Here is a 71,388-nt window from a genome sequence, read left to right as displayed (position 1 = left end):
TCTTTGGTTGGTCAGTGAGAGGGCACTGCCACTGCTGGATACAGGCAGATACCCAGGGAGAAGAATAATGACCACAGAGCAGGATAACTGGTCACCATCTGTCACTGACTCCCAGGTACAGCATCAGGACGCAGACAGCTTGCACCTCTGCATTTCCAAGGGCAGTGCAGTTTGGTCTCTTTCCACAATGGCAACACCCCTCCCATTTTCTGCTGTAAATAGTCTCTTACCGCAACGATGCTTCAGCTCGTCGTGCTCTGCAACAGAAAGAGGAGAAAAACATCGTTGCTTTCTCTGTTGAGGATTTGAAGAAGGAATTTGAGATGTCGCTGCATCAGATCTGCATGGCAGTGTGGCAGGGCTTGAAGGGACTGCGAGGTGATTTCCCTCCTGAGGATGGTGTCCTGCGGGAGCCACATAAGCCGTGTCCTCTCCGTTGGTGTGAGGGGAGTGCTGGTGATGGCTGCAGGGTGGATTTTGATCTGCAGACAGCTTGTATGCAATTTCCCTGTTGTGACCTGCTTATGTGAGCGAAAAAGAGGATGTGAAAGGAGAGGGGACCTTGGTGGAGGGCAAGAGCGATGAAAAGGTGATGCCTGGGGTGGCTGGAGGTTACATGACGATGGCTACATGTGCTTGGGAAAACCCAAGTGGGACTTCCTCAATGTGGAAAGATTCATTTTACTGTACCTGCATCCAGAGTGTTTTTCTCAACTCCTGCACAGCAAGGGAAAAACCACAAGAGTTAGCCAGTCAGTAATGGCTTGGCATCCACCACACACCCCGCAGAACCCTCTGGAGGATCGCAGCTGGTGGGAGACAGGTGGTCATGGCCCTGACTGAGATCAGCCTTCAGGTTGCTCAATCCTTTGGTCCTGGAGATGGATTGCTGATGGGGTTGTTCTTAAGCCCTCACCTGACGCCCACCCTGTCTCTTCTGTCCCGCACTAATGCAAGGAGGTGGCAGGTTCCCTCCGGGATTTTGGGCGTGGTGAATATATTGGTTTTGTGTGGCAAGGTTTTGGTAGTGGGGGGGCTACAGGGGTGGCTTCTGTGAGAAGCTGCTAGAAGCTTCCCTGTGTCTGACAGAGCCCATGCCAGCCAGCTCCAAGTCAGACCCGCTACTGGCCAGGGCCAAGCCAATCAGCGCCTCTGGGACTGCCTCTGGGATAACATATTTAAGAAAGGGGAAAACCAACTGTGCAAAGGTAGCAGGAGAAATGAGGAGTTAGAAAATGTGAGAGAAACAACACTGCAGACACCAAGGTCAGTGAAGAAGGAGGGGAGGAGGTGCTCCAGGCACCGGAGCAGAGATTCCCCTGCAGCCTGTGGGGAAGACCATGGTGAGGCAGGCTGTGCCCCTGCACCATGGAGGTCCACGGTGGAGCAGATATCCACCTGCAGCCCATGGAGAACCCCACGCTGGAGCAGGAGGATGCACCCGAATGAGGCTGTCACTCGTGGAGAGCCCGCACTGGAGCAGGCTCCTGGCAGGACCTGTGGACCCATGGAGAGAGGAGCCCATGCTGGAGCAGCTTTGCTGGCAGGACTTGTGAACCCGCAGAGGACCCACGCTGGAGCAGTCCATTCCCGAAGGAAATGTCTCCCATGGGAGGAACCCCACGCAGGATCAGCAGAAGAGTGTGAGTAGTCCTTCCCCTGAGGAGGAAGGAGTAGCAGAGACCACTTGTGATGAACTGACTGCAACCCCCATTCCCCAGCCTCCTGTGCCATGGCAGGGGAGGAGGTAGAGAAATCGGGAGTAAAGTTAAGCCCAGGAAGAAGGGATGGGTGGGCAGAAGGTGTTTTAAGATTTGGTTTTATCTCTCATTATCCTACTCTGATTTGATTGGTAATAAACTAATTTCCCCAAGTTGAGTCTGTTTTGCCCGTGACGGTAATTGGCGAGGGATCTCCCTGTCAGCCCCAGAGCCTAGAAGAAGAGAGAGGGTGAGGGAGAGAGTTACTGCAAAGAGCGTACCTTCATGAAAGTTATGCTCCTTCATGAATGCATCTCCATGCTGGAGTCACAGATCCACCTGGGAAGCCAGAGAGGGCACAGAGTGGCACACCACACTGCTTTGGAGCGGTGACTGCCTGTCCTCACTCTGACACACTCTCTCCTGTTGTGATGAGGGCAGAGATATATGCCAGTAGCATCACAGACTTTCCATTGCTCTGTTTAGGTCCCTCAATAATAGGCCCCTACCTTTGGTCATCTGAAGGAGTTTTCGAACCAGCAAGGTCTCAGCTGTCCATAGTGCTAGCTTGGACACTCGCTGATCTGGAGGCATGCGACTACTTCAGTCCCTGCAGCAACAGCTCTACTTTGAGGTCTTTTTGAGTGGCACCCACTCCAACATAACTCTTCAGTCAAATTTAAGGTAGGGTTTTGAATGCAACAGGCTGCACTGCAGTGCCTGAATTCTCCTCCAAGCAGCTGCCATGAAACTTGGCCTCATCCATCTCATGGGACTGATACAGAGACATAACTATCTGCTTTTAACCACTTAGATATTGTTTCTTGTTTATTCTTTCTAAAACTCACTTACAAAGGCTGACGCCTGTAACGTCTGTTAAGGGTTAAGTTTATCAGGGACTGGTTTTTGTCAAGAGCTACTTGCTGAACAAAGGGTGTGATAACAGGAGCTGCAAGGTTAGTCTTACCACAGAACCGGCTAGGACTTACTAAAAACTGCTGAAATCAACAAGTAAGAAGAGAGCATGCCTAAAAGACTAAAGTTCATCTAGAGGACAGAAGAGGAAGAGGAAGATAAGACCCCTGAAGGAGTAAAAGACCACCAGAGACAGATCTGAGCCTGTGCATGATTACACAAGCTTCTGAACCAACTCTGCCCCCAACTTATACATATATATTATGTAACCCTATGGATATGTATGCTTTGGTGTAATAAATATCCGATTGCTTGCCAAAACGGTGTGCAAGCTTTGAGGAGAAATCCCCTTGCACCTGGCACCGTAATAAACACACCTGCTTTATAACTCTTTGTGAGTTGTAAAGTTTGTTTCTGTGCGTCAGGACTAGGAGGGATGCTGTCAGGCTGACCTGTAACGCCCATCATCTCAGTCTGAGCCCATTCCTCCCCTCTGAGACAATTCCTGTCTTGAGGCTACTTTAAGTCAGACAGGAAGAATTCAACTCCAGAAGAGGAGGCTGAGGGGAGACCTCATCGCTCTCTACAATTACCTGAAAGGGGGTTGCAGAGAGGTGAGTGTTGGTTTCTTCTCCCAAGTGACTAGCGACAGGACAAGAGGAAATGGCCTCAAGTTGCGCTAGGGGAGGTTTAGGCTGGATATTAGGAAAAATTTCTTTCCTCAGAGAGTGGTGAAGCACTGGAACAGGCTGCCCAGGGAGGTGGTGGAGTCACCATCCCTGGAGGTGTTCAAGGAACGTGTGGACGTGGCACTGCGGGACATGGTTTAGTGGACATGGTGGTCTTGCATTGATGGTTGGACTTGATGATCTTACAGGTCTTTTCCAACCTTAGTGATTCTGTGATTCTGTGATATCAGATGGGTTTAGGAGAGGATTTCCCTTCTTTGTGTACTTCCCTTCTGTGCCTGTTTCAGGTCAGCTGCGTGAGCATCCCACATGTATGGAACAGAGGAGATGGCTTTTCGCTGTGGCACTGCTTACAGCCATCCCTCTTCTCTCAGGTAACACGTTCATATGCTATTCTGCTCATTTCTGAGGGATTACAAAGTCTGCAGATGATAAGAAGTGCTCGAGCTGAGGGTCATGGTCTCCTGAGAAGACCTCATTCTAACTCCAAAAGAGCCAGAGCTGCCCTGCCACTCTGCCGTTGGGGAATCCACCCCTGTCCAGCCTGAGTTTCTATCACTTGGGGGAGATGGGGAAGCCCTAAGCCAATGCAGCTCTGCCACATCTACCCCTGTCACAGCAGCAATACCGTTTCCCTGCCTGCATGGGCAGTCTACAGCAGCACAGCTGCCCCACTGCTGATGACACAGAGTTGGAAAGGGTCAAGGCAGGCTGGGAAGCTGGATGAAATGTCTCTGTACATTCTTTTAAGCTTTTTTTTTCCTTTTCCCCAAAATAATCCCATCCTATACCACTTCAATCAGCCTAGTTGCTCCCTCTCTTCCATCACTTTGGGCTTTCTAATTTCCCCAGTTCCCATTTTGCCACAGAGAAAAGAAAAAAAGGAGACAGTGAGTGAGTGAATGTTCCAAACCAAAATGAATTTATATATGTTCCATAAAAACTAAAGCAACCTGTAGGAACTAAAGAAAACATGTTAACCATTTTCATAAAATCATTAATTATGCTTTTTAAAGTTTTTTCCAAACTGACAATTTCCCCAAAAGATCTCCTGGCCTTCTTCTTTTTTCATTGTTTGGCATCTTTCTGTAGTCATCTATTATATCATGGCCTGAAGGTGCATTAATAGAAGGCACCAATGTCATTAGTGAATATTTACAACTTTCATTTGTTCCCCATTCTCTGGAACAGGGATAAATGTCCTCTGTGTCCTTCACAATAGTACATTTTTTGATTGAGTTCAGCCGGATGCTCACTCAAGTTTGGTTTCCACAGAAAATTTGAGGTCATCTCTCTCCAGAATGTAGTGGGGGTTGTCGGCCAGGACACCTTGCCACATCTCTTCCACAAAGCCACTGGACAACATTGAAGTGCAATGGAAGAAAATCACAGATGGGCATATAGAGGATATCCTCATATACAGGCAGTTTGGTGGCAAACCAGTGCAGAAATACCTTGGGCGGACATCACTGCCAACAGATGGATTTGCCACTGGGAATGTGTCCCTAACATTGAAGAACGTCCAGCCAGCAGATGAAGGAACATACAGCTGAATTGTGAAGTCCAGGGACTGGAGTGCTGATACGGCCACTGTGCTCAGCATTGCAGGTTGGTGGTTTCATGGGTTAGGTGGTGAAGGGGTGAAGTTATTGCAGAGGGAAAAAAGCTATCCAAAAGTGCACTGTCCCCCAGCTGATTCCTCCCTCAAACAACCCAACACGTCACGTCCCCACTCACATCAGCCGGTGGGCCACATGGCACCTGCTTTTTGATCGGATGTGATACTTTAGGGCTAAGTCACTGAGAGGTCTGTAAGAAGCCCAGAAAAGTGCAACCGATGTGCCACCACCTAGGAGGGAACCCGGGGAACTGGCAATCTGACCAGCCCCAGAAGGGTCATGGTAGCCCGTGTAGTTTTAGGCAAGGAAGGAGCTTTAAACCTGAATCTTCGGCGGGAGACAGGGCCTGGATTTCAGCATGTATGTTCAAAGGCAGTTGCATTGTGTGCTGAAATGGAGTATGCAGGAACGGCTTGCTAAAGCTGCTAAGAGTGATTTCCTATGCTAAAAGATGTTCTGCAGGCTTCATCCCTAGTCTGAGCCCTGTTGTGGCATGTGTGGGGCAGGGTGGCTGCAATAATCACTTCTGAGTAGGTATAAGACCACCTGATAGACATACAAGTACTCAGAATCCCTGACTTGTACTGATGTGAGTGATTCCCCTGTCTTCACTCTTGTGACTTCTCAACTGGGCTAAGGAGATGTTCTGGGCTGCCAGTTCACCTCCCAGCTGGACAGCAGGCATCATTTGTGTACGGGTATCTATAATGTCAGGTGGAGCTGGTCAGCCTGGACTCACTGGTGGAAAACAGCATGCCCTCATCCAAAGGAGATTAGACAAGCTTTTGGGATAGGAGAGAGAAAAAGCTTCCAGCTTTTTCCAGTGCCCACTTCCTACTGGTCAATAGACCAGAAAAATTTCTATGAAATCTAGCTTGGACTTAGGGGTCTGACTTGGATATGTATGTGGTGCATCCTACATCAGCAGGCTGGAGCAGCTTTGGTGCAGTCCCTATGCAGTGACCATCGATGTCCACCTTTAGTGCTAGCATGAACTGGGGAGGTGCCAGGGAAAAAGCTGAGCATGATTCACTGTGCTGTTTTTTGCTTTCCAGCTCCTCAAACTTGGATGAGGCTCCTACAGATTCACACTAAAAAAAGGATGTAAAGCCACATGTCTTCCCGCTGCCTGCTCCAAGAAATAGTGGGGAGCTGAAAGGCAAACCCATCTCACAGTGTGGCTTTTTCTCAGCCCAAGAAAAGTTGGCAGATATGGCAGACAGAGTCTGGGATCTCACAAAGACTATTTTAAGGATTGGATTAAGGACTGAGGGAAACTGGCAGGAAATTGGACCAAACTCTGGATTAAGCAAGAGCTGTGAATCCAAGGTAGAGCTGCTTTTACAGAAAGACACTTCTCCCAAGAAGAAACTCTCTTGCCTTTAAGGTACCAGTGAAGTATTCGTTGAAATACTGAGCCCCCAAGGGCAAGTGCTCAAGCTCACCTGCAGGTCACATGGCTGGTTCCCCAAACCTACTGTCCAGCGGGTTGCTCAGAATAAGCAGAAGTTGTCCCTGGACACTGCAATACACCAGGACAGCAAGCAACTCTTCAGTGTACTGAGTCGAGTCACAGTTATAGGAGAGGAAATGGGAGAAGTCACCTGCCAAATCCTGAACCCCCTGGTGCAGACTGAGAAGAAAACTACTGTGCGCCTCTCAAGTGAGTCACATCGTACCGAGAAGTCTTTTCTGTAGAGTCATTGTCCTAGAAGCCCTGTGAGGACCTTTCCAGTGGCAGGGAGGACGACAGCTCTCAGTCCAGCTAGATGGATTCCAAACCATCATGCATAACTGCAGGCAGGACAGGTTGCAGTAAAAAATGAGAAGGACCCTTCCTGCCCTAGATGCTGTGCACATCCCTAGGGAAGGCAGGATCTGCTCGACAATGTAGGGCTGTGATTATTTCTCCATCTCTACAGGAACTCTTTGTGTGGGTACTCAAATTTTGGGGAAACATTGCGTATTGCCAGATGACACTCAGATATTTTCTATTCAAAGCTGCTGTTTTTCCACATGCGTCTCCATGGCTCCTTGCCTTCTGGATACTATTCATTTTATTTCTTCTCACGTTGGCTGCTGGTGCTTTTCTGGTATTTAGAAGTAAGTAGGCTTTGTCTTCTGCCTCACTGAAACCTAGAAGGAATCCCTGAATAAGACAAAAGAACTCAGACCTCCTTCCACATCGTGCTAGGCACCTGTGGGGGTGGATATATCCACGCAGGGTGGAGAGATATGACACAAGACCTTCAGGAAGTCTGCACTCAGCTACTAATGCGGTCACGGTCCCACTGCTGTGCAAAGTGGCCTCTGTCTCAGATGCCCCAACCCAATCGCATCACCCTGGAGGCTTCAGACCAGTCAGGGTCCAAGGTGGGGAATGGAGATTGCTGTTGTAACATGAATGGCAAGATTTAAAGAAGTTATGTCCAATTTTCCTTATACCGCTCAGTAACTAAGCTGATGATACAACATGAGCAACGATAGAGTGGCAAAACACAGACAAAGAGCTCATTTTTTTCACACAATGCAACATGGCTGGGCTACATACAAGATCTTCCTATCTGCTGCCCCATCACAGCATGAGGGGTTCACACCCTCCCCTCGACCACCCAACTTGCTATGGCATACCTTGGCTGAATTCAGATGCTTTTTCCCATCCAATCCACATATGGCATCAGTATCCCCTTCCTGGCATTTCCTTTGTGCTTCAGTACTTATTTCATTTGGTCCTTTGAACATTACAGCAAAACAAAGGGCTTCTAAGAAAAAAATCCTGTGAAGAAAAGACTTTACAGGAGTACAGTAAGGCAGATCTCTTTCTCTGAGCACCCATTTTGATACCCACTCAAAAGCACCTTCCCGCCTTCAGCTGGAGAGAGCTTTCCTTGCATTCACAGACAAAAGCTAAGATACTCATCCTCTTATCTCAGCTAGAAAAATTTATGAAGATGTGAAAACAAGACACAGTCCTAAGAGCCCCTTTGGCACACTAGCCTCCAGCAAAGGAAAAGGCCAGTTCCTTTCCCTGGAGACTTCCCTGTGAAGTGGCTTCAAATCCCTTCTGCTCTCATCCCTTCATCTATCACAAGCAGCAGGAGTATGACCCTCTGGAGAGCTCAGATCCCTTTTTGCCAGGAAGACAACTGTTCAGGAAAGGATGTATTAGTTCACCACGCCCAAAATCCCGGAGGGAACCTGCCACCTCCTTGCATTAGTGCGGGACAGAAGAGACAGGGTGGGTGTCAGGTGAGGGCTTAAGAACAACGCCATCAGCAATCCATCTCCAGGACCAAAGGATTGAGCAACCTGAAGGCTGATCTCAGTCAGGGCCATGACCACCTGTCTCCCACCAGCTGCGATCCTCCAGAGGGTTCTGCGGGGTGTGTGGTGGATGCCAAGCCATTACTGACTGGCTAACTCTTGTGGTTTTTCCCTTGCTGTGCAGGAGTTGAGAAAAACACTCTGGATGCAGGTACAATAAAATGAATCTTTCCACACTGAGGAAGTCCCACTTGGGTTTTCCCAAGCACATGTAGCCATCGTCATGTAACCTCCAGCCACCCCAGGCATCACTTTTCCATCACTCTTGCCCTCCACCAAGGTCCCCTCTCCTTTCACATCCTCTTTTTCGCTCACATAAGGAGGTCACAACAGGGAAATTGCATACAAGCTGTCTGCAGATCAAAATCCACCCTGCAGCCATCACCAGCACTCCCCTCACACCAACGGAGAGGACACGGCTTATGTGGCTCCCGCAGGACACCATCCTCAGGAGGGAAATCACCTCGCAGTCCCTTCAAGCCCTGCCACACTGCCATGCAGATCTGATGCAGCGACATCTCAAATTCCTTCTTCAAATCCTCAACAGAGAAAGCAACGATGTTTTTCTCCTCTTTCTGTTGCAGAGCACGACGAGCTGAAGCATCGTTGCGGTAAGAGACTATTTACAGCAGAAAATGGGAGGGGTGTTGCCATTGTGGAAAGAGACCAAACTGCACTGCCCTTGGAAATGCAGAGGTGCAAGCTGTCTGCGTCCTGATGCTGTACCTGGGAGTCAGTGACAGATGGTGACCAGTTATCCTGCTCTGTGGTCATTATTCTTCTCCCTGGGTATCTGCCTGTATCCAGCAGTGGCAGTGCCCTCTCACTGACCAACCAAAGAGCAGCCCGTAACATTCTGTGTTTCTTTTTCAGATGCAGTGAGCAGGGAGTTAAGTCAAGGCCTCTTCCTTTCCTCTGCCTCCTTTTGTAGAAGCCTGTCTGTGGTTGGCAGCAGCATCTGCCCTCGACCCCACAGTCCTGGCAAAGCACAGTCCAGACATGACCCTCTGCCCCATCCCCATGGGGAACTTGGGTGAGCGCCTGCTGGAGGAGAGCTCAGTGACTCCAGAGGGGCATGAACTGTGAGCCAGCTTCTCCCATAGCAAAGTGAGGACTGCGGGGTCAGAGAGCTTGTCTCCAAGCTTCCTGATTTCCCCGGGGTGCAGGCGGGGGCATGTGATGCGTACCCAGGGGGCCAGAGCACCACCTGCGTGTGGAAAAGCTGTGCTCAGCTCTGACTGTCACCAAGGAGCTCCCCTTTCGTCCCACACCACAGTCGTCCCGGCACGGCAAGCCTCAGCCATGCCGTGTTCACACAGCAGGATACTCCTCCAGAGCCAGCTGATGCCAGGACACGACCTTCTCAATTGCTTGAGAGATACCATCCCTCAGGAGCAGGGGGGCACTGAGCCAGCAATGTGGCAGGGACGTGGAGCCAGCATGGGTGTTTTGGCCTTTGAACACAGCGGGTTTGCTTTGGATTTGGGTTCTCCTTTTTAACAGAGTTCAGAAGAGCTCGAAGCCACAGGGGTAAGTTGGTGGAGGTGGAATCAGACAGGAGGGCTGGAGGCTAAGGAAAGGTATCGGCACTGGGAGCAAGTCTCCTTTGCTGCTACGGGAACAAGCTGGCCAAAACGTTGCTCTCTGCTGAGCCGTGGCTTCCGGACGTGGGCTGGATGCTGCCTTGGATCTAGCTACATCCATGGCCAAGGTCTTACAGTGCAGACCTACAGACCTGGGAGCAGCACGCTTGGGAATGAAGCTGTCCTTCCTTCACTGACTATCCCCAGTGCACAGCTGATATGGGGAACAGCATGGGAGGGGAAAACAGCCCCCCAGAAAATAATCTGGGTAAGTGTGGTTTAATCAAAAACTGAAAATGTTAAGAGGTTTTAATCCCAATCCTACTGTTATCTTTTGCAATGGTATTGAGCTCACGAGAAGGACAGCAGGGGCTTGACTCAGCTGCTCACACACAAACCTCTAGTGACATTAGCAATGCCTCGGGCTGCCTCTGCATGCACCCCCAGAAGGGTACAGGTCTGCACATGGGCTCTGCCCACACACGTGTTTGTGGTCACTGGAGTTTAAGGTGCATCTCAGCTTGGTTAGCCAGGACATTTCTACTTTAAGATGCTAAATTGCCCTGCAAGCATTTTGGAGCACAAACTATAGGCCAACTGTGTTGCCCCAAGGCACTTTTAGAGAATCAAATGAAGCCCTTGGAAACCTCCCTTAGGGTGAGCATGTTCCAATGAAATTACACTTCTCTTCCACGCTGGGAAGATTTCAAGGAGAGTGAGAGATTCAGCAGCAAATTGAGGCATCAGGCTTGCACGCTCACAGGAATTTCCTGCTGAATGTGTGAGCCAAAGCTGTTCAGGTCAAAGCAGGCCCACGTTCAGTCGGCTCATCGCTTCCACCCTCAACTTTCTGAGATGAGAACAGACCCAGCTCCTAGGGATGGTGGGGATTTGCTGATGTCTTCCAGCATCTCTGACTGACAGAGGCACACCCAAAACTTTGTTTTTTGCTGTAGGTTTTGCGTTGGGTTTGCATGGTCCTGGGCAACCGGCTCCAGCTGGCCCGACTTGAGCAGTGGGGCTGGAGCAGGTGACCTCCAACCTGAACTACTCTGTGAAACAGTCCCCCGCTGCAGCAACTGCCTTGGGGGAGAGGTGGGCAGGGAGGTTGAACACCTTGCAGATGCTTCCTCTCTTCTTCGCCGTGTTTATGCAGGCTCTGTGTGTGGAGGAGGAAAACCACAGAAGCGAGGATGTGCTCTGCTCAGCAGCTTGCCAGCAGTGCTTCCTGAAAGGGGACGAGCTTGTTTGTCTCTGGTTTTGCTTTGAGCAAAACGCTCCTCGTAGAGCCCTGTCAAGTTAGGGGTATTTTTCTGATCGTGTGGTGCGCAATCAACGAACCCACGGAATGGAAAGAGTTTCTAAAAAGTATTCTTAGGTCAATACTGGTGAAAATGACTGAGTCGCTCATATGTTAAGGCTGGGTTTACATTATCATTACAAAATCCCATCATGAGAATGAATAGTGAGGACATCTTAGTTTGTAAATAGATGTCAGTCACTGTGAAATTCTAAAATTTCCCCCATCTTTCAGTTAGTGCAATGAAATGTTCAAGAATTCCATCCGTAGTGACCACTTACAATTGCTTCCTCTTTAGATTTCTGCACTGCTTTCCACCTCATTAATTGTTGGCCTTTATTGCATGTACACCCTTTTTTCATGTTGGTGCAGTCATAAGGAAAAGACTATATTTCTAAAAAATTACGAGACAAAATGCATGAAGATCCACCTAGAGGAAGAAATGGAAAACTTCATGAAAACAAAGAAGGGCAAGATAGTGCAGGAGAAGCTGCAGGGAGAATTTGTTTCTCAACTCCAGAACTTCTTCCAAAATGTTATGGAAGATGCAGGCATAACTAAAGAAATGCAGAACATTTTTGTGCCCGTTATGGAGTCAGCTTCTTCACCATCAGGAGGCAGCGAGAGTGAGCACCGCAGCCAAGCAGTGCTCCAGACACTGGTTGCAACCAGTGATGGCAGAGGATCCGATGATCCACAGGTAAAGAAAACACCACCAAGGTCCACTTTGCCATCTTAGCACTGCTCCAGAGGGGCCAACGTGGTGCACTCTCCACCGTCTTCCCTGCCTGCAGCAGCCACAAAAGCAGCATCGCAACCAGAATCAGAAGACGACACGTGCCCCAGACCATCTCCCTGCTGCCCTTCGCTGACTTTGTCCCCATGGGTGCTGTTCTTGCAGGCAGGACCCTGTCCCCGTAGTCAGGAAGGGTGGGACAGGTGAGCGGCCCTACACACCCGGTGCCTCCCGCTTCACCTTGCAGTTCCCACATCCCCTTTGCCCGCACCATGCACACTCAGCTCAGCGGATCAGGGACTTTTGCAAAAGAATCAAAGAGAGAAAATAAAAAAATGTTCTGCTGGTTCTGGTCTGCGGAGGTAGCGGTAGCAGCCTGGAGGGTCTTTGCTGTTCAGCAGCACAGCAGCAAGCAAGGAGCGACAGCAAAGCATTTCCACGTGATGAAGGTGGGTCAGCTCTGTGGGAAACAAGCCCTAGAGGCACAAGCATTGCCACGCTCATGAAAGGGTGTTCAAGGCCTGTGGAAGCAGAGGGACTGTGGCTGAGGCCAGAGCATCTCCTGCCTGGTCTTCAGGCACTCACAGAGGAGGGGAAGGAGTACTTCTCCGCACACAGGCACTCCTGGAGCTCTGCCACGGCCACGCCAAGTACTTGCACCATTGCTTTGGGTGGTTTCTTCTTTGCCCACCACCCTCGCATCTCGCTCCTTCATCAGTCATCAGCTTGTGTTCTGCCTTTCCCACCCCCGAGAAATCTCCCTGTCCAATCGCGTGTGCCTGACACTCCAGCTGGTCTGCCCAGTTTGTTCTCAGCTGGTGTCAGGACGGAGGGACAGGCAGGCTCGCGTCCCTGTGGCAAGGGTCCCCAGGGGCTGCAGCTCCCTTTGGCATGAACTTAGCTCAGCCTTGCTCTCCTTGTCAGTCCTCATGCTTGGTTTGCTGGGAATCAGAGGAGAACAGCGGAAGGGCTTGCTGGAAGTTATTGAACCAGTGCCCATGAGTACGTGAAAGGGAAATCCTCCAAGACATCAGCCTTCAGGTAATACCTAAACACTCTTCCTTGCCGGCTCCTTTCTCAGAGCAGAGCTTCGTGGTCGTGGTGAGCAACAAAGGTTGCTCTCCTCCTCTTCTCTGCCCCAGTCACTTGCACCCAGTATATGATGGCCTCAGCTAAGAAAACAGCAGATCCTCTAGTGTTACAGGCGACCCATGTACAACTCTGCTCCTCCTTTCTGAAAGACTCACATCTCACAGCTCCCCTAATAAGCCCGAAGAAGAGGAGCAACTGGAACAGCGGTTCCTTCCAGTTCCCCAAGACCAACTTCCTCCCAGCCCCAAGTGCTTTGCAGATCAGAGGGCTCCCCTGTTTCATACAGCAGGCACCCATTGGCATTTGGAGGTTGAGCAAGGTGTCACAGCGGGCATGAAGTGGCAGAATACTTCTGCAGGGGCTTCACCTGAGCCTGGCGTAGCTCACCTTGCTGAAGGTCGTGCCCCAGCAGTTACTGCACGCATGAGAACGAATGAAACCACAGCAAGCGCCTCTAACCAGCAGCCAGCAGACTGCTTTCAGAGAAACCGAAAGTGCCCTTGCTGGGTTCCTTCTGGTGTGAAACTGGTTTCTGAGTCCCTGGGTTCAAATGACGGGAGCAGAGCAGAGGGGAAAATAAACCTTTGTTGCTCACCATGTCCAGGAGGCTCTGCTCTGATCAAGGAGACGACCAGGAACGGTGTTCAGGTATTACCCAAAGGCTGCTATTTTGAAGCACTTCCCTGGTGTGAAAAAATGAGCGGGGGCAATTTTCCCTCCTTCTCTACTCTCACCTTTTGCACCCCGTAGATAGTGCTCTCAGTCTTCACGCCTTCTCTTTTCCTCTGCTTGGCTCCCAGCTTTCTTCTCATGGTTTGTACCAGTTATTCCCCCGTTAGCCCTTTTCCGTCCCAGAAGAGGTCTGACGGTGTAGTTAGGGCATTCTCTAAAAGGGTAAGAAGAAAGGACCTTTGAGAAGCACATCTCAGGCTGGCAGTTCTGGCTTCAGCATCCTCAGCAGCACAAAGAGCAAGAGAAGTAGTAACACCCCCCAGCCCACCTTGTCCTCCAACAGCAGGTAGCTCAAGAGTGCAAGAACCTTGCCTGCTCTTCTTTCATCTTTTTGGCAGATTTCTGTCCCAAGAGAGTGCTTAGGGAGTCTGCATGTTCAAGAGAGCTAAACTACAGAAGTGGGGATGGGCCCCAGCCGGAGATGTGCAAGCATCAGCACTTCCCGCAAGGGAAACATCTTTGTGTCCAGCAAGAGCCTCTCTTTCCACTTTGGCTCTAGGTAAAAAGCGTGCCCTGATCTGTGCTGTGCAATCAGTGTCCCTCGTTTTTGTGCCAGGTTCCAGATGTTGGTCATTCTGGTCAATAAGACGGCAGTAGAAGTGCTTGGGAAATGCAGCTAAAGCATGAGCTTGGGCTGTGCTGGCTCTCTCTAAAATGCTTTCACTGGCACGTCTGTGGTCTCTGATGCTGCAGGATTGAGGACTGGTTGACAACTGAGCAGTGAGCAACTTTCCTAGGTGCGGGGCCCCCATCCTCATGCCTTGGAGCTCCATTTAAGCTTCAGGAGCTCCATTTAGGCTCCTGGAGCTCCATTTAAGCTCAGGCTTGGGCCTTGAAACCCTGTCCGACCTATGTCATAGGTGTGTTGGTCTCAAGCCCCATTACAGCCACGTCCATGCTAGGCCCTGGAGCCCATTGATCCTCACCCATGGATTGTCTTTGTAAAAAGCAGGTGGGGAAGCTCACTGTCCCTCCACCGTCCTGTAGGACTTCCGAAACATGAATAGATTTTGAAAGAACAGCAGCAGCCTCCAAATTCCTGGCACACAATGAAGGCAGCAGAAAAACACAAGGGTGGAAAAACCACCATGGGATTGAGTTTCAAACCCTGAGCCCAGAGGCCAACTGTGCACGGTGCTGGTTAATGCTTCTTCCCGATTTCCCCTCTTTTGAGCAACGGGCTAGACTTGCTTCTTTCCTGCAAGAAAGCTGGCTACCGTACCTCCCAGAAAGCCGATTCACTTGAGGATAAATGGAGCATCTTAATTTATGCCGTCGCCCTTTGACGGCTATATAGACACTGACACTTGACTTGTGCTCAGAAGTTTTATTGCGATCAGGCACTAGCTAATTCCTTGCAAGCAGGAATGGTGCAAAGCAGCACAATGCTCAGGAAGGACCAGCTTACTTTTCTTCAGCCCTTTAAGACCTGAAGATGTCTCTTCCTACTTTGCTTATTTCTTCCTTGCTTTATGCAAGGGCAAAGCCTGAGTAGTCAAGATTGTCCAGGTAACAGGATTAGAACTACCAGGTTTGGGTACAGGCATAGCAAAATTGGCAGCAGGAAGTCAACCCTGGGGTGAAGAAAGAGAGGTAAAAGAGCAACAAAATGAGGGCCAAGAAATAGGAAGAGGGATAATAAGGCGACCGGTGCTGTCTGACGGTACCTGTCGGCTCGACGACCGTAGCTGGAGCAACTTCCTCTTCTGACTACACTGTAAGAGCCAGACCTGCTTTGGCGGTGAGGAGGACTGAGGTGGGAGCAGGGTGGGTGCTTTCCCTAGCAAGGCCAGGATGGAGCCCAGATCCTGGTGTTGCCGCATTGGCACCTGCTCTGGCCCTTTTGACAGCAGTAGCTGCCCACCTCTTCAGAACGAGCTGTTAATTGCTGGAGTGGGTTGTGCTGTGGTAATGCCAATGCAAGAGGTGAGAGGCACACTTTGTTCAACTGCTTGTTTTCTTGCCGCCCATACCTCTCGAACAGCAGACTCTACAACTGCCTTTATTTTTTTCCCTGTGCTTCTGAAATCCATGTTTTTCCAGAAATTAGTATTAACACACTGGAGAGAAGGTTTCACTTTCTGTTCCATTATCTGCTCTGCACCCTCTTCCTTCATTACTTCAATATGTTTCCTTGCTCCTTCCTCTAAGAGGCTCTCCAGCTCCTCTCTCTGATGTCCTTCTTCATAGTTACAGCAGAACCAGAAGGGGTACATGTGGTACAGGCCATAAAGAATAATGACAGCAGTAAGAGCAAACAGCCCTGCAACCTGGAAGAGAAAATATTACAACTAATGACGTCACCAGACTTTATGTTCCTAAAAATGTTCTGCACCTCAGTGAGGAGTACTTTACCATAGGAAAAACCTTGCATTATTATTAAGCCATATAGTTCTTCTCATAAAATACATTCCTTGCTCCGGCCATGGCTAGGTGAGAACTGATGGTTAGACATGTGCTCACTGAAACAAGGAATCTCTCTCTCTCTCTCTCTCTCTCAAAGAGTACATTATCTTATTTCTTATTTTCATAAAACTTGCTGTAAGGACCAGATGCAAAACACGTGCGTAAACTTCCAGAATAACCATGGAGTAAGAAGTTCAACGTTCAGGTTTTAGCCTCAGAAAGAACACGCTACTTATAAGCTTGGGTTGATGTACGTTAATTAGAAACAGAAGCAGGAAAGAAAAAAAAGGCAATGCAAATGTAGTAAACATATCAAATAAAAAGCATGACCGCAACTTAACACTTCATTCTCCAGGTGAAATGGTTTCCATGTTGCTATACATTCCAGATTCTTCTCACACACAAAATAGGTGATATTAAAATATCTCAAATCCTAGATTCCTAGGACTCTTATGTTACAGGGCATCTTGAGAAACAAGGGTTAAAAGTAAGAAAGAAGAATGTAGAGAAGATACTTGGTAACAACTGCACCGGGTACTTAGTCGTATTGGAGATAAAGATTGTCTTCACTGACTCTCTGCTAACTAGCAATAATGATTAGCACAAGGACGAATCGTAGTAAAATAGAAAAGACTGCCAAAATAGTGCCCTAGAGTTAACTGGTCTCATTATAATCTCATTTTAATACTAAAAAACACACCTCCTAGCTAGAGAAGCCCCAACCCAATTAAGCCCCCTACTCTCTGAGCATGCGTGGTGAATTAAGAGAGAACTGTAACTTTAAGATGAAGTAAGAAAAGTATTAACCAAGAGTTAATTAAGGGGTAGCACCAGTAGGCGTAACTAACGTTGTTAACTTTTCAATACCTGTCATGATTTTAACCCGGTGTGCAAGCTTTGAGGAGAAATCCCCTTGCACCCGGCGCCGCAATAAACATGCCTGCTTTATAGCTCTGTGTGAGTTGAGAAGTTTGTTTCCGCGCGTCACTTACCTGAGATTTTGTGTAGAATTCACTGGGTAATTCTGCTGCTCTGCTTTGGCTTGCATCTTGATTGCTGTTCCCTTCATTTGTTGAAGCCACACAGTCTATATATCTGCCATCGCACAGTAGGATCACACACCAAATCAGAGGAGGCAGTAATGCTTTCAATATTATGTCACTCATCCGGCAGCACGAGCATTTCCCATTGCAGCGAACCCAGGGAATGCAGGCAGGGCGGGAGGTCAAGCTCAGGAAAAACGTCATGAATGCTGGACAGAAAAAGTAGGAAAAAACATACAAATTCTTTAGTGACTTCCGCTGAGGACATTTAAATTCAATCTCCATTATTTCTTCGATCACAACCAGAATTACGGAATAAATGGATACCGACAACACATTATAATGACTTTTCCAAAAACTCAAGAATTGCTTTCTGACAGACATTTTGTTCAGTGGCCAAAACTTCACCAACTCAGACAACTAAGGAAGTCTTCTACGCCTCTATACTGCAGAGCTTGTCTTCTTATACGTTCTCTATCACCATGGCTGCCAATGATTAAACAGTAGAAAGGAGGAAGTGAAACGTAAAACACACTCAGTAATTGGGTACATATACAGCTACAAGCTGACTCTGTAGATCTTGAAATCTGTGGTTTCACATGTCACGTGCTCTGCACGGAGACACAGAAACGCACACGAGTTGAGGTTGGAAGGGACCTCTGGTCCAACCTCACTGCTCAAGCAGGGCCACCAGGAGCCGGTTGCCCAGGACCTTGTCCAGACAGCTTTTGAATATCTCCAAGGATGGAGACTCCACAACCTCCCTGGGTAACAATGTCTGTAAGGCTCAGGGACCAGTTTGGGACTCAACGTCCTTGTTATATTTTTCTGTCTATAGGACATCTTCTTGGTGGTGCACCTTGGTTGGGTAAGGCAACAGGCACAAGCTGCAACATGAGAAATTCCGATTAAATATAAGGAAAATTTTTTCGGTAGCTTTTTACCAAGAGGGTGGTCAAATATTAGAACAAGCTGAGGAAACTCCATCTTTGGAGGACTTCACGGCCTCATCTAACTAGACTTGCTCTGACCAGGGCATTGGACCAGATGACCTCCAGAGGTCCCTTCCAATCTAAATTACTTTGTGTTTCCTTGGGTTTGGTTTCTTTTTTTCCTTGTTGCTACAGGGTAAAGGGGAGAATGTAAATAAAAATGAGAAGCCATTGCATTATTACCATAATGAGTGCCACGCCATAAAGTTTGCCAAGACTGTGAGAGCTGAAACCAAGTTCCAGCTGTACTTCTACAGACCGAGACCCCAAAATAGAGAGGTGTAAAATTAAATAAATTAGAGGAGTGCAGATAGTGCTCTAATCTGAAAAATAAGTTTTTCAGTAAAGTGGGAAACTGAGTGGGATGCAATGAGAGATGCCTAGAGGAAGAAAACTAAAGTTATGCTGTGCTGTTATAGATTTAGGCGGTTAACAAGGATGTAAAAGGACATTTGCTTAGCCAGCTTGACATGCCTTGTAGACAGGTTAGGGAAGTCTGTTCTAATGTTAATTTAGTTGTTAAAAGTCACTGTAACAATTACTAACCATGAATATTCCTGAGCTCTGAACTCCGACAGATAATATAAGCAGCTATTTTGCCTTGAGGTAAAGGATGTACAATATAGCAATATATGAGGAAGTGTTCTAAAACGCCGTGTAAGATTAGTTATCAGATGGGACATGCCTGCACTAGCTGAAGGTACAAAAAGTCAAGGTTGTTTGTGATGAAAGCTCCCGTTATCGCTTTCAGGCTTTGATTGTAGTTGTTTTGAACACTGTCTGCATCCTGTTTTACACCGCCAACTTTGCTCTCTGTTCATCTAGGCCGTGCAATAACTAACTCGCAACTGGGCTCTGAACTGTGTCCGTTTCGGACCCCAAGGATGGGCGCAGGCTGCACCAAATCTGGCTTTCTTCTCCCAGTGCAATCACCACAGGGTGCTCCTGCAGACCTGGACTCTCATGTCCCATCTGTGACACACACATGCGCGATCTGCAGCTCCAGGCTACACAAGATCTGCAGTAAAGCCGTGTCTCCTCTTACGTACACTAAAACACTCGCCAGGGCGACACGACAGAGCCTCCTCGCCTTCTCAGAAAACAGCCTCCAGCCTTCATCTTGGAGGTCCAAATGGGCAGCTGGGGGACTCAGAGGAGCAAAATGTTGCCCATAAAAAAAGCCAGGCTTGATATGCTGGCAGCCAGGGGTAGGTCCCTGGGTGCTGGACAGCTGATTACAGTGTCCCTTGTGGAGGCACCTTGCTCAGCAGAGGGTCTCTGGGATGCACATTATAAAGGATTTGTTTGGAAGTGGGCAGCTGATGTTGCTCCTCTGTCTTTGAGCAAACCCTCTGAACAGAGCTGGGAGAGCTGCTTTAGTCCCAGCTGGTGGGGCCACGTGTCCTGGGAGGGAGCTGCCATCCCCTGCGCCCGGTGATCCGAGGGTTCCCCTCCCTGCTGGCATCGCCCCGGCAGATGTTGCCTGGAAAAGTGGGGAGCTGAGGAGGGCTGAGTCCATCTGCCCATACTCAGGTGCAAGGGGTGGCCGTGCCTGGCCCTCTGCACCCCACACCCACCCATCTGCGGGGCAGGGGGGCACTGAGCTGAACCCCCCCATGCCCCAGGACACAGCCCTGAGCAGGGATATTTGGCAAAGGGGTGTCCATCTGTGGGGCAGATGGGGATGGGGTCTCAGCATTGGCAGCCTCCAGACCTGCACCCCAACCCCAACCCAACAGGGCTGCGGCAACAGGTCTCCAGAGGGGCTGATGGTTTTGGCGATGTCTCAGCAGGTATAATCACCTCGACAAGCAAGCAATGCCGCATCATGGCCAATCTGAAAAAATCAGGGCTCATCCAGGATTTTCAGACTTGTCCGCAGCTCTCAACATCTCCTCTGCAGACCTCGCACCCCAGGAAGGTGATCTGTGCGCAGCAAGGAGCGTGGCATGGTGACCGTGCAGCTGAGGAGGCACCAAGCCCTCAATGGCAGGAGGTGACCAGGTGACACTGCGCCCCGTGAAGCCATTTGCAGGCAGAGGGGCTCAGGCTGCACACCGCTGCACCAGGAATGACAGCGCAGGGCTTGCTTTTGCACAGGGGTGGCCTTACCTCTGAGCACACGTGAGTGAGGAGACGGGCCCAAAAGAGTTTGGGAGAGGCTGATGTTGTTTGCTGGCCCCACGGGAAGCCGGGCACATCCAGCTACCGGGCACAGCCTGGGGCATGAGCAACTAGGGTTGTTCTGACACCACAGACCGGTTGATGTTTTAAGGCACCTCTAGAAGTCATCTGGTCCAACCCCACTGCTCAGTTAGGGCCACGGAGAGCTGGTTGCCCAGGACCTTGTCCACATGGCTTTTGAATATCTCCAAGGATGGAGCCTCCACAACCTCCCTGGGCAATCTCTTGTCAGCGCTTGTCACCCTCACAGGGAAAGTGTTTCCTGATGATCAGAGGAACCATCCCGTGTTTCAGCTGGTGTCCATTGTGTCTCGTCCTGTCACCAGCACCACTGAGAAGAGCCTGGCTCCATCCTCTTTGCACCCTCCCATCAGGTATTTATACACATTGATAAGATCCACCCCGAGCTTTCTCTTGTCAAGCTCTCTCAGCCTTTCCTCATGTGAGAGATGCTCCAGTCCCTTCATCATCTTCGTGGTCCTTCCCTGCATCCTCTCCAGTATGTCCATGTCTCTCTTGTACTGGGAAGAGTACAAGAGAGACATCTCCTGGCATCTTTGCCTGTCTTCCTAGTCACAGGAATGGACCGCTGTTGAGCTTGGAGGAGGTGATCCTTGAGTATTAACCAGCTTGCTTGGGCCCCTCATCCCTCCAGGGCCTTATCCCACGCGACTTTCCCAAGCAGACTTTTGAGGAGGCCAAAGTCTGCTCTCCTGAAGGCCAGGGTTGGGAGCTTGCTTTTCCCCCTCCTCCCTCCCATCAGGACGCTGAACTCCACCATCTCACGGTCCCTACCATCAAGGCCGCCTTTGACCTTCACTTTTCCAGCAAGATCCTTGTGGTTGGTGAGTAGGAGGTCCAGCAGAGCCCCTCTCCTCGTTGGTTCCTCTATCACTTGGACGAGGAACTTATCAACAATACACTCCAGGAACCTCCTGGATTGCTTATGTCCGCTGTGTTGTCCCTCCTTAGATAGCGGGAATGTTGAAGTCCCCCATGAGGACCAGGACCTGTGAACGTGAAGCTGCTCCTGTCTGTCTGTAGAGGGCCTCATCCACTTGTTCCTCCTGGTCAGGTGGCCTGTAGCAGACTTCCACCCTAATGTCCCCTATAGCTCTCCTCTCTTTAATCCTAACCCATGAGCTCTCCATTGGCTCCTCACCCATCCACAGATGAGCTCCATCCACTCCAGCTGCTCTCTCACATAATAAGAAGCTCCCCCTCCTTGTCTTCCCAGCCTGTCCTTCCTAAAGACCCCGTGTGCCTCCACTGCAACACTCCACTCAGGGGAGCCATCCCACCAGGTGCCCTGATCCCCACAAGATTGTAGCTCCGAAACTGCCCCCAGGTCTCTGAATCATCATGTTCGTTCCCCATATGGCCGGCATTAGTGGACAGGCACTTCACAGAAGTGTCCTGGCATGTTGACTGCGCAGAGGGGTGTTGGGGGCTTTCTCCATAATGGTGCCTTGTAAGCACTTTCTTGCTGAAATGCAAGCGCTGGAGGTGACCGCGCTTAAGCCCCATTTTGTTGAGTCTGTGTTTCATTTCTGTCACATCACCCCATGGCCGCTGTTCATCATCCTCGCCTCTCGCTCCCTCACAGGAATGCCAGATAGTCTTGTCTTCCCCTGCCATTCTCTGTGTAAAGCCCTCCTTACGGGGTCAGGCGTCCTATCGGCAAAAGCAGCTTGGCCCTGCGTGGCGAGGTGGCTCCCATCTCTCCCCAGCAAACGATGATCTGCCAGTAGGGTCCATTGGCCATAAAGCCCAAAACCCTGTTGCCAAAAGCAGCTTCTCAGCCAATTGTCGAACTATAATGTCAATACCCTCCTCCCCATACCCTGTCAAACCTCAACAGCAAGATTGAGGAGACCACCTGGGGCCCCATGCCCTTGACTACCACCCCCAGAGATCGGCAGTCACTTTTAACCCTGCCCGTTTTTCTCCTGGCAGAATCACTTGCATCCACATGGAAGAAGAGCTGGGAGCAGGACTCAGAAAAGGGTAAATAAAAGTGGGGGACAAGGGGCAGGAGGGCTTTGCAGGGACGATGCTGCCCCCGAGGGACAGGCCAACACGGCTCGTGCTCCGGTGTCTGAGTGCAGGGAAATGAAAGCGGGCGCTCTGCAGGCGCAGCGTCCGCAGTGGGGGCTGAGGCAGGGCCCCCGCTCGTCACAGCCTCTCGTTGTGGGAAAGGCACTGCTAGCCACAGAAAGGCACCGGGAGCAGTCCCAGGCGCGCTGCAAGCCACGGGCCAGGCAGCTCTTGAACCGCTGTCCCCAGCTCAGAGCACCGCAGACGCTTCAAGGAGAGGGTGTTCCTGCAGCGCCCCAGAAAATGCTGGGGCAGGTGGGATGTGCCCGGCTCTCTCCTTCTCGCCCTGCCTTGCTCCTGCTGCTGCTGGGTGAGTTGGGGGATTTCTTGGTCTCGGGGCTCAGGCCTGGAGGGCTGCCGAGCGGGGCAGGACAGGGCCCGTCCTGGGCACAGGCGAGGATGGGGACAGGGTGTGCGGAGCAGCCGTGCAGCAATGAGGGGCAGAGTTGCTTTGGTGAGGGGAGGAAGGCGCTTGCTTCCTCCAGCTACAGTGCCGCTCTGAGCAACGGGTGCATTTTTCCAACACCTCTAAGGGGATTTTGGTCATACTTTGAGACTTGACACATGCCAGAGTGCGTTTGGGAGCCGGGGCATCCACCTGGAACAAAAAAACCCACCCAGAATGGGCTTGGGGTGGTGTCAAGGTGGGAGATCAAGCAGGATGGAGACACATAGGTGCTCGCTCAACAAGGACGCAGCAGTGAGGAAATGGGGAGGGACACATGGGTGACTCGAGTCGCTGCCCCTCTAATCAAAACCTTCTCTGCCCCATGGCACAGGTGCCGGCGTGAACACCCAGGACATCTGCAGCTCCCCAGCTATTGGTGAGCACAGGGATGGGCCAGACAAGGGAGGTGTGCGGGGATGGATATAGGAGGAAAGAGGGGGTTTGTTTCCCATGTGTGAGACCTTCAAGAGGAGACTCCAGTAACACTGGCACGTCCCCTCCCTGTGCCATCTTTCCAGGTGACCTCCCGGCTCCTCAACTCTTCCTGAACACCTTCAACGCTCAGGAGGGGGAAAAGGTTTTCTTTCACTGCTCCATTGACGGGCACTCTCCCGCTACCCGAATCATCCTCTGCAAGGATGGGGTGGAGGAGTACAGCCTGAAAGCCCAACGGGATCAGCGGAGCTACTTCACGCAGCTGAACGTCACCCTGCAGAGCGCCGGGATGTACGCGTGTGGGTACCAGCACAGGAATGAGCGCAACCAAGTGAGGAGCTCTGCCCTCAGTGTTCCTTGGAACCTGACTGTCATGGGTGAGTCGTGACACTGGGGCACATACAGGCACCACTCCAGAGCCCCTCAGACCCCAGTTGAGGCTGGGCACCCTGTTGTGCCCCATGCCATGTCGCTGGGTGGTTGGGATGCTCCGCCCAGCCTTTGCCACCAGGGAAAATCCTCCCACTCAGGGGAGAGCATCCTGCTCCTCTCCTGCCCCCAGCATCACGGAAATGGGACAGTGGTGGTGCCAGACCTAATCCAGAGCCACAGCTCTGCAATCCATACATTTATTTACCACGACGCTTGATAGATGGTAGACCAGGGGGTCCCCACAGTTGCTTAGTTTGTGCAGTACCTGGGAGAGCAGGAGACTCTCTCCCTGTCCCTTTTTCCTCCCAGGCAGAGGGTCCAGCTCCCAGGCAGGGCCATCGACCACAGGTGAGAGATTCCCTCCCTGCACACTCGGTGTCCCCCAGCATCGGGATGAGGCATGCCGGATTGTCAGCACCAGGACATGGGGAGGTTCCTCAGCTGGGATCTGGCCTCACTCTAAGGGCATGTCTTGCTCTCTGCTTCTTCTCCCCATGATGCCCCCCTCTTCCCCAACACCTTCTGACCCTCCCAGCTCCCCATCCCCGGCTTGCCCACACCCTCCCCACAGGCATTGTTCTGGGCGTGGCAGCCATCTCCAACCTCTTCCGCTCCAGCTCCAGCAGGCGCGGCGGTTTTCCCCCTCTACATTTTCATTTCACCATGGTTTCTGGTTCAAAGCAGAGTGCAGAGCCTGAGGACGTGGGCCCATTTACAGGTGCTGATGAGGAAAACATCTGCTTGCTAATTGTGAAACCACGGGCTGCAGCAAAGAGGGTGCTGTGGGTGGGGGAAGGTGGAGTCCTTCCCACCCTACGGGGGCCTCTGTCTATTTGCAGCGTGACTTTGGTTTCATACCCGAGCGCAGAGCAGCAGATGAAGGTCTGCTGCTTGGACAAAGACAGAAAATGCTGTGGGGTGGGGGAAACGCAGCCAAACCCCAGCACCCCTGCTCCGCTTCCACTGCTGGAAGGGCAGCTTGCTCTGCAGCCCAGAGCGGGGTGAAATTAGGGGGAAACAGGGCAGGGGATTCACTCCTGACCCCAGGGGAGCTGCTGTTCAAAGGCAGGCTGGGTCTCATCCCTCCCCACAACGAGAACCAAGGGATAACAGTGTCATTTTTCCCCCCGCAACAGACTCCGCCATTGTCCAAGTTGGACGGAACAGGGTGAGTGGTGGCACAGCTTTCGTGCCAAAGCAGGGAGTGGGGCCCCCAGGGATGGGATGTGCAGGACAGGGTTTGTGCTGGAGACTTGGTCTGGGGAGTCCCATGGGGCCGTTCCCAACAAGAACCCAACTGATGCTCTCGCAGAAAAAGACATTTCTTTCTGTGTCCACCTGCCCACCTCTCACCTCACCTGATTCCCTTTATGGGTGACACTTCTCCAACAGCAAGATATTTTTTCCACCGAGAAACTGTTTTTTTTTCTCTGTATATTTTGTAACTAGTTTTCCTCATCACGAAAAATGGAAATTCTTTGCTGCTGCTATCAAAATTGTAAGGTTTATTCTCACAAGCTGAAAAAATATTACATGCCTAACGGCCTCATGTAAAATTTTGGGTCTTTTCAAGGGGAAAAATGAAAATCCTTGGGAAAACAACAACAAAGTATAAATAGGGGGCACCTCGAAGCACACTACTGCCCCAAATCTTCTGTTGTTTTTGCTAGCTTGTTAAACCACCTTGCTTATCCAAAATGGACAACTCCCTTCTGTGCTTCTGTAGCCCAAGGCCAACTTATTGTACACTGGAGTTTGAGCCAGCAAGTGAAATCATGTGGTTTAATTTCCCTTCAAAGAGGGAAGATACTGCTTTTCACAATGCCCTGGGGCTTTTGCTAGGCTTTGCCAATATCCTTACATGGCCCTGCTCCCCTTCAGAGTGCCCTAGGGCGTTCACAGGGCTTTGCTGATAGAGTAGAAAGAGTAGAGCACAGTAGCTCCAGTTCAAAGGGACATACAACGATGATCAGCTAGTCCAAGTGCCTGACCACTTCAGCACAGACCAAAAGTTACAGTGTGTTATTAAGGGCATTGTCCAAATGCCTCTTAAACACTGACGGGCTTGGGGCATCGACCACCTCTCCAGGAAGCCTGTTCCAGGGTTTGAACACCCTCTCGGTAAAGAAATGCTCCCTCGTGTCCAGTTTAAACCTCCCCTGGCACAGCTTGGAACTATTCCCATGCATCCTGTCACTGAATACCAGGGAGAAGAGACCAGCACCTCCCTCTCCACGTCCCCTCCTCAGGAAGCTGTAGAGAGCAAGGAGGTTGCCCCTCAGCCTCCTTTTCTCCATACTAGACAAACCCAGTGTCCTTAGCCACTCCTCAGAGGACATGCCTTCCAGACCCTTCACCAGCTTTGTTGCTCTCCTCTGGACGCCTTCAAGTACCTTCACATCCTTCTTAAATGGTGGGGCTCAGAACTGCACACAAGGTGAATCCATGCCAACGCTGAATACAGCAGGGTAATCACCTCTTTTGACCGGCTGCTTATGTTGTGTTTATGCACCCCAGACCGTGGTTTGCCCTCTTGGCTGCCTGGGCACACCGCTGACTCATACTGAGCCTGCTGCCAACCAGCACCCCACATCCCTTTCTGCAGGGCTGCTCTCCAGCCACTCCTCTCCCAGTCTATAGTTGTGTCTGGCATTATTCCGTACCAGGTGCAGAATTCAGCATTTATTCTGGTTAAATTTCTTGCCACTGATCGTTGCCTAATACTCCAATCCATTCAGATCCCCCTGCAAGGCCTCTTGTCCTTCAGGAGAGTCAACAGCACCTCCCAGTTCAGTATCATCAGCAAACTTGCCAAGGGTGCGTTCAACTCCTGCATGCAGATCATTGATAAACATATCAAACAGAACTGGCTCCAGAATTGAGCCCTCAGCAACACTGCTAATGACCAACTGCCAGCCAGATGGAGCCCTATTCCCCACAATGCCCTTAATAACGTGCTGTAACTTTTGGTCTGTGCTGAAGTGGTCAGGCACTTGGACTAGATGATCATCATTGGGGGCCCGTTCCAACTGGAACTATTCTACTCTACTTGACTCTATTCTATTCTATTCAGAAAGCCCGGTGAAGGTCCTGAGGCTCTCTGGAGGGCAGCAGGTTCCAGGCAGGAGTCAGACAAAGCCTGGCAAAGGACCCGGGGAACATTGGAGGGCAGCAGGGACCTGCTCATGTTCAGGCAAAGGCCAGGAAGGCCATCATGCCCTCTGGAGGGAAGAAGGGATTGCCCAGGCCCTGGCAAATCTCAGCAAAAAGCTAGGTCCTCTCTGGAGGGCAGTAAGGCTTCTTGTTTGCCACAGAAAATCCTGGCAAAGGTTCCAGGGCATGCTGCAGACCATCAACCCTTGTAAGCATCAACAAAGCCTTTCAATGGCAGGGCCGTACTGTCCTTTGGAGTGCCCCAGGACCTTTGCTGGGCTCTGCTGATGCCCTAGATGGGCCCTGCTGCCCTCCAGAGTGCCCCAGGGCCTTCCATGGGCTTTGCCAATGCCTTGTGATGGTCCTACTGTGCTGCAAAGGGCAAGGAAAGGTTGGTGTGAGGCTGCAAATTTAGTATTTCATAGAATTCCCACCAGAAGTCCATGAAGAAAAAAGACCCATGAAATCACGGTAAGAGTTATAAAGCACTTTTTTGGTTTAGAAAGTTTGTCAACAGAAGGTATGATAGGGCAATAAATACTTGCAGGTTTTGGATAGGGCAATGAAAAGTAATGAGTGGTAACTGTTGTCTTTTTAAGGGAATGGCAGTCTTCCATTACTGACATATATTGTCTAGAATGTGGATACTGACATATTACTAACTGAAATCATTGCTTGCGTAGTTGTGACCAAGCTTATTAGAGTTGATTCTCAACTTATTCTGAATCAAAAAAGTCCATTTCACCATTGAATGACATACAACTTTTTGTAAAGGGAACAACAGAAACTTGCAGACATGGCTCAACTCTGGCCAACGGAGACATCACTAACAATGCAAAATAAAGAGGTTTCCTTCTGTCTGTCTTTTTTTTTTTCCTCTTCATTTCTCTTCTCTTCTGCCTTCTGCTCTGCTGTGCCCTGCTGTACCCTACCCTGCCCTGCCTTTCCTTTTTTTTTCCTCCATGTTTCAAAATGGCTTTGGCTTAGGATTGCATATATAGCCCTGGATAAAATAAGTATTTTGTTTAAACCAGTTATCTGGGCTCTTTCTAGGTACATGAGAGAGAGAGAGAGAGAAAGCAAGAGAGAACACTGCAAGAAAGTAATTTATCCCTACTTGCTCGGCAGAAAAGGACCTGGGGGTGTTGATCGACAGCCGGCTGAGTATGAGCCAGCAGTGTGCCCGGGTGGCCAAGAAGGCCAACGGCACCCTGGCCTGTATCAGAAACAGTGTGGCCAGCAGGAGCAGGGAGGTGATCGTGCCCCTGTACTCGGCACTGGTGAGGCCGCACCTCGAATACTGCGTTCAGTTTTGGGCCCCTCACTACAAGAAGGACATTGAGGTGCTGGAGCGTGTCCAGAGAAGGGCGATGGAGCTGGTGAGGGGTCTGGAGCACAAGTCTTATGAGAAGCGATTGAGAGAGCTGGGGTTGTTCAGTCTGGAGAAGAGGAGGCTGAGGGGAGACCTCATCGCTCTCTACAACTACCTGAAAGGGGGTTGCAGAGAGGTGGGTGTTGGTCTCTTCTCCCAAGTGACGAGAGACAGGACAAGAGGAAACGGCCTCAAGTTGTGCCAGGGGAGGTTTAGATTGGATATTAGGAAAAACTTCTTCACTGAAAGGATTGTCAGACACTAGAACAGGCTGCCCAGGGAGGTGGTTGAGCCACCATCCCTGGAGGTTTATAAAAGACATGTAGCTAAGGCACTTGGGGACATGGTTTAGTGGTGGACTTAGCAGGGTTAGGTTTACGGTTGGACTTGATGATCGTAAAGGTCTTTTCCAACATAAATGATTCTATGATTCTATGATTCTACTATGAAAAGTGGGGTGACCCATTCCTGGAAGTACAATCATCTTTTGCTTAGTGATCTAAGCTGCATTGTGTATGAACCATTCATATGTTATAAATAGCAGAGACATATTCATGATAGCTCCATGTGCGCATCATGTATGCCCTGCAACCTTTCTTCTTCAGGGTACCTGCGTACCACAACACTAAATCTCATCCCCAGATATGAACTGTACTTGAAACAAGATCTTCCAAGGGTGCTAGGCTGAATGCAGTGCAAGGCTGAATGTCAAAGTCTCAACAGATTTTTATGAGCCCTTGTTCCTGGAACTGCGTAAAATCCAATGACACTGAAGGCTGCCTGCAAGTGCACCATTGTCTTACCAGTGAAAGCCAGTTTGGTTCAGGACAGAAAGCGTTGAGAAGTCATTTCTCTCAAGGTATGTTACTACATTTTTCTATGTACTCACTGGTACTCTTTAAGAATGCATCACTATGTCTCTGCTTGCAGGGAAAAAAACCCTCAAAATATTGGATGCTTTGGGTTACTTCTATTCTTTCCTTTCTTTCTGACTATGGGAAAATAGCAAAAAGTAATTCACCACCCATTTGACCAAATCCTTCTGCTTCTTTTAAATGTGACCCTTGGCGAACAAAGCAAAAAGAAACAATGAGCAGATAGCACAGGGAAAATGAGCAGAAGAAAGAGAGAGAGATGAAGAGCAGAGCACAGTAATGAGGTGTGACACGAGCAGACCTCCTCTGCTGTAATAAGTAGATCAGTCCCTGTTTCTGCCTTCTGACTGCAGCTCATCGTTGCTTCTCTGATGGATCTTGTCAGAAGTGACAGGCTGCTTTGTGGGGAGGGCTGGTGAAGCAATGTCTTCCACAGCTAGCTCTTACAGCATGGAAACTCATGCCTGCAGAGCTCTGAGATGGCTTTCACACGGGCTCATCATAGCCTTGGGAGAACAGTCCCTGGTGTCCACTAAGGAAGAAAGGCCAACTCGGTCAGCACACTCTTCAGAGCACCTCCTTAGCTTGCTGCTCTGAATCTCCACCTGCAGATGCCTTTCTGCTTTGACCGTACAGGCAGTCATACAGTCTTGCTGTATGGGGTTTATGTGGCCAGGTTTTGGTGGGGCTGGTGCTGCAGGGGTGGCCTCTGTGAGAAGAGATGAGGGGCTGCCCCGTGTCAGACACAGCCAGGTCCTGCCACCTCCAAAATGGACCTATCGCTAGGACCCCATCGGTGGGGGGAAGGTGTTTTTAGTTTTGTCTTTGTTTCTCGCCATGCTACTTGTCACGTTAAAGGGCAAAGCAATTTGGCAGAAAATAAAGTCCCTTGCGTTCCAGCTTGTGCTCAGATGTCAGAGGGGCTGGGGGTGGCTAGGCTTAGATTCTGAGTGATGCCCAAGTCTCTGTGTTACAAGTCCGGTCGTGTTCAATGTATTGAACTCTCATAATTATGGATACACTCGTAACACTGTACACTTTCAGTCTAGTCGCATTCCATGAACTAGCACGGCCACACTTAAGGGATTTGGTGGTGTTCAATGAGAACTCTCACAGCTAGATTAGTGAATAGTGCAGTTTATTGAAGCAACAGATACACAAGTTCTTTTGGATTGCCGGTGATAAAATTACTGCCTGCAAAGCATGTGCAAATACCAAGAATACGAGTAATATAGCCTGGCTACAAACGCGTTAACTTATAAAGCAACTCTACAGAGATTTCCAAGTTTCCCGGGGAAGCACTCGGTACAACCAAGTGTTCGAATCTTACCCAAAGGTGTCCCTGTGAGGGGGAAGAGAGGCTCAGCTCGTCGACTGATCCCAGGTATCAGAGGTGGTCTGCGATGGTATCTTCCCTGACATCCTTCGTCTCTGAAGCCATTTTTATATTGTTTGTCCTTACAGGTGGAGCTTGAGTGACTCTAGTCATACATACCTCTATTATAATTGGTGTAAAAGTTTCTCATTCTGCTTTTAAAGGTATAGACTAAGAAAAATACAGAGCGCTGGATTTTCCCTGGGAAAGACCACATGGTGCTGCACTTGAACTCTGTGGCAGCTAAAGCAGCTTCATGGCACAGGGGAGCATCTGTGGGGCTCCGTGGTAGGATACATTGATCAAAACCACCTCAATACTGCTGTCAGGCTCTTGGTTCACTGGATCGCATGTTTTGTTGGGCTTGCTGTGTGATGCATTCTTCCCCAAAAGCATTCCCCAGTGCATTCTTGTAGTTCCTTAGGGAAAGGTCTTAGTGAAGTTTCGTCTTACTTTCTTCTTGTTTCTTTTTTTTCATATGAATGTACTGTCCAGAACCCAAGACCGAGAAGTGCAGCGTCAAAAAACGAAAGGAATTCTTTGAAAGCCTAAGTAAGTGTGCTGGATCTCATTCTCTTGTCCGGCTACCAACAGATGAGCAGGCCGAGACTCTGTGTGATCTCCTCTCACTTCCCGTGGGAAGCAGTGGACATTCTTTACCCTAAACTCTCTTGCAGGCAGGCACCTCCAAATTTCCTCCGCTTTCCTCCAGGGACAAAAGGGAGATGCCTTTCAATGTAGGTGAGTGCCCGGATTGATCCACACTACCTGGAAACAAAAACCTGCCTGGCAAGAAGAAGGCCTGGAGGCTTACCCTGCATGAAGGCCCACCACAGGGAGATGAAACAATCTCACCACTGCAGAAATTCCCACTTCCAAAGGGCTCCAGCAAGTCCTTTGTCATTTTGAGCACCCCTGTGCAGAGGTCTGGGATCCCAGGCTACCAGTGTGCAGAGCTGCCCCGGCAGCGCACTTTTTCCAGCACAGACCACGCCAGCCTGGACCGTGTTGAATCCCATTCTCCCTGGGATGTAAGGCAAGCTCTTCTCCTGCAGATATTTTTTTCGGGTGGACTGCTTGCAGGGGCATGCTCTGCCCTCAGGGAAGGCTTTTGATGATCGTGCCCTGGGCTCTCTTGTATGGCCAAGCCACTGACTTTGGCTAATGAGGAGGCAATGGGGTTCATTTCAATTTTGCTGCAGCTCACCAGCTGCACAGGAGAGCCATGCCCTTGCGGATAAGGGCTTACAATGGTGCTTTGAGTTCTTTCAGCAAAATATTTGTAAGGTAAAAACCTATTGCCCAGAGGTGAGCCAAAGCTAAGAAAAGCTTGGGCATTAGCTACCTGACTGTGGGTCATATTCTTGCTCCAGCTGAAGCAAAAGAAAAGACGGCATTATCCATCCAAGAAATGTCCAGACAAAACCTTTGAATGACTGATGGCTCAAGCTATTGTGATAAAATTAGGCCCATGGCCCATTTATATAAAAATTCAAGCCATACGTATTGAACTTCAGAAAGATTCAATTAAAGGTTGATAAGCGATGAAAATTTGGTCTGAGTTTCTTGGCCCTTTCCTGTGTAAAACACAGGGAAAAGTGAAAACCATTTCCAGACTGCACCTTCAGCACAACGTTGAATTCCTATGAGGTGAGGATTTCTGAGGGGGAAAGAGGAAGAAATAGAAAACAACCATTGTAGAGTCCTAAGAAGAGAACCTCTGGAATGGAGTTTAAATCACAGCTTTTTGGAAACGTCATTGCAGATAGGTGGTCTCCCTTTCAAGGAGGCAACGTCAGCATCCCAATGGGACCGGTCTTCACAGGAAGAACAGTGGAGGCAAATAGCACAGCGACCATGGAATCCATGCAGGAGAAAGACCTCCAGGAAGTCTCCCAACAAATTCAAGCTCTGCAGAAAGTTTTGCAGACCATGCTGGAGTCCACACAGCATGACCTTAAGATCCTCAGAGCAGACATGGAGGACAGACTCTCCAACGAATGGGATACAGCCAAGAGGTTCTTCTCTGAGGATCAGCTGGCAGAACTGGAGAATAAACTAGGTGAGCAGGGCCATTCCCAAGCAGGCCTTCATCTCTCTGAAGGCAAATGCTGGTGTACAGACAAACCATCCTGTGAGCTAGTGCTCCACACCTCCCGAAAGTCAATGGAGAAGGAAAGTCCTTTCTTGGGGAGTAGTTTTTGTGTCCCACACCACTGAGACACTTCCATACTGAGGTGGACAGTGCAGGTGGCCAAGGTCCCTCTTCTCTCCCTTGTCTTTGAAGGGAGTTTGCAGCCTGGGCTCTCTATGACCCTGATATGTGGTGAAGGTCCTGACCGGGGCTTGGGAACATCCACCTCCAAGTCCTGCTACCATCTCTCCCACAGGCCACAGATACTGGCTGGAGAGATGAAGGGGACGATTCCTACCCTCCGTCCTGCCCAGAAAGTCTTTGACAAGCCTTCAGGAAGGCTCACAGGGCCTGTGCTCTTTCCCCATCCCTCCAGCAGTCAGTCCACCCAAACCAATTCAAAGGAGGTGGAAGGATCTTCCCACTTCTCATCCTTCAAGAACACATGTGCCCTTGGACCCTGGGAGGTGGACGCTTCAGGGAGGGAAGGATCTGGAAAGTGGGAAAACCCAAGAGGGAAAGCTTAAGGGAGGAAGCTTGGGCTCAGGTCCTGAGCAAGTCCTTCTCCCCTCCCACTTGCTCTGGAGCGCCCAGTCAGTCCTAGTGTTGCTTCAGTCCTGGCAACACCATTTCACCCTGAACAGTGTCCCTTTCCTGGAAAAAACAGCTCATGAACTGCACCGTTCATGCTCCACTATGCTCTGGGGCTGGGTCCTCCTTAGCAGTGAAAGAAGAACCATGTCTTCTTGGTCCTTTCTAAGAGTTCTGTCAAGTGTTCATCACGTACATTGATGAGCTGGGTAAACTGAGGAAAGAAACATTTACTTATCATTGTGGCAGTGAAGATCACTCTTCCATTCTGATCGATGTGGAAGAAGTACCCTAGACTGCTGCTTTCCTCCTTATTGAGGAGAAACTACTTAAAGTTTGAAAATCACCTACAGACTTTGCTAAGGAGTTAATCATGACACCTAACCCTAATTCCAACTGATGTACCTGCATTTCCACATATGTTATACTTGTATCCACCACAGGCAACACATGTATTTCCTCCACCATCATTCCTAGTAGGCTCTCTTCCCATACATGAGTTTTTAAGCACAGTTACTGAAAAGTTTGGATCTATATTTTAGCATTTATTGCTGACCAGTGAGTGTCTGCATTGATTTCCAGATGTATTTCAGCTGCCTGCAGGGTTGATCCATTATCTCACAAGCTTCCTCTTCTGTTTCTGTCATACAGAACTTTCTTTGGCCATTATGATTTTGTCTCAACAGTCTTGTAACAGTCAGTTGTGATTCTCGTGTTGCCCAAAGAGGAGCCATATGGTCAACTTCTGGTCCTTTTCCTCAGGCCATCCCCACAGCAATTCAAAGACAGAGGGCGAGGGTTTTCAGTCCCACACCCTCCTCCTTGGTGCTGAATGCTGGAGTCACAGGAACATGGGATGAGTGCCTTGTGTTTGATGCATGCAGGCTGGCTGCTCTCTCTCAGTCACCAGCCCAAAGATGGGAATGAAGGGACATGGGAGGTATGGGAAGGGAGAAGCTAGAGGTCCGCTGAGGCAAGAGGCTGCCTAATGCACCTGAGCATGGAGGTGGAGGAATGAGATAGAAGAGGTGGATGAGGACACAGAAGAGAGCTTCAGAAAAGCAGACCTTGTGTTTTCTGCTCCTTAGGGCATGACTTGATCATCGCAGTTGATGTCACCCTGGATGCTGACACAGCTCACCCCAGATTGGAAATCTCTGACAATGGGAAGAGTGTGAAAGATACTGGCACCATCAGAAAGGTGCCCAGCAATGCGAAGAGATTTGAGTCCCATATTTTTGTGTTGGCAAAGCAAGGATACACATCTGGGAGACACTACTGGGAAGTGGCTGTTGGGAAGAGAAGTTGCTGGGTCTTGGGTATTGCCCGGGAATCTGTGACTCGCAAAGGGACAATGACGCTGTCCCCTGAGAACGGCTTCTGGGTCATAGGGTTACTAAATGGGCGAGAGTATTGGGCCCACACAGATCCTTGGACCCGTCTGAGTGTGAGCGGGAAGCTGCAAAAGATTGGGATCTTCCTAGACATCTCAGCCAAGAAGCTGTCATTTTACAACGTCCATAAAAAAGCAGCTCTGCATACTTTCACCTTGGGAGGTGACAGCAGCCAGGAAGAGAAGTTTTCTCCTTTCTTCTCAACAGGTCCTGCAGCTGAAAAGCCTGACAATGAGCCTCTAAGAATAGTGCAGGGATTTGTTGATGATGAATAGGTCACTCTAGACTGTGAATGTCTATAATGTACAGCCAGTGATGAGACCAAGGTGTTACCATGCTACTGGCTATTTCATGTCTTATGAACAAAGCTAATTAAGGAGAGGACAGATCTTTCTTAGTGCCCAGCTCTGAAAATTTTTTAACTATGCATGAACATGAAAAAGCTCTTGAGGGAAATTTTAGGTGCCCAAGAAAAACAAATATTCTTTCACTGTAGTATGGAATAAACACTTCCTATGGAAGATGAGTTTTCATGAAAACTTGCTGTCCTTTTCCTGATACTCCGTGATTTGGTGTTTTGCTAGGGAGGGGGAGTGATAGAGCGGCTTGGTGGGCACCTGGCAGCCAGTCAAGGTCAACCCATCACACATGTCCAGAATGGCTTCTGAGTATCTCCAAGGACTGAGACTCCACAGCCTCTCTGGGAACTTGTACCAGTCCTTGGTCACCCTCACAGTAATAAAGTGTTTCCTGGTGTTCAGAGGGAACCTCCTGTGTTTCAGTTTGCACCTATTGCCTCATGTCCTGTTACCAGCACCACTTAGAAGAGTCTGGCTCTGTCTTCTTTGCACTTTCCCTTCAGGAATTGATACACATTGATAAGATCGCCCTCAAGCCTTCTCTTTTCTAGGCTGAACGGTCCCCCCTCTCTCAGCCTTTCCTCATGTGAGAGACTCTCCAATGCCTTAAGCGTCTGTGTGGCCTTTCCCTGGACTCTCTCCAGTATGTCCACGTCTCTCTCATACTGGAGAGCCCAGAACAGCAGGTGTGGCCTGTCCCGTGTTGAGGAGAGGGGAAGGATCACAGAATCACAGAATCACTAAGTTTGGAAAAGACCTGTAAGATCATCAAGTCCAACCATCAACTAACACCACTATGCCCATTAAACCATGTCCCACAATGTCCACACGTTCCTTGAACACCTCCAGGGATGGTGACTCCACCACTTCCCTGGGCAGCCTCTGCCAGTGCTTCACCACTCTCTCAGGAAAGACATTTTTCCTAATATCCAGCCTAAACCTCCCCTGGCGCAACTTGAGGCCATTTCCTCTTGTCCTGTCTCTCGTCACTTGGGAGAAGAGACCAACACCCACCTCACCACAACCCCCTTTCAGGTAATTGTAGAGAGCGATGAGGTCTCCCCTCAGCCTCCTCTTCTCCAGACTGAACAACCCCAGCTCCCTCAGCCGCTCCTCATCAGACTTGCGCTCCAGACCCCTCACCAGCTCCATCGCCCTTCTCTGGACATGCTCCAGCACCTCAATGTCCTTCTTGTAGTGAGGGGCCCAAAACTGAACACAGGATTGGAGGTGCGGCCTCACCAGTGCCAAGTGCAGGGGCACGATCACCTCCCTGCTCCTGCTGGCCACACTGTTTCTGATAGAGGCCAGGATGCCATTGGCCTTCTTGGCCACCTGGGCACACTGCCGGCTCATATTCAGCTGCTGTCGACCAACACCCCCAGGTCCTTTTCTGCGGGGGAGCTTTCCAGCCACTCGTCCCCAAGCCTGTAGCATTGCATGGGGTTGCTGTGACCCAAGTGCAGGACCTGGCACTTGGCCTTGTTGAACCTCATGCAATTGGCCTGGGCCCATCAATCCAGCCTGTCCAGATCCCTCTGCAGAGCCTTCCTACCCTCGGGCAGATCAACACTCCCTCCCAACTTGGTGTCGTCTGCAAACTTGCTGAGGGAACATTCAATCCTCTCATCCAGATCATCGATAAATATATTAAACAAGACCAGTCCCAAAACTGAGCCCTGGGGGACTCCGCTTGTGACCAGCTGCCAACTGGGTTTGGATCACCTCCCTCAACCTTCTGGCAACACTCCTCCCAGTGCAACTTAGATACCATTAGTCTTCTTTGTGGCAAGGGCATTATGCTGTTTCATGTTCACTTTAGTGTGCACGAGGACCCCAAGGTGTCTTTCTGCCAAGATGCTTTGGAGCTAGGCGGTCCCCAACATGTCCTGGTGCCTGGGGTTGTTCCTCTCCAGGGCAGGACTTTGCACTTCTCCTTGTTCAACTTCAAGAAGTTCCTGTTGGCCTATTTTTCCAGACTGTCAAGGTCCCTCGGGATGGCAGCACGACCATTGCTGACCATGGTTTATCAGCCACACCTCCCAGTTTGGTGTTACCAGCAAACTTGCTGAGGATGCATTCTGCCCCACCATTGAGATCATTAATGAAAATGTTGAACAGGACGGGACACAGTATTGACCCCTGGGCTAGACCCTGGTTACTGGCCTCCAAGTAGAATTTGTGCCACTGATCAGAATCCGCTGGGACTGGCCATTCAGGCATGTTTTAGTCGGGGACACTGTCTGCTCATCCATCCCATACTATGCTTTTTTTCTACTAGTTTTTTTTTACTAGTATTTTTCTGGGTATCAGTTAATTCAGTATCTAAAACTGGGATTTACATTTCAGTCATGAATTGCTGCTGAAATAAAAGGGTTTCTTTTATTTATTTTTCTTAGAGACATTATAAAATTCACAGAAGTTGTTTATTGCTAGAATAATGTGCTAGAATATGACTGAATCAATGTACAGATATTTCATAGTGTGTTGGGTTGACCCCAGCCAGCAGCTAAGCCCCCACAGAGTCACTCATTCATCCCTCCCCCGAGCAGGATGCAGGAGAGAATCAGAAGGGAAAAGTCATACTTGTGAAGGCAAATGTCATAACCCTGAAAGTTCCCCCTTCCTCCTTTCCCTGAGCTTTTATTGCTCAGGGAAATATGGGAAGGATATGCCTTTGCTCAGTTCAGGTCAGCTGTCCGGGTTGTGTGCCCTCCCAACTTCTTGCCTTTGCCTGACCTATTTGCTGAGGGGCAGACAGGGAGGGAGAGGGTGGAAGAAACCTCAAGGCTGTGCAAACAGTGCTCAGCAGTAGCCAAAACACTGCTGTGTTATCAGTACAGTTTAACCACAAATGCAAAGCAGGGCACCATATGGGCTTCTATGAAGAAAACATGTAGTCAAGACACATTGTTTGCTTTCAAAAGATACCAACAGATTCCTTTGATATCCTTGTTTAGAAGTTAGTTGCAATTTTACCATGCATGGAAAGAGTCAAATCCTCTTCACGATGGAGTTCCGTGAAATGTGTGCAGTAAATATTTCCGTGAAATCTGGGAAGATACCTTATACTCTTACAGAGAAGGTAAAACTGCTCTGCACACCAATGCCTTTGTTTGTGCCACTTGATCTCAAGACGGTTACTTCTCTCTTGAGTTCAGAAGAGCCTACCCTTTAAATCTCAGGGTAGGATTCAGCACGCAGACCGAGACAACTCGATTTTAGAGTAGGGTCCGTTGCACAAAGCTTGTCATCAATTCAAAACAGTTTGTGTGCCACATCTGCCAATCTCATACAGATGTTTCAGATACTGGTGGGAATCTATAGAGCCACTATTCACTGTCATATTTGAGTGAGATAATATAAATGTGTTAACTTACATGCTGGTCTCCAGTACCATTTTAGACAGACTGTCTTCAAACTGGCCCTGCAAAGACACTGTGAAGACTGCACTCATCCTGGTGGCTCCCACATATTCCTGGTACAGTTATCCTTGAGCGTATGGGGTAAGGGGATGGAAACTCTGATCCACCAGAACCTGCACTCTGGTGAGGTTCACTGAGGTCAGTGAGTTGGCCACTGCTCCTCTTTCTCATCTGCACATGAGTTACAGTAAACCTGAGTCCTTCATCCACTTAAAAAAAAAAAAAAAAAAAGTAGAGAAATCCATCAAACAAAAAAAAGCAACATATTTATTTCGACTTAAAATCCTGATTACATGGGTTACATACAAAAATGATTTTAGCTGGATTTATATGATAGCAAAATCTGAAAGAAGAGCAAGATGTGATACTTGGTCTAATGTCTCTGCACTGTAACTTCCCATCTGCTTATAGAATCATAGAATCATTTAGGTTTGAAAAGACGCTGAAGATCGTTGAGGCCAAGCATAGATCATCGAGTCCAACCGTAATGCCATCCTTAGCTAGCCAGAGAATACCTCGGGCTGCAACTACCTTGAATCAAAAGTTAAATTGTTTGTTACTACTTGCAAAAGCCCTTCCAATCAAATTAGTCTTCCTTGACAGTATTTCATATTTATGAGGTTTACCGGAATCTGTAATCCAATGCTTCCTAATGTCCTCATTGCAGACTTCTTTGGGGCCTTGCTTGCCATCATACCTGTGCATGTCTTCTTTTCTTTGATCCTGACTGGAAGATTAACTTTCATAACAGTAAGCATTTATTCTGAGCCTGTTTTTTCCATGTCTTGAAAATAGTGGGATTTGAAATGCTTAGTGAGAGCGGTGATTTCTGGCCACTTTGCCATCACTACCTGCCAGGAGCTGGGGATGAGCACAAGGATTCTCCAGCATCCTGGCATCTGGCTGTGTGTCTGGTGCCTCCTGGGCTGATTCTGATATTGCCAGCTCATTGGGATCTGGTGTCCTAGCAGGAGTAGACCCCAACAGAGATGAAGGGAAAGACATTCTCATTCTGCCAGCCTATTCTAAAAACCATACAAGAGATTGTGTGGGCATTGTAAAATGACAGTGTTCCTGAGGATGTATCCAAATGTCCTGCTGTCTTGCTTGGGTTCGCTCTCACAGTCCCCGATGCGGTTCACCGTGTATTGCCAGGATCTTAGTTCAGTGCCCAGTGGTGACTCAATAAGGAGAGAAAAGGCGTTTTCCTGACTGTATGAATCCAGAAATGGCAGGACAGGCAGGAGAGTTTGAGAGCAAACTAATTGATGGGGAAAGCTCAGCTACCTTGATTTTCAAGTGCCAGTTCTGTCCCTACTCTTGAGAAAGGGGAAGATATTCATGCTTTGAACATCCCCCTGAACATTGTTCAGACTGCATACCAAAAGCAGGAGGATAGGCCTGGATTTCACACCCGAATGAAAAGGTTTGCTGCAGCTCCACAAGCAATACTGACGAGAAGTCAGGCACGTTGCCCTCAGGAGGCACCTGCTTCTTCCAACTGCCATAGAAGGACCAGTGGTGAACATCTAGAAACAGAAGTGGGAGGTATTCTTGTGAAGTGTGGTTTAAGCTCATCAGAAAGCTTTCCCATCCTAGAATTTCAAAGCACTTTTGCACAAACACATCGTGAATGTTTACTGGGATCATCAGTGACCAGCACAGAAAATCTTTTCATGCTTATGTTGACACCTGATGTAAGCTTCTGTATGCAAAATGTACAATTATTTTCACTTCCTAGGCTGAGGTTGTATTCCATTCTGTGACTAGTGGCCTGAAGTCTAAGTCTTCTTCTTGACTGGCTCACGGAATGATTAGCAAGCAATGGTGGAAGCTTCTTATATGAAAGAACTGTTCAAATTTGATTTGGTGGCATAAACCAGGGGTCTGACAAGAGTGGAGAGTGATCTCAGGCACTGTGTTTCAGTCCGATGTTAACCATGCATTCTCAATTCATCCATTCACTCATCATCATCAACAAATCCCTGCACTATTCTTAGAGGCTCATTGTCAGGCTTTTCAGCTGCAGGACCTGTTGAGAAGAAAGGAGAAAACTTCTCTTCCTGGCTGCTGTCACCTCCCAAGGTGAAAGTATGCAGAGCTGCTTTTTTATGGACGTTGTAAAATGACAGCTTCTTGGCTGAGATGTCTAGGAAGATCCCAATCTTTTGCAGCTTCCCGCTCACACTCAGACGGGTCCAAGGATCTGTGTGGGCCCAATACTCTCGCCCATTTAGTAACCCTATGACCCAGAAGCCGTTCTTAGGGGACAGCGTCATTGTCCCTTTGCGAGTCACAGATTCCCGGGCAATACCCAAGACCCAGCAACTTCTCTTCCCAACAGCCACTTCCCAGTAGTGTCTCCCAGATGTGTATCCTTGCTTTGCCAACACAAAAATATGGGAATCAAATCTCTTCTCATTGCTGGGCACCTTTCTGATGGTGCCAGTATCTTTCACACTCTTCCCATTGTCAGAGATTTCCAATCTGGGGTGAGCTGTGTCAGCATCCAGGGTGACATCAACTGCAACGATCAAGTCACTTAAGTAGTAAAAAAAAATAAAGGCTGCTGCTGTGAAACTTTCTATTATGTGTCCCCTCCCATTGGTTCCATTGCCATCCCTCTAGCTTCTGCTGTCCCAAACCTCCCATGTCCCTTGTCTCTCATCTATGGCATGCTGAGAGAGTGGTTGGCATACACCAAATACAAAGTGACTCAGAGACACTCCCTTGAAGGTGTCATGTAGCTTCAGGGAGGAATGGAAGGAGATTACAAGCTCTGCCTTCATTACGGCAACTCTGTAGAGGTGACCAGAGGATAAGAACAATGCCTTGACATACACCTTCTCCTTGGGCAAAACCAGAATCTCAGAATCTGCTTGCATGGAGAGTATGGGGAGAAATTCCATTGACCAAGAATGTATGACACAAATACAGCAGGTTTGTGTATACTCAGCAGTAGACATGCTCCAAAACCACCCTGAAATGATTCTCTCCATAAAAACCACCCATTTGTTCTGAGAATCAACAATGCTGCTTTAAATCCCAGAAACTCTAACACCGATTTGTGAAGTTTCTTGGGCAGCAAATGAATAAGAGAAAGGTTAAGAAACAATTCTTGCTGTTAAGAAGTGATCTGAACCATTCCTTGTGAAGGAGGAATGCGTTTTCCAGAGCTGCATTCAGGCTTCAAGAGATAGGATTCAGCAATGGTTCTTTTCTTACCTTTCTTTTGTTGCATCTGCAGAAATTCTGTAGGAAAACCAATAAAGGAGGCATTGAGTGGATTTAATAAGGAGACCACGGGTCCAGCGAGCTCACACACAGTCTATGATGCTGGCAGATGAGCATGCTCTTCTACAGTAGCATGTGTTTTCTACAGGTCAGAAAGCACATCACAAGCCCATCTCATCCTCCAAAGAGAAAAAGCCAGTGGGCCACTCAAGTGATTGGTCTCACAGAAATATTTTAAATACACCATGAATAAAGAGAGGAAAGAGGACGTGGTCCCTGGTAAAAAGGAGAGTGGACCAGTAAAAAGGCCAAAGACCCCATGTCTGGAAAGGTATCTCACAGCTGTCATGAAAGGGGGAATCCCAGTGCCTTCCAGACACTTGACAACACCTCACTGCAAAACTGCTTTCTAATCCCATTCCTATATGTCTTGGAGTCCAGGAATTATCCCATGTGATCCATGTGATGGCCTAATTCCCTCTTCTGTACAAACATATTCTGCAGCATTAAATGATGCTTCCAAACAAAACTGAGCAAGGTGAGAGCAATTTGCTGAGCTGAGCAGGTTTTCAAAGGACATCTCAACAGCCGTGTGTTTCTTAAGAAGCACCAAAGATGAGATATCACTTACTCTTTTCTCTCACCAATTGGTTTGTAATGAAAAAGAGAACAGTAATCAAAGACGGAATCATAAGCATTTGCACAAGAAGACCTTGAAAAGCATGGATGATCTGCTCTCTCTCAAAAAAAAGCGTGTGGTTCCCTCCCCATTGGCTAAAAGAAAGCAAGCCTTTCCTTCGCTGGTCCCTCTTGGCAGGAGCCTCTCCCTCCGAAAGAAGGAAGGGCATTGCCCAAGAAGATGGTGAGAAGCATGGGTATGTTTGGGAGATGATTTAGCATGGAGCCATTGCCCTGAAATGGAGCTGGGGAGGGTGAGGCTAAGCATATGGGGAACGTTCCCCTCTGCAAGGGGGGACTCCTGTTTTTGAGAGGAGCGAGGCACAGACACCATTTATACAGGTATCTGCATGGGGAGCAACACAGGCTTTGGAGGTCCCCTGGACTGGGCTTGCCTGTGCTCAGGTGGAACAGCAGACATTGCTCGTAAACATCCTGTCTCAAACTCAATGTCAGACTTGCTTTCTCCTGAACTCTCTTCCCACTCCCTTTTCTGTGAGCCTGAGAGTGCAGGATTGTCCATGCATCCATGGTCCAAGCCCTGGATGTCATTCCCTCAGCTCTTACAAAGCATTCCTTAACATTACAGGATTTTCCCCTGCACAGCAGGGTGGGGTCAGGAAGCTTTCCTGAGCTGAGTAGGTACTTCAAAGACATCGCAGCAGCGGAGTGTGTTCTCAGAAGCATCGGAAAGGAAAGGTCACTTACTCTTTTCGCTCTGCAGTAGCTCTGTAATGACAAAGAAAACAGGAAGGAAAGGAAAGACGTTTGGATTTGCCTGGGATGCCCTTCAGAGGAATGGATGCTCTTCTGCTGTCCCTCTGCAGAGGCCCATGGACACCACAGGCTCCCTCTTGCAGGGACCGTGCCTCTTTTGGGAAGAGGTTTTCTCAGGAAGACAAGAGAACTTACCATTTTCCTCATGGAACTGATCTAGAAAAAGAAAGACACAGGCAATTAGCAGAGACAGGCTTTGGGGGTGCTTGGATGTTCTTGGGGAGGGCTCACTCAAGGGTCTTTGTGTTTTCTTCTGCATGGGAAGAGTATGGGCTGGGTTCATTAGGGATACCCTTCCACAAAAGGATACTCCTCTGCCCTGCCTCTCCAGGGAACCAGCGAACTCCTCTGAACACTTTGGAGATCCTCTCCAGCACACAGCAGTCTTTGGCCTGACGGACAGTATCCACTACAAAAGCACAGGTCATCCCCCTGAAGCCCCCGTGTTGAAGCCGCCGTGCCAGAGCAGTGGTGCCAGGTGAGGGAAGGAGGGCAACGGGCAGAGAGGGAGGCAAGCTGCAGGCTCTATTGCTGGCTAGCAGGGAGGAGGGCTGGTTCCCATGACACAGAGCGCTCCCCAATCCCACCCTGCACTCTAGGGACAAGCACTCTCCCACACACCAGGCAGCACTCACCTATCTGCTCTTGAAGTTTTCCTGCAAAGGAGAGGACAAAGGCAGTTGGAGGTGGTGGAGGATGCATTGCCTGAAGCCCCAGGGAAGGTGTTTGCTGGAGTTGGGATCCTCTCGAGAAGTTGAGTGCATTCATGGACTAGTGCGAGCGTGTGCTGAGGCCAAGCCCTGCCCCTGGCAACCTTGAGGGTGCCGGTAGCTCGCAGCAGAACAAAGGCAACTAGCCAAGGCCACCCAGCCGGACTGAAAAGACCTCACACAAGGTGACTTCTGTCCACACTGAAAAGCATATTCCTCCACCCCACCTGTATTTCCTTCCTTCCTTCTCTCCTTCCCTCCCTCTCTTTGCCATTCCCTCCCTCTTCCCTCCTTCCCACATGACCTTATGTGAAGGGCAAGCCCTTTATGCAGATACCAGACACACCCGAAGGCCTCAGTTGGGTTGCCTGAACACGGGCACCTGCTGCAGGGAGCCCAAGGACACCGCGCTTGTGGCCCACATGGAGAGACCCTTCTCCCACAGACACCAGCACGTCCCTTTTGGAAGGAGCCTCTCCCTCCGGGACGGCAACACCCCAGACAGCAGAGACCACTTACCCTTCTCCTCTTGCAACTGGTCTACAAAAAGAAGGGTAAAGGAGTTAGCAAAGAGAGATTGCCGGGCTCAGACCCCACCTAGGCTCCAGACACGGGCGTTTGGCTGGGTCTGCCTTTCTCTGCCTGAGTTGATGGTTGCCGGGGGGAAGGGATCTGCAGGACTGGGCACCCGGTGGCACGGGCCCAGCATGGAGCCTAGAGGCTCTGCAGCACAAGAGCCAACCATGGTTTCTCATCAGCTGCCGGGCAAGAGCTTCTAGAAGCGTGGCCAACTGATGCATGGAGAGAGGCTGGGAAGGCCACACCTGCCATCGAGTACTGAGCTGTGGGCTGCTGAGTTCACAAGAGATTGGGAGAAGCTGAGAGGCTTTAGCAGAGAGCTCCCCAGTTTTGTGGGAAGGTGGAGGTGCTGCTGTGCCTGGACTGCCAGGCCATGCCATAGGCACCTTCTGTGTGGCCAAAGGAGATGAAGGGAACCACCTTGAAGGTGCCCATAGCTCCAAGGAAGGGCGTTGCCCAAGAAGATGGTGAGAAGCATGGGTATGTTTGGGAGATGATTTAGCATGGAGCCATTGCCCTGAAATGGAGCTGGGGAGGGTGAGGCTAAGCATATGGGGAACGTTCCCCTCTGCAAGGGGGGACTCCTGTTTTTGAGAGGAGCGAGGCACAGACACCATTTATACAGGTATCTGCATGGGGAGCAACACAGGCTTTGGAGGTCCCCTGGACTGGGCTTGCCTGTGCTCAGGTGGAACAGCAGACATTGCTCGTAAACATCCCGTCTCAAACTCAATGTCAGACTTGCTTTCTCCTGAACTCTCTTCCCACTCCCTTTTCTGTGAGCCTGAGAGTGCAGGATTGTCCATGCATCCATGGTCCAAGCCCTGGATGTCATTCCCTCAGCTCTTACAAAGCATTCCTTAACATTACAGGATTTTCCCCTGCACAGCAGGGTGGGGTCAGGAAGCTTTCCTGAGCTGAGTAGGTACTTCAAAGACATCGCAGCAGCGGAGTGTGTTCTCAGAAGCATCGGAAAGGAAAGGTCACTTACTCTTTTCGCTCTGCAGTAGCTCTGTAATGACAAAGAAAACAGGAAGGAAAGGAAAGACGTTTGGATTTGCCTGGGATGCCCTTCAGAGGAATGGATGCTCTTCTGCTGTCCCTCTGCAGAGGCCCATGGACACCACAGGCTCCCTCTTGCAGGGACCGTGCCTCTTTTGGGAAGAGGTTTTCTCAGGAAGACAAGAGAACTTACCATTTTCCTCATGGAACTGATCTAGAAAAAGAAAGACACAGGCAATTAGCAGAGACAGGCTTTGGGGGTGCTTGGATGTTCTTGGGGAGGGCTCACTCAAGGGTCTTTGTGTTTTCTTCTGCATGGGAAGAGTATGGGCTGGGTTCATTAGGGATACCCTTCCACAAAAGGATACTCCTCTGCCCTGCCTCTCCAGGGAACCAGCGAACTCCTCTGAACACTTTGGAGATCCTCTCCAGCACACAGCAGTCTTTGGCCTGACGGACAGTATCCACTACAAAAGCACAGGTCATCCCCCTGAAGCCCCCGTGTTGAAGCCGCCGTGCCAGAGCAGTGGTGCCAGGTGAGGGAAGGAGGGCAACGGGCAGAGAGGGAGGCAAGCTGCAGGCTCTGTTGCTGGCTAGCAGGGAGGAGGGCTGGTTCCCATGACACAGAGCGCTCCCCAATCCCACCCTGCACTCTAGGGACAAGCACTCTCCCACACACCAGGCAGCACTCACCTATCTGCTCTTGAAGTTTTCCTGCAAAGGAGAGGACAAAGGCAGTTGGAGGTGGTGGAGGATGCATTGCCTGAAGCCCCAGGGAAGGTGTTTGCTGGAGTTGGGATCCTCTCGAGAAGTTGAGTGCATTCATGGACTAGTGCGAGCGTGTGCTGAGGCCAAGCCCTGCCCCTGGCAACCTTGAGGGTGCCGGTAGCTCGCAGCAGAACAAAGGCAACTAGCCAAGGCCACCCAGCCGGACTGAAAAGACCTCACACAAGGTGACTTCTGTCCACACTGAAAAGCATATTCCTCCACCCCACCTGTATTTCCTTCCTTCCTTCTCTCCTTCCCTCCCTCTCTTTGCCATTCCCTCCCTCTTCCCTCCTTCCCACATGACCTTATGTGAAGGGCAAGCCCTTTATGCAGATACCAGACACACCCGAAGGCCTCAGTTGGGTTGCCTGAACACGGGCACCTGCTGCAGGGAGCCCAAGGACACCGCGCTTGTGGCCCACATGGAGAGACCCTTCTCCCACAGACACCAGCACGTCCCTTTTGGAAGGAGCCTCTCCCTCCGGGACGGCAACACCCCAGACAGCAGAGACCACTTACCATTCTCCTCTTGCAACTGGTCTACAAAAGGAAGGGTAAAGGAGTTAGCAAAGAGAGATTGCCGGGCTCAGACCCCACCTAGGCTCCAGACACGGGCGTTTGGCTGGGTCTGCCTTTCTCTGCCTGAGTTGATGGTTGCCGGGGGAAAGGGATCTGCAGGACTGGGCACCCGGTGGCACGGGCCCAGCATGGAGCCTAGAGGCTCTGCAGGACAAGAGCCAACCATGGTTTCTCATCAGCTGCCGGGCAAGATGCTGCAAGAGCTTCTAGAAGCGTGGCCAACTGATGCATGGAGAGAGGCTGGGAAGGCCACACCTTCCATCGAGTTCTGAGCTGTGGGCTGCTGAGTTCACAAGAGATTGGGAGAAGCTGAGAGGCTTTAGCAGAGAGCTCCCCAGTTTTGTGGGAGGGTGGAGGTGCTGCTGTGCCTGGACTGCCAGGCCATGCCATAGGCACCTTCTGTGTGGCCAAAGGAGATGAAGGGAACCACCTTGAAGGTGCCCATAGCTCCAAGGAAGGGCGTTGCCCAAGAAGATGGTGAGAAGCATGGGTATGTTTGGGAGATGATTTAGCATGGAGCCATTGCCCTGAAATGGAGCTGGGGAGGGTGAGGCTAAGCATATGGGGAACGTTCCCCTCTGCAAGGGGGGACTCCCACTTTGAAGGATGGGACCCCTTGACAAAGCCTGAGACTTCCCCTGTGCATTCCTGTTGAAGCCGCCGTGCCAGAGCAGTGGTGCCAGGTGAGGGAAGGAGGACAACGGGCAGAGAGGGAGGCAAGCTGCAGGCTCTGTTGCTGGCTAGCAGGGAGGAGGGCTGGTTCCCGTGACACAGAGCGCTCCCCAATCCCACCCTGCACGCTAGGGACAAGCACTCTCCCACACACCAGGCAGCACTCACCTATCTCCTCTTGAAGTTTTCCTGCAAAGGAGAGGACAAAGGCAGTTGGAGGCGGTGGAGGATGCATTGCCTGAAGCCCCGGGGAAGGTGTTTGCTGGAGTTGGGATCCTCTCGAGAATTTGAGTTCATTCATGGACTAGTGCGAGCGTGTGCTGAGGCCAAGCCCTGCCCCTGGCAACCTGGAGGGTGCTGGTAGCTCACAGCAGAACAAAGGCAACTAGCCAAGGCCACCCAACTGGACTGAAAAGACCTCACACAAGGTGACTTCTGTCCACACTGAAAAGCATATTCCTCCACCCCACCCCTATTTCCTTCCTTCTTTCTCTCCTTCCCTCCCTCTCTTTGCCATTCCCTCCCTCTTCCCTCCTTCCCACATGACCTTATGTGAAGGGCAAGCCCTTTATGCAGATACCAGACACACCCGAAGGCCTCAGTTGGGTTGCCTGAACACGGGCACCTGCTGCAGGGCGCCCAAGGACACGACATTCGTTGTCCTCATGGGGAGGCCCGCTGCAAGGGTTGAATGCCACTTTGACGGGCAGGACCCATTAACATAGTGTATTTCGTCCCTAGTTTGTGGCCACTGTGTCCTTCCTTGGGAAACTTTCTTGGTGCCGGTGACCACCAGCCATGCAATGGTAGCTGCTGTGGACACTCAGCTGGCGTAAAGAGATATCACAGAAGAGTGTCAACCAACAAAGCCTACTTCTTGCCTTCACTTCTCTCTTTTTTTGTCTTTGCCTCACCTTGCTGAAATGCTCTGGGGAGTTGGACAGGAAAGGAATGGGGATTTGGAAGCTCATGGGGCAGGCTCTTTAACAGGGAGGATTAGCCGGGAAATGCAGCTTGGGAGGGTTAAGGTTTGCTCCCAGTTTGGGGGACTAACAGTATAATACTTTCCATGTTCTGGAAGTAGTCGTAACATCTCTGAATGAATTCTCTGGGTGTCTTAAGGAGGTGCCCTTCTGCCTAAAGATTCTCATTCACCATGTCTTCTAGCTATCAACGCGACCTATTTACCCCCGTTTCAGTAACTCCTACCAATGACCTTGACATCTCTCCTTTGCATAAACAAATACCCTGTGCTCCCACAAAAAAAGATGGAAAACAAGCCACTCTAAGTTAGGGCACGGTGATAGCTCCTTACAGACATCCCCCACATATTTAAAGTCACTTATGGAGGGTGATTTGCAAGGAGGAATGAGCACTTACCGTCACCTAACAAGGAGTGCGCTGCAAAACAAAAAGCATTTTAAAATATTGATTGTTGTGACCTTAAATTGAAAAGTAAGTAGACTTAGCTACCACCTAGGAAGAACTTGACCAACAACTCCTGTGGCACGACAGAGTCTTCTCAATCCCAGCCTGCACCTAGATGGGCTCTGGGCAACCATGCAGCTCCCTTCCCCACAACTGCTATTGCAGTGTCCATGTGGCCATTACTTCCTGATGCCTACAGATCTGGCCTGACACCCCTCATCCCTTGCGGTTTTCTTGCCGAGAGGGCCAGAGTCAATGGCAGGATGGCGGTTGAAGACATATGACATAGACGTAAGCTGGGAACTAACATGGTTCAGCTAGAGTGATTCTGCTGCATGAGAAGCACCATCCTTGAGGAAGAACTGTGTGAGAGCCAAGTAATTTCACAGTGACTCTGGCCATGCCAAAATGTCCAACAGCATAGTTGGGAACAGCAGAGTGGCATCTTTCCCATCTAAAGCTCAGTGCCATCTAAGTTTAAATATTTCAAATAGTTTTTTCCTTTCTACCTGCAGCAGAATTTTGACCTGAAAAGAAATAAGTTTTACTTGTCAATCTTTGCCTTTTATTTGTTTAACAAATATTTCAAATATTTGTTTAGCATATATTCCCTTCTTCCTTAAGGCTAGAGTCATCTGGAAGGGAGAACAAAGCAGAACAGATCAGAAAGGATGACTCCTTTTTCTGAGGCTGCACTCACAAAAGCCAGTGTTAGTAAATTGAGGATTGTTTAGTTGCTGCTGTAGGTTATGGGCTAAATGACTGAAAAGGATTATGCATGTCAAAGCATGGACAGCCTTTAAATTCAGATGAAAATTTTGCTGTTCATAGCATAGACCAGGGGCTGGGTGCTGGAGGGAATTTATGCCGAGCTTGTGTCTTCTGTGGTACAAAACTGAAAGTGAAGGTGTTTTGTAATGTAGCCAATCAAATAAAACTGGTGGTTTCCCAAACATCAGTGAGAATACTTGTGAAAAAGGAGATGTGTCAGAGGCAAGAGGAAGCAACATACACAGCAGTGTAATGGAGGACACGTTACACAGCAGAGGTGTCGGAGCCCATCGTCTGGCTCCTATCATGGGTTCCTCTTACTCAAATAGATCCTCAAGTATTGCACTTTGCCTCCAGCTCATGTTCCAGAAGGGCACGAGGCTCCTGTCAGTCTTTTGTCATGTCTGACGTGGATGGCTTTGATGCTTGAGGGCGTGGGCCTAGCTGACTGTGGTTAATCATTGAGTTCTTGTTTAAGATGAAGGAACTAAGAAATACAAGAAGATTCTACTAATATCTTACCTTTCAGTTTCATTTTACAGTAACTCCAGAACGTCACAAAGTTCAAGATGATGCTTAAGACTGCCAGAACTGTTAGTAAAGTGGATGACAGAGACCAACCTGCGGGTTTTTTTTAAAAGAACTGTATTTAGTATTTCATGGAAGTAGAATTAAGTGGATCATCCAGTCTCTTAGGTGGCTTAACAGAATTTCTTTTTTGGAATGTACTAATTAATTGCTGTCTTTGTCCCAAAGCACCCCCAAAATCAGGAGACTAGAGGCATATACAGCATTTCTTATTCAGCAAATGATTCAGATTAAAGAAAGAACAATCTTATGAGCTTTGTTTTAGCTTATAAGATGAATGCGGAAAACGTAACAGCGGAAAACATAACAGCGGAAAGTGTATTTCATGTGAAGTTTTCTAAAGAAGACTTTGAGAGTGCCCAAAATAGACTTGGGTTGGTAATCTTCTCTGCCCAGTGATCTAGAGTAGTGTTGAAAGTGTACATTTAAAGATATATATATACACACACATATATGCTTGAGTGCAGTGGAGCAGTATGGCTGGAAAGGAGAGGTAGTTGAAGAAGTAGGCTCTAGGCTCATTGGGCCAGGGAGAACATTTCACCCAGCTAAGCAACTGCAGGGTTCCCTGGAAACTGGGACAAAGTTGGCTGCTTGACCCCACACTGAGTAGTTTACCCTGCATCCTACATCCCCTAGCTTCCCCAGCAGAGTCGCTCACTTCAAGGGAGGCAGGATAGAGTGGGACAAAAAAAAGCACAACAAGGCCAAGTAATAGCAAAGTGCTCAGCCAAAGGCTGAGCCAATCAGTCAGCAGAGAATCTCAGGCCTGACCTTTCTTAGCTACCCCAGGAGCCTCCTCTTATCATGCCTAGATCCTCTGCAGCATCCAGCAATGCCAGGCTAAGAGACAATAGTCTGCCCAAGGTACTGGAAGTACTGGAGGGACCTCCACAGTGGGTGGATCAAGCAAGAGCTCACCCTTTATTTTCCTCCCCAGGCAGGACCTTGACTGCTAGCACATTGAGCCAGCCATGGCAAATAAACCTTAAGCATGGACTTACCTGTGAACTGGTTACAGCTAACTTCTGAACCTATAAAAGAAGAGGAAGATGAGTGAGGGGAAACAGTATTCACAGATGTGCCGCTCCGTCATTAGGCCTTGACGTCACTTATGCTCTGCAACTGCCTTCCCCTCAGGCTTCATCAGGGAGGAGAGGAAAGGGTCAAGAGTCCTGGTACTGACCGAAGGGATGCCAAGCCTACAGCCTGTCCTGAACTCATATGGAGTTGATAAGACACCAGGATGGGTGCCCAAGAATTTGCAAGGGACATCTTAAGAAAATTGACAGAAACCACCAACCCTGGCTTCCAATGAAGAAGCATCCCTCATTCTAGCAGACCCTTCCTTTGGGTCTCTGCCATGTCCACAACTCTTCTGAATGGGGATTTTCACCATGGTGGCGGGGAGAAGTAACCAGGTGATAGAAGGCACCTCATCAGAGGTATGAGGCCTGAAAAACTGTGCTAGTTACTCTTCAAAGCAGGTGTTGTTTCTTACCTTGTTCATCCATGTTGCTCAACTGTCCTGTTGCCCCTTTAACAAAAGCATTGTTTGTTAGATCATTTTCCTTCTTTACTTGCATGTAGGAAAAAAGAGCTCCCTGAGCACCTGAAAGTCGAGCTGCATGCCTGGATCAGAGCCAGGATTGCTCCTTTCACAGCAACCTTCCTGCTGGTGCTCCCATCAACTTCCCCATGGGAAGCTGAGGAGTAGGAAAGACGACAGCTTGCAAGCCCAACATTTGCGTTTCCCATCCGTCCACATCCCACCACTTCACCTAGGGAAGCACATGAGGAAGGAAACAGGCAGACCCTTGCTGGTTTGAGCAACAAGGGAAACGGCAAATCCCATCTTCTTTCTCTTCCATATGATGTGGACAGCATTTATGCATGTAAGGAAAGGTCCATGGGTTTGTGATTTGCAGTCAGTGCAAACTGTCAGAATAAAGAAGGCAGAATAAACAAGCTTACAGCCAGAGGGAAAGGAAAAACTGGGCTGGAAGAGAGATTCTCCTTTCCCAGCAGGTTCACTGAGACTACCAAAATAATTGTCCATTCCAGTGCTTCCTCATAATTAATACAGATGCAAGTAAAAGGCTAAGTGCTTAGTGGTGCCTGCAATTCTTTCAAGCCTTTATGGCTGCATCCACAAGAGGGACCTGGAGTGCCATTTCGGAGCAACACAGCAGGTCCAGTGGGGCAGCCTCCTGTCTCCACCCCTCTCCTTTGCCCTGCCACAGATGGTCAAGGACATTGCAGGCAGCCATTTCAGCCCTGAACAGTTTCATCTCCACCCGATCCATTTCCTAAACTAGCTTACGTCATGAATGCGTGATTGTTAATGGTTGCTGGCGCTCGCTACCTCCTGCTGGGGGTTGGATTGGTCCATTGAAGTTGCAGGGAAGATTGGGATGAAAGCTGGCATGAAGGGACAGTGTGAGGTGGCCATCCTCAGCATCACATCATTATTGCTGCCAGCATTTACCGAGTGGCCAAATAGAACTGAAAATGGCCTTGTGGAGAATGATTGTTTTTTTTCTATTGTTTTACTCTCTTGGAACTTGGGTATAGCAGGAATAATTCCCTGCAAACTTGTCACAAAGTTTTATTCAACACTAACATCACAGGATCTCAGAGCAAAGTGGAAGGAACTGTAAATGATTTCACTGATAACTGGGATAGTTAACTGAAATGGGTATGCCGGATAGATTCTGAAGCTATTTGGTTTTTCTCCTGCCCCCTATAACCTTTTTCTCAGTGCATTTTGTATTGTACTGTCCCTAGACTACGCGGATAATGTGGGCCCACCATTTGTCTGATATTCCAATAGACGGTTTCAAGTAAGCAAGCTTCATTTGGCTGCTTTCTCAACCTGGACACTTCCCCCACTAGCCCATAGCTACAGCGAGCATGTGGTTCACAAGGAACTTTGTGCAGGTACGCTAAGCAAAACTACAGGAAAACTTCATACAGAGTTGTATATGCTAAGAAATAAGCAGGCTAAAATATAACAAGGTAAGAAGGCAAGTTCTCCTACCTTATAAAATGCTACTGCTTCCTCTGCGCCTTGCGGAGAGTGCGATGTTTCACTTCTCTGCTACAGTAAAAGAGAAAGCAAGTATGGAGCAGTTGCAGACCTTGCTGACATCACCAGGTTGTAGGCAGGAAGGAAGGGAAGAAATATCACGGGCAAAACTCCCCCAGGCTGCTGTTCCTCTACCTCAGGAAGGCAAGAGAGTCACAGAGGGATGGAAGGAGGAGAAAAGGCTGGCAGTCATGGGGTGAGGGAACACCGCAGATGGGAAACGCGTCCTTGGAGCACAGGTGAAAGCAAGCTCTTTGCTCCCATAATTATAATGGTTAATATTTGAACGTATCTGTTTTTTAATTGGTCCTGAGGCCAGGTAGGTGCAAAGATGAAGGGCACTAAAGAGAAGTTCACCAAATCCCCAAAGGCTATGAGGATATTTTTAAGAGTACTGGCCCAAAGTTAGTTGCTGGCCCAAAGATAGTCACTGGTCCTTGTCACTCTTCTCTTATGCTCCCTTCTATTTTGGGAAATTATCTGTATTCTCAGTGCAGCTTGAACATGCATGGGAAACAAACCAGATACTTTTCACATTCAGTACTTTTGCAAGAGGACTGATACATTCCCTGTCCCATCCTTCCAAAGCCAGTTGCTTTTCGTAGCTCCTGATGGACCAGCTTGACCTTGTAGGTGCTATAGGAACTTCATATGGACTTGGCCAAATGCAGAAATTTGTTTCCGTTTGTTTCATGGGTGTGGTTGTATTGGGTGTAGGTTTTGGTAGTGGGTGGCAGGGACTGCAGGGGTGGCCTCTATGGGAAGAGGTCCAGGGCTGGCCTGTGTCGGACAGAGTTCCTGCCAGCTCCACAATGGACCCACCTCACACCAAAGCTAAGCCAGTCAGAGGAGTTCGTGGCACCTCGGTAAAAAACGTATTTGTGAAAGGGCAGAAAATGCCAGAAAGAGGAGGGAACAAAAGACTGAGAAACAACAGAAGGTTAGAGGAGAAGGAGGTGCTCCATGAGCCTGCACCCCCTGAAGGGATTGCAATCAGTGAATAAGCCCACACTGGAGAAGGTACACCTCTGAAGGGAGTGCAGCCCATGGAGGACCCACAATGGAGCACAGGAAAAGAATGAGAAGGGAGGAGTGGCAAAGAGAAGCCACTATGTCCTGACCCCAGTCCCCTGCACTGCTTGTTGCCTCACTGGAGAGACTGAGTGTAACTTTTAGTGATAGAAAGGTGGGGGGAGAGGTGTCTGGAGTGGAGTGGAGTTGAGCCTGGGTGTGAAGTTGACCTGGGAAACAGTGCAAAGTGATTGAAATGTTTGTCATCTTAGTTGTTTCCCCATACTCAAACGAGTGATGAATATTTCTGCCAATTGGCAGTAAATTACGTTAAATTCCCCAAGTCTAATCTCTTCTGCCCATGACAGCAATTGGTCAGTGATTTATTGGTCTTTAGTTTGACCCATGAATTTTCTCCCTCCAGTTCCTCCTGTTTGCTCCCCCTGTCCTGATGGAGGAGGAGGGAGCGAGCATCAGTGCTGGTTCTTGGCTGGGAGCCAAGGTCAACCCACCACAGTAATGCCGAGAACTGAGGTATGCTCAATACCCTGCCAAATATTAGCATTCTTGGAAAACACAACTTCTCTTTAAACTCTTTCCTACCACACATTTTCCAATAAGCTTAAAGTTTAAAAGAAAAGTTTTCAAAACAGTGTTCTTTTCCTTCAAAATACATTTATTTCATTTCTTGATACAAGAATGGTAGAATTTGGCTTGCCTAACTTTAGGGATGGCTTTCAACCTAATATAAATACAATGGAGTACAAGTCATGTTGCCTAGAGAAAAAGGAAAGACAAGCTATAGAACATCACCTAAATTACAATTCTGTCCTCAAGCAACTGAAACCATTGTTGTACTGATAAGATTTTCATGACCTGTAATGGGAACTCAGACTCCTGCCTAGGGTTTTCTGAACCTGATCCCAATCTTCTTTCAACTAGCTGACTCTTTTTTCCTTTCTTGATTTTATTTTTCCTGTTTCAGCCTCAGGTTTATTCTTATTTAATTTTACATTACTGATGCCTGAGGTTTAACTTTTCCCTTCTTCTTTCAAACTGAACTGTCTTTCCCTAATCCATTAGATCTCACAGTCCTATTTAAAGAAGCTTTAATGGAAGAGGAATCAAGACCGGGCGGATAAGAGGTCTGAGTGTCCCTTCCCTTTTGGATAGAAATGGGTAAAACATTTCTGCAGGTTCCTTTCCAAGCCTTAGAGGCATTCTCACCATGACACCCATCTGCTCTGCTTCATAAAAGTTCACTTGCCCTTCCTCCAAGTCCAGAAGCACACCAATCACTGAAGAACTCATCTGCTGCTTCTCAATCCTGCGGTCTCCTTCGCTAGAGAAAATCTCTCCCTGGGAGCTGTGCAGAGCCCAGTAGTGCTTCCCAGGAAGGGTCCTTTCCTCCTCCTGCCTCCCTTTCTCCCTCACCACCCCCAGCACCCAGTCCTGCTGCCGGCCCACCTCCACCTCCCAGTAGTGTTTCCCAGCTGCAAACCCTTCCTTCCCCACCAGGACAGGGACTGTGGAGGGAGCGTTCGGGCCAGCAGGTTCAGACGCGTTGCTCTCCACACCTGGAGCCCCTGGCACCTCCAGCTCCAGGACGTGGCAGTCAGGATTCACAGTAATGGGAACTGAAGGGGAAAACGAGAATCATCTGATGAGCAGAGTGGCTCAGGGACCTCTCTCCACGTGGGGCTGTGGGTTGAAGTGTTCGAGGGTCTAAGCAGTCATGCTGCGATTCAAGAAAGAATTTAAACATTCCCCAGAACAGGGCATGCAATCACTGATGAACTGAGAGGCACCTTGCAGCTGCCACAGCCATGGCCTTTCTCAGGGCACAAGTCCACACGCTTTACAATAAATCTCTCTTTCTCTTTTCCACAGGGCCATCTGTCCTCTCCAAAATTGTGTCCACACCCCACCCCAGACTTTGACACCTTTCAGCAACTCCTTTTTTCAGTCTTCCCAACAGCCGCATCCCAGCCTCATTTCCTGTTAACCAAGCCAGGCACATTCCTATGACTCCAGCTCTGTCCGTGTATCTCTAACGTCATGGCATGGTTGTTTCGGGTTGACTGGCATTGTCATTTCAGGGTAGCTTGGACAGATGGCCACTGTGTTTTCACACCCTTCGTCCTGACAACTTACCTGCGTGGCTCCGGGCTTCCCAGAAATCTGCAGAAAGAGAATGGACATTACTGTATTATGTTTTTATAGAGCAGTTAGATACTTCTCAACCTGAAATACTAAGGCTACTAGTGTGCAATTCCTGTCCTCACTGTGATTCTGCATCAGGGATGACTTTCCTCCTCTTAACCCATTAGCATTTTTCATTCCTTCTAATTGCCAGCATTTTTAAATCACTTACCCAGCTCTGCTTTCAGTCGACCTGAAAGAGAAAGATACTCCAGTCATTAACATCTGCTTGCTTTCCCTTTTTTGTTCCCATTTTTCAAAATAGGACAGCCCCCAAGCATAGGAGACTATTCCTCTCCATAGGTTGCTATTTCATTATATTACTTGGCTTTAAATCCAGGAATAACATAGACATACTAATCTGAAGATTTGTCTTATTGTTTCTAAACTTGGCAAGAATGTCAGATTTACATAAAATGTGTTTTCTTACCATAGCGTTTTTTGCGTTTGGTCTTCGCTGAAAAGGAATAGCATAAATGAGTGATGTAAAAACTCAAGGCAAAAATGAGAAAACATTTGTGAGAAAGACATTAGAATTACAGCCCCAGTTGTTCCTTATGGGAACAGTGTGTACACTTATGTGGGAGTTTTCTGTCATTAAATTTCCAGGATAAGAACAGTGTTTTTTCTCAGCAATGTGGGAAGAGGGGAAGGAAAGAATGAGAAAGCTGAGCTGAGAGTTTTGGTTCTGTGAAATTTGCAGTTGTGTCCAGGTGAAACGTGGTGCTTAGGGACACGGTTTAGTGGTGGACTTGGTAGTGTTGGGTCAACGGTTGGACTCGATGACCTTAAGAGTCTTTTCCACCCTAAACGATTCTATGAAACCACGAGGGAGAGAAAAAAAACAATGCAGAGCCCTGAGAGATGTAAGTGGACTGTCACCAGGGTCTAAGGCACAATGCATCCTGCATGTGTAGGTAGAGAAGTAAATGCCATTGGCCTCTTTGCCATGTAATCACTCTAATAACATTTCTGAGACGTCATTTTAAATAAAAGGAAGCTAATTGAAGAGAGTAGTTTATTTTCACTGAGGCTGGACAGCATCCCTTCTCAATGAATATTTTAAGAAAATGAGATTTACCTGCTCGATTTTTGGTTTTCTCTCCTTCTGAAAAGTTCAGCACGTAGAAAAAAAGAAATAATATTAACAAAGTACTTCTTGGATAGAAATTGGAAGTTAAAAGTTACTTAGTGGACTTGCGCACTGCATTGCATAAAAGCCTTAAAGTCGTGACATTTCTGTGGGAAACTAATCCATCCAACACACTTTTGACTAGATTGTTTTACAGCTAAGCAGACACATAAAAATTCTGCAATACTTAAAGCCTTTCTTTTTTGGGGAAAAAAAAAAAATAAACCTCAGATTACACCTGGAGCTTTTCACATGAAAATGATTCAATTCAGCTGAGCCTTGCATTTCATTTCAAATGCTTAACCACATTAAAAAGTGCCATCAAATCCAGTAATCAGACCAGAGCAAACAAACAAACAAACAAACAAAACAACCCAGAAAAAACCCAAAGTGGGCATAACTTGAGCACAAAGGCAATTAAACACAATGAACAACAAAAGCATCTTACCTAACACTGACTTCAGTTGGTTTTTTTCTAGAACAGACAAGACGCAGCACACAGATATCAGTGTAAGCTCTTTGATAGAGTGGCTTAATGCACTCAGCAATACCAATATGAGAACCGCATAACCATATAGCAAGTGCATCCTTGGGTCACACTGTCAACTGCTTTGGGTTAAGTACATGTCAATCCAATTCAACAATTTAACCCATAGGGTGTCATGCTATTTCAACTTTATTATTTTTAGATAACTCAGTTATTTTTTAAAAACTCATTAAGCAGGGTGGGAACAAGACTTATTTGTATTGCTCGTTGAGGTCTTCTTTCAAAGCCTGCTTAGATCATGCCTTAACTGACCATGTTTAAGAGGGATATTCAGACCCATAGGCACCTAGTGTATTTGAGATGCCCTGGGGTACCCCAAGTGCATGTAGGTGACTCTCTGAAAGATCTCTGGTCTCCTATAGAAGCTCTGTTAGTTCACATTGTTTCTGCCAAATACAATCAAAGGTCAATGAGGTATCTGCTTCCTTCCAGGATGGCAGCTAGGAGGTAAGTGCGATGACCAAGGACATCATAATGATCCTGTATGTACACAAGTGGCTTGAGCCGTAGGCATCCGAGCTCCCAGTGGAGATCCGTAAATAAAGTTCACAGGGTTTACAGGACCACTCAGCTGACTAAAGGTAGTTCTGAATAACCTTGAAAAAGGCAGAAGAGTGGTCACCAGGAAGAGGAGGAGTGCTAGAAGCTTGCTAAGAGCTTTGCATCCAACAGCAGAGATTTGGGTTGAGTTTTCAAAAAGGTCACTGCTGGCCTTTCAAAAAGGGCACTTCACTATTCTCTATTGAAGACTGCCCATCTGCAGTCTTCACTAGAGAAAAGACCTCATGTGAGATATGATGTGTGGTTGTCACTGCTTCCGTAATATCGAAAAGAGCTGCCATTCCTGCCATTACTATATTGATAACCAACATTTGAATATTGTTTCCCTGAATTTCTGTCTTTGAGATCTCTGAACATCTTAGCATCGTTTCAAATGCAAAGGACTTTTACCTTCCTCCATTTCCATCTTCACTTTTACTGAAAAATAAAGAAAATTTATCATGTTAATTATTCTTGTAAACTTCCCTTGTCATACAACAGTGTACTTTATGTACAAACAGAAGTGGGGGTAAAACTTTAATTTAATTTAACCTAATAAACTTCCCAAGGCTTCTTGTTAGTCCAAAGAATTCTTATCTTTTATACCAAGACATGTCTCATTTCTAATGGAGTTCACCAAAAATGAGGTAGCATACTGAGACACCCAGTCCTTCCTAGGCAAGGCTTGTCCCAACCATAGCCTAACTGAGGTTCAGAGACCAGGGATAAATCCCTTCTGGCCCCATGGACATGTGTATCCTCAACTGCCAAACCTGCTCAGGGAAACAGAACCAGATGTGCCTCAGGGAATTCATGCAATTCATTTATTAGAATAATCCCTGCTAGGGTTATGGCATGGGTCAATCAGTACTCTCCCAAACAATAAGCAGGTATTGTCTAGGTGACAACGTGAGCCGAGGGCCATTGCCAGTAGACGGTTCGACTGTGGATACTCTGTCCTGGTGAGCCAGAATATTCAGCACAATCCACATGAGCTATGCCATGCCCCCCCACCCCATGGCAGTGGGGTTGGCCTGGATGATCTTTAAAGGTCCCTTCCAAACCAAACCATTCTATCATTCTATGCCAACTGGTCCATTTTATTTTCAAGTCCAGACACAGGTGGTGAGTACCAAACAGATGTATTCAAAGAGTAAGTTGCTTTCAGAGTCTTGAGGTGGCCTTGGGTTGGATCCTTGAATTGCTTTTGACTGTTTGGTTAATTCATTTAGTTCTTCCTCTTCTAAGGAATCTGAGGAATGCTTCTGATCAATTAATTAACTCTTGAACAATTGCAAACAAAGCTTGAATATGTATGACATGGTAGACTGTGTCAGTCAGCATATAGTAATGACTAGAGCTTAATGAAAGAAGGAAACAGACTCTGTTTATAAAGCACAAATGAAAAAAACTCATACAGGAAATTATTACACTGTGTGGTGCAAAAATCATATTAAAAACTACAAAACATTTGGATGCAACTAGAACTGCTAATTAGTTCTGTAATTTAACATAAATAAACCTTCCAACTTACAAATTGTCATGATCTTCATATTCATCTTTCTCATTACTTACCTGAGATAACTGTTTTATTGTGATTACCTGGTAAAAAAAGAGAAGAAAACCCTTTTTGGCGTGTTTTTGTAGAGTAACACTGACAGAAATCAGTTATCTGATTTGTCATTTAAACTCTAGCCTCATTAGCAACACTCTGGAGTTATCTCCCCAATCATTATAGAAAGGAAACTACACACACAGTTTAGCTCACAGAGCTCCTCTTGTCAGACCTAATGCTGTCTGAGGTAAGGACATGCAATTTGCATTCCTCCTTGTTCAGACCACGTACTTTCCCACCCCTTTTTTGTTCCATTTCCTGAAATCAGTCATTAAACAATCACTGGTGACTTTGCTTGTAAGCTTTTGTTAAAGTCACGGATTTCAAGATGAACTGTTGTGATATTTCTATATTTTGACTGAGATAACATATGAAGAAATACTTACTTCTCAGCTTAGAAAATACAGTGGAAATTAGGACCATGCTAAGACATAAAATTACCAGGAAGATAATCAGCCATTTTGAAATGGAGGGAAAGAAAATATCTGTAAAAATGACCAAAAGGAGTTATATTCTATTAATTATTAAACATAAATACAATTATAACTTAGGATGGAGTCAATACATCTGAGGAGATGGTGAATTTGTATTTTACCTGAATTTTGCTAGTAATGTTGCTGCAGAAGAGATCTAGCCCTCCCCAGCAGGACTAATCCAGGGAGACTCTGTCTTTGGGTATCGAATTCAGAATTATGAGACATGTCTGAGATAGGTAGACAGGTTTCCACGGTTCATGACTCACGAGAAAGACAGCAACACCGGCTCTCTGTTTTTTTCCACAGGTGTGTTGCATTTGATACTAAATTGAGCAGGTGATGGAATGAAGGAAGAAACCGTCACCACTGGACAAGAGAGACACCTTCACTCTTGTTTAATTTGATTCAGTGAGTACCTGATTCATCCTGCCAAGTATAGTACATAAGCAAAGAAGGAGAATAAGATTTAAGACATTCCCCACGTTGGCTGTTTCCTATTTTCTCTTTCCAGCTACCTCCAGACTCAATGTTGTAGGATTTCTTGGTGCCATCCCAAAAGGGACTTCCCTCACACGCTTCTTCAAGAGCTTTACGCTGCACTCTAGTTCCCATTCCAGACCTAGACATTGGCTTTGTGGTGCTGAAGTTCTTTTTGGGGTCCAGCCCTATGAGGCTTGCTTCAGACCACCTAATGCTTGTCTATATACCCAGCAAACAGAAATGTGTAAAGGTCTACGGAGTATGGGGAGGCATAACATTATCCACACCACAATTACACAGTAATGTACATATTAAAAAGAGGGAAGATAAAAACATAGACTAAAAACATTTGTGAGGTGTTGAAATTATCAGTTTAATTCTTATGATCGTAACTATTGTTTTCATCTATGCTCTGTGAAACCCACCAGTGCACCTCTTATGAAATGGCCTGGTAACCTGTTTCTGGATAATGAAGACCTTTAGAGTGCTCCACCATCACTAAGGAAATATGTCATTTTTGCATGTGTATGCAGTTTTACCCTTAATCCATTTTAATTCAGCTCCAGTAAGTTGACTGCCTTCAATCTGAAGAAGGGAACACAGAAAGTCTTGATACTGCCTGACCCCTTTTTACAAGGAGAAACTCATTCACTAGGTACTGTCGAAGGCTGTGCAGTCAACTAGAAATAAAGGTGGAAGAAGACTGCAGCTCTTGTGAACTTTTTTCCAACACTGATTCTGGGAATCAGGCCAGCTCATGACATCAAAATGGGACCCATAGCATTTAAAGAGTCTGTCTTTTTAATCTTACAAGCAGGTGACTACAGAGCTCACCCACCTGAGATCAGGACTCGCGACTCCCTCGTTGTATTTAGCAGATTGTTGACTATCCTGCAGGAGACTTCCATGTCAGAGCCCGGTTTTAGGTTCATGGAAGTTACGACACTGTAGAGGCCTGCAGGCATCATTGTCATCTTTGTGGTCGATAGCTCCTTCCGGACTTGTCCTTGGCCATCCAGCCAAATCACCTCAGGTTTAGGAAACCATCCACTTGCATGGCAGGTGAGGCCAATGCCCTGCTTGATGTGACTCCTCAGGAAAATGGAAGGCACACCACCTTTAGCTAAGAAAAAGCATACGTATTCTCCATTTCAACCAGTACTGAGAATGGGAAATTGTCTGGCTTATCTTGAATTCAACACTTCTTTTTTTCATATATATATTTTGTATGGAAGTACATAGAAAGACTGTTCTGAATTTAAACTCTGACAGAGACTAGGGCCCTGAAGTTTCTTAATGGTCAGCAATTCAGAGTCTATCAGATTGAGAATAAGGAACAATTTAATGGAGATTACAGCAAACAAAGGAAGCTGGAGATGGTTATTCTGGAATGAAGTCACCAGTGGAATTTCCTAGAATTTTTTTTTTAAAAAAAAGAAAAAATATCCGTATGATTATGACGCTTAATGGATTACTTGAAGCCTATGAACAACTAGTGCAATCTGTCCAAGAAAACAGAATGTATTAGTGTCTCAAGCTAATCATTTCAAGTAAAACTGTTACTGACATGGTACAGATCCGGTCTACAGTTCAAAAAAAAATGTATTGTTTATACTCAGGATCTCAGAAGACTGAATTACAGTGTTACTTAGATGTTAAACCTTTGCTTCATCTGGAGTTTTAAAGCTAAGAAGACACCTTCAGAAGAATCTGGCTGCAATATGAGATGCCACAATACCTGTCTAGTGGAAACTGGTTCCTGTGTAGCAGGGCAAGCACGGAGGAACACATGTCCACTTCCAAGCCAACCACATTAACTGAAGCTACCCATGAAGATGGTATCTATTAAGGTACTGAAATAGAAATAAGGAGGAATGAAGGCCTACCCACTGCTTTCTTCTCCTGCTCTGGGCAAGCAGCAAGGTAAGCAGCGAGGTATTGGAGTGGAACCAATTGATTATGCTGACCATAGAGAAACTCTGGACAATCAGCTCAGTAGCGGTTGATTGCATGGTAGAAATCTAAATTTAACTTTACATTGATCAGCTGAATAATTGCAGGTTTCCCTGACCTTTCTGACAGGGCTTTCACTGAGTATGAAGGGAGATTGTACTCTCAAGTCACATGCAGCTGCATGTGTTTGGGTACCTAAACAAAGGTATCTCAAACTAGAACTAAAACTTACCTCAAATACCAGTTATAGCCATTAAATTAGAGAAAACTAACTCAAATCAAACACATCCCCCCATGAAGATATTTTATGCATCAAATTACATTAAATTGATATTATAATCCCCTCAGTCAGTGATGGATGTACATGTTTCTGTTCAGCTCCATCTCTGAATAAAAAGAGACAGAATTGCCACTGACCTGCCACTTGCAGTTCAATCAACGCATCATGGTGCGTGTCATTGAAAGAGACCACACAAGTGTACGATCCTTTGTCAGAGCTCCTGACATTCTTCAAATGCAGCGACATGTTGCCAGCTCTAAATTCACTGTGGAAGAATTCTGTTCTGCCTTGATATGTCTCATCTTGTTTCTCCTTTTTATTCTTTCCATCATATCTGCTCACAGTTATTTTTTGAGACTGTTTATGAAATATCCACTGGACAGAGAATACCTCAGGAATATTATCCGCTACCACGTGGCAGGGCAGAACAACCCCTTTTCCAATGACTCCAATGATGGAACTATTAGGAGGAGAGCTAATAAATTGACCTGTGTAAAGACAAAATGGCAGTTGTTTCTGTTTGTCTGTTTCAAATTTTTTGTGGCATTACATCAAGCAACTGATAGAACTAATATCACTGTCAATAGGAGAGGAATCCAGAAGAAAACTGAAAAATAACATGACAGATTCCTTAGATGAGTAATGTTCGCATTATGTGAGTCTCATGGAGTTTATCCTTCAACATTCTGAAAACTAACTTAAGCAAGTTTGTGGCCATTAAGCAATGGCTATTGAGAAATCATGGAAAATGGGTGAGCACTGAGAAGTCTGCAAAAGGTCAAATACAGGATGTGGGATCTATCTAACAAAAATGCAAAGGTGCCATTCAATTGCCCAAACACTGGCACCTAGAATCATTTGAAATGTCATAGGGTGTGCAAGACATCCCTATGGTGCTGGCAGATGTGGCATACAACCTGCAGCAGATCTGCACTCATGTGAAGGAGCAGCTGGAGAACAGACCACAATACAGCAGTGCCTGGAAGGACACGAGACATTTACATGTTGGCACCTGAATCACATGTACAATGATTTGGTCATCTACATTTGAGCTAGACATCCTAGGTTCCCTTTACAATGAATGGGGAGAAACCGCCAGCTTGAGAGATCAGCCTTTGTTAAAGGGCCGATGGCTCTCTGTTCCAGACCTTTTCTTCGAACGGTGAACTCTAGGGTTACTACACTGAAGTTAGATGTGCAGCTTTCATATTTCTGAAGATACATGAGATGAAGCCCACCCACAATATGTATGTTTGAAAGGGAGAAAAAGGGAACACCAGGACATTTTATAGCAGTCATTCTCATTTCAGTTCCAAAAGGATACCAGAAAGGAAAAAAAGCTCTTGGAAATACCAAAATAGACAGCAACCAACATGGATTTGCAAAGACGTCGTATCGCAGCAATTTGACTTTATTCTACAGCAAGTTAAAAATCTGCCATGAAACATCGAGGAAATATTTAATATTAAATATAATGTCACTTCATATGCTGTACAGGCTTGCATCTGATCAAGCCCCAAGGGCCGCAGTCTATGCTGATTTTCTGTCACATCTGCCAGCTCCATTTAACAGGAAATCTCAGATACCCTAAAGCATTTACAATGGCACTAGGTGTCTGTGGTTCGGCACCTGAATAACTCACAGGGAGTGGGATTAAGGTTCAGAACTGGGAACCTAAAAACAGATGTCCAAGCTTCCTAATCATCACGAGGACTAAAAGCAAAACTTCCATCTTTGAATGGAATAACTTTGGATATAATGGAATAACATCTTTGGAATGGAATCAACTGTGAGAGAGACTTGCCACTGACCTGGCACCTCCACTTCAACCATTGACTCGACTACTTTGCTGCTATAGTCAATGGAGATCCAGCCAGTAGTCTGTTCAGTTCATTCTACAGTAGGCAGTGAGTCTGTTCATTGGGTAGGATGGAGTTCCTTGAACATCCACCTTTGATGCCCTGAGGTACTCTAGGCACAAGATTGGCAAATGTGATGCAGGCTACATGGTAGGTCTGTTCTATTTTGGAACATCAAGAAGCAAGAAGATGACCCTACAGCATCTAGAATACCAGTAGATGCCAATGCATGAGCAACTGAATCTTATCCCAGGTGCTGAGCTTGAAGGCAGACACCTGCTTCTAGGAAACTAAACATAGGCAGCTTAATCTGCAAGCCAAATCCAAAACCTTGGGCACAATTCAATTGGCTACACCTAGCTACCTAGGGCTGAGTTACCCTGGAGCGTCCCAGCTGGCCTCCATTCACCAGTCCAGAGGGTTATAAATCTCCTGCTGCCCTATCATATCTTCCAGCCTACGCTGATGTCTCAGGTACCTTAACACATATCAGACTGCACCGGGGTCTTATTTGATGTTTTCATTTGATGTTGTATGTCATCTAAGTTAAAAAGAAGAAAGATCTGTACTCATTATGTTTGACTTTTGCATTTCTGTGAACCTAATCAGAAATAACCTGTTTCATTAAAATACATTCAAAATGCAACTACCTTTACCTGTAATCAGGCATGATCTGCATTGAAATGTCAGTATGTGAATAGCTGTCAGCCACCAAAACGGGGAACCCATCAATATCCAGGCTTCCTAATCATCCACAGGACCAAAAGCAAAGCTTCCAGATGCAATTCCTGTGCGACTCCTTCTGTCTCTTCACATGTTCAATGCAAAATAACAAGCATAATTGCAGAGATAAAATAATAGGGAAAAATACGAATGAACTTACAGATAATGGGTTTGATGCTGTGAAAGGCAAAGAGTATTGCAGGACATATTTTCTTTCCTCATCTTAACAAATCTAACTACATAATGGTGCAAAAGAAATACACTCTTTGACTCCTTTATTCAGCTGTCCATATTTACCTGTGTCTTCCAGAATCTCTTTATTACATTCATTAGCATTCTTTTCCTTTCAGTGGGGAGTTTAAAGCATTTTATCTTGTCTTTTGATGTTAGCAGGCTACTCTTTTTTTTTTTTCTTTTCCTTTCTTATATTAAAAAAACCCCAAACAACCTCATGGGTAAATTCCCAGGAGCAATGTTACTCTATTGATCTCTGTGTTGACTTACACCAGCCTTCTAAAGAGAAACTTGTGATTTAACAAATGTGACTGTCTCCAACTTCCTCCCAAGATCTTTGTTTTCAACTCACTGCTGAACTAATCCATACTCACAGCATACTGACAGTAAAGATACGTAACCCAAACAGAAAGGGCACAACATAACTTAATTATAGACATAACAGCTCCTGATTTCCTCTGCTTTTCTGTGTTTTTTTCTCACATCTCCAATCACTGATAAAATCAAGTGCTGTCAGAGAGAGGTATTCCCATCTGAAAATGGCAATAATGCATCTGCAGCAGGCAGGTTCATTCCTGTCAGTGCAACAGATTAAATCCATACCAGTTGATTCAAGTATCACAGTAAATGCAATGGGTTTTCTTCCTGGATTTAGCAAAAGTATAATTTCTTACCTGAATTGAAAGAACCTTAGGACTTCCCTATGGCATATCACAGAATCACAGAATCAGTACGGTTGGAAAAGACCTGTAAGATCATCGAGTCCAACCTGGGGGAAAAAAAAAAAAAAAAAAAAAAAAAAAAAAGCACCCACGCCACACAACAACAATAACAAGCCACAACCCAACACCACACAGCACCATGTCCATCAAGCTACATCCCACAATGCCACATCCACACGCTCCTTGAATACCTCCAGGGAGGGTGACTCTACCACCTCCCTGGGCAGCCTATTCCAGTGTTTCACCACTCTCTCAGTGAAGAACTTTTTCCTAATGTCTAGCCTGAACCTCCCCTGTCGCAACTTGAGGCCATTTCCTCTAGTCCTGTCACTAGTCACTTGGGAGAAGAGACCAACACCCACCTCTCTGCAACCCCCTTTCAGGTAGTTGTAGAGAGCGATAAGGTCTCCCCTCAGCCTCCTCTTCTCCAGGCTAAACAACCCCAGCTCCCTCAGCCGCTCCTCATAAGACTTGTGTTCCAGACCCCTCACCAGCTTCGTCGCCCTTCTCTGGACACGCTCCAGCACCTCAATGTCCTTCTTGTAGTGAGGGGCCCAAAACTGAACACAGTATTCGAGGTGCGGCCTCACCAGAGCCGAGTACAGAGGCATGATCACCTCCCTGCTCCTGCTGGCCACACCATTTCTGATACAAGCCAGGATGCCGTTGGCCTTCTTGGCCGCCTGGGCACACTGCTGGCTCATATTCAGCCAGCTGTCAATCAACACCCCCAGGTCCTTTTCTGCAGGGCAGCTTTCCAGCCACTCGTCCCCAAGCCTGTAGCGTTGCCTGGGGTTGTTGTGGCCGAAGTGTAGAACCCGGCACTTGGCCTTATTGAACTTCATCCGGTTGGCCTCAGCCCATCGATCCAGCCTGTCCAGATCCCTCTGCAGAGCCTTCCTACCCTCAAGCAGATCAACACTCCCTCCCAACTTGGTGTCGTCTGCAAACTTGCTGAGGGAGCACTCTATCCCCTCATCCAGATCATCAATGAAGACATTAAACAAGACCGGTCCCAAAACCGAGCCCTGGGGGACTCCGCTTGTGACCGGCCGCCAGCTGGATTTCACCCCATTCACCACAACCCTCTGGGCTCGGCCATCCAGCCAGTTTTTTACCCAGCGAAGAGTGTACCTGTCTAAACCACGGGCCGCCAGCTTCTCTAGGAGAATACTGTGGGGAACAGTGTCAAAGGCTTTGCTGAAGTCCAGGTAGACAACATCAACAGCCTTCCCCTCATCCACTAGGCGGGTCACCTGGTCATAGAAGGAGATCAGGTTGGTCAAGCAGGACCTGCCTTTCATGAACCCGTGCTGGCTGGGCCTGATCCCTTGGGTAACCTGCACGTGTCCCGTGAGCGCCCTCAAGATGAGCCTCTCCATAACCTTCCCCGGTACCGAGGTCAGGCTGACAGGCCTGTAGTTCCCCGGATCCTCCTTCCGACCCTTCTTGTAGATGGGCGTCACGTTGGCAAGCCTCCAGTCATCCGGGACCTCCCCCGTTGACCAGGACTGTTGATAAATGATGGAGAGCGGCTTGGCAAGCTCCTCCGCCAGCTCCCTCAGCACCCTTGGGTGGATGCCATCAGGCCCCATAGACTTATGAGTGTCCAGGTGGCATAGCAGGTCGTTAACTGCTTCCTCCTGGATCATGGGGAGCCTATTTTGCCCTCCATCCCTGTCATCCAGCTCAGGGGGACGGATACCCTGAGGATACCCGGTGTGGCTGTTAAAGACTGAGGCAAAGAAGGCATTAAGTACCTCAGCCTTTTCCTCATCCTTGGTGACAGTGTTCCCCGCCGCATCCAGTAGAGGATGGAGATCCTCCTTGGCCCTCTTTTTGCTGTTAATGTATTTATAGAAGCTTTTTTTGTTGTCCCTCACGACCGTGGCCAGGTTGACCTCTAGCTGGGCTTTCGCCTTCCTAATTCCCTCCCTGCATGACCGAACGAGGTCCTTGTACTCTTCTTCACTTGCCTGCCCCTTTTTCCACAGGTGGTAAGTTCTCTTTTTTTCCCCAAGCCTCAGCATAAGCTCCTTGTTGAGCCAGGCCGGCCATCTTCCCCGCCGGCTCTTCTTACAGCACATGGGCACTGCCTGCTCCTGCGCCTTCAAGATTTCCTTCTTGAAGAGGGTCCAGCCTTCCTGGGCCCCTTTGCCCTTCAGGACCGTCTCCCAAGGGACCCTCCCGACCAGTGTCCTGAACAGGGCAAAGTCTGCCCTCCGGAAGTCCATGGTAACGGTATTGCTCACCCGCCTCCTTACTTGGCTAAATAATGAAAACTCTATCATATCATGGTCGCTACGCCCAAGACGGCCTCCGACCTTCACTTCACCCACCAGACCCTCTCTGTTCGTAAACAGCAGGTCAAGCAGGGCACCTTCCCTTGTAGGCTCGCTTACCAGCTGCGTCAGGAAGTTATCTTCGACACACTCGAGGAACCTCTGGGACTGTTTCCTCTTAGCTGTGTTGTACTTCCAGCAGACATCCGGTAAGTTGAAGTCCCCCACAAGAGCAAGGGCTTGCGACTGCGAGACTTCTGCCAGTCGCTTGAAGAACACTTCATCAGCTTCTACGCCCTGGTCGGGTGGTCTATAACAGACCCCCAGCAGGATATCCGGCTTGTTGGCCTTCCCCCTCATCCTTGCCCATAAGCATTCAACCCCGTCGTGACAATCATCCAGCTCTATACAATCAAAGCACTCCTTGACGTACAGAGCCACCCCACCGCCTCTCCTTCCTTGCCTGTCCCTCCTGAAGAGCTTATAGCCCTCCATCGCAGCACTCCAGCCATGCGAGTCGTCCCACCATGTTTCTGTGATGGCGACCACATCATAGCTGCCCCGCCGCACGATGGCTTCCAGCTCCTCCTGTTTGCCGCCCATGCTGCGTGCATTGGAGTAGATGCACTTGAGCTGGGCTATCGGTCTTGCCCCCGGCAATGGCACGTCTCCCCTAGGCTCACCTCTGGGTAGCCTGGCTTCATCCCCTTCCCCCTTCGAGTCTAGTTTAAAGCCCTCCTGATGAGGTTTGCCAACTTACGGGCAAGGATTCTTTTCCCCCTTGGGGACAGCTGGACACCGCCTGCACTCAGCAGGCCCGGTGCCACGGAGACCACCCCATGGTCAAAGAATCCAAAATTCCTCTGGTGGCACCAGTCTCTGAGCCACGCGTTGACCATGTTTGCTTTCTTATTCCTTTCAGTGTTCCTCCCCGCCACTGAAGGGATTGCAGAAAACACCACCTGCGCACCCGATCCATCAATCAGTCTCCCCAGTGCCTTAAAGTCCTTCTTCATCCCTTTCACGCTTCTTTGCTCTATCTCCTCACTGCCAACCTGCAAAACTACCAGCGGGTAGTAATCGGTGGGCCGTACCAGACTGGGGAGTTTCCTCATGACCTCCCTCACCCGGGCCCCAGGGAGGCAGCAGGTTGTGGTGAACCTTTGTCCTCATATCTTTATTACCACTGAAGCTTGTGATTGCATTTTTCACATCCAATAGGGCTAGAGAGGACTGGGGAGTATGACTAGGGAAAAGGTAGCTACCAAGATTCATACCAAAATAGCTTCTTGCGTCCCAATTCATCTCTTTACACTCCTAGCTGGAACAAGGTAGGGATGGTCGTCCTCATTCTCCTGTGCAAAATCGTTCTCTGTTCAACCAGCGTTTAGCCAGAAAGCACTGCAGTAAGACTTACAAGTATGTTATGAACAACTCAGCAGGGTACTTCTTTTCTATCATACACTCAAGTGTTTCCCACTGTTTGCAAATATATCTGGATCTTGGTAGTGTTGGGATTTTTTTTCCACATTGTTCTTTTTATGTCCTGTTGGAGATTAGAAAAAAAATTCAGTCAACTTTCCTCTCATTTTTATCCTTTGGTTTTTTTGACTCCTGGTGTGCTGGTTTTGGCTGGGGTAGGGTTAATTTTCTTCATAGTAGCTGGTGTGGGGCTGGGTTTTGGATTTCTGCTGGAAACAGTGTTGGTAATACAGGGATGTTTTTGCTACTGCTGAGCAGCGCTCACACAGCGCCAAGGTCTTTTCTGCTTCTCACACCGCCCCACCAGCGAGACAGCTGGGGGTGCACAAGAAGTTGGGAGGGGACGCAGCTGGGATAGCTGACCCCAACTGACCAAAGGGATATCCCATACCGTATGACATCATGCTCAGTATATAAAGTAGGGGGAAGAAGAAGGAGCGGGGGCATGTTCAGACCGATGGCGTTTGTCTTCCCAAGTAACCGTTACGCGTGATGGAGCCCTGCTTTCCTGGAGATGACTAACACCTGCCTGCCAATGGGAAGTGGTGAATGAATTCCTTGCTTTGCTTTG

At 48.1% G+C, this 71,388-nt stretch overlaps 1 protein-coding gene across 1 annotated transcript; it reads right to left on the bottom strand.

Annotated features, from left to right (window-relative positions):
- Window positions 1–55,388: 55,388 nt before the first annotated feature.
- On the bottom strand, window positions 55,389–66,103 carry LOC104263563 (butyrophilin subfamily 2 member A1). Its single transcript, XM_059833138.1, has 10 exons — window positions 66,031–66,103; window positions 63,653–64,003; window positions 62,121–62,405; window positions 60,713–60,811; window positions 60,287–60,313; window positions 59,123–59,149; window positions 58,073–58,099; window positions 56,665–56,685; window positions 56,445–56,471; window positions 55,389–55,927 (listed from the first exon to the last, which is right to left on the bottom strand). The coding sequence occupies exons 1-10, from the start codon at window positions 66,101–66,103 to the stop codon at window positions 55,389–55,391; spliced, it is 1,476 nt and encodes a 491-aa protein (XP_059689121.1).
- Window positions 66,104–71,388: the final 5,285 nt, after the last annotated feature.

The sequence above is a fragment of the Gavia stellata genome, chromosome 40, assembly GCF_030936135.1.
Source record: "Gavia stellata isolate bGavSte3 chromosome 40, bGavSte3.hap2, whole genome shotgun sequence".
NCBI lineage: Eukaryota > Metazoa > Chordata > Aves > Gaviiformes > Gaviidae > Gavia > Gavia stellata.
The sequence above is the reverse complement of the archived record's forward strand: the minus strand, read 5'-3'. Positions and strand labels throughout refer to the sequence as shown.

Bases quoted from the DNA above. Each gene is read 5' to 3' on its own strand.
- LOC104263563 (XM_059833138.1), bottom strand. From the start codon at position 66,103: ATGGGTTCCCCGTTTTGGTGGCTGACAGCTATTCACATACTGACATTT. The intron at 60,812-62,120 runs GTGGGTGAGCTC...TCATTTTTACAG, and splicing joins GTCGCGAGTCCTGATCTCAG to ATATTTTCTTTCCCTCCATT. The intron at 58,100-59,122 runs GTAAAAGTCCTT...TGTCTGTTCTAG, and splicing joins GAAGATGGAAATGGAGGAAG to AAAAAAACCAACTGAAGTCA.